Source organism: Sorghum bicolor, chromosome 3, assembly GCF_000003195.3.
Source record: "Sorghum bicolor cultivar BTx623 chromosome 3, Sorghum_bicolor_NCBIv3, whole genome shotgun sequence".
Lineage (NCBI taxonomy): Eukaryota > Viridiplantae > Streptophyta > Magnoliopsida > Poales > Poaceae > Sorghum > Sorghum bicolor.
The window spans coordinates 15,995,443-16,067,531 of NC_012872.2; the positions used below are offsets into that span (position 1 = coordinate 15,995,443).

The following is a 72,089-nucleotide window of genomic DNA, read 5'->3' on the forward strand; positions in this document are numbered from 1 at the left end:
TGAATCTTTTAAGCCTATTTAGTTTATAATTGGACAATATTTGTTAAATATAAATGAAAGTGTTACCGTGTCTATTTTGTTAAATTTTTTAAAACTAAACAAGGCCTAAATGTGTATGATATCCGATCAAATTTTCATCTAGACTCGTCTGACACGGGAAGCTCGGGCGGCGCAGCGTGTAGGGTCGCTAGGCTGCGTCGGATGCGGGATTGGACCGTGCGTGCGCCAGGACAACGCCACGGCCGGCTCTAGTGGCAAATCGTTATCTGTTTCCTCGTCTTCTCCATTTCATCCCAGCCACCACTTCCCGCCATGCCGCCACCGCCGCCGCAGGGTCCAGCTCCCTCCCACGCTGGCCGCGCCAACCTCTTCTCCGCCCCGCCGCCTGCCCTCTCCAACCGCCGCTACCCCAGTCAGCGGTCCCTGCCCCTCCCGCCCGTCCCCCCTCGCCGCCGCGACCCCAAGAACCACCGCCCGCAGCCTTCCCAAGAGGAAGAACGACCGACAGACAGCGGTCCAAGGAGAACGGCTGCCACCAACCCGGCCTTCCGCGCGTCCCACCTCCGTACCGCGTACCGCAAGCCCGTGCCCCCAGCCGCAGCCGCCGGCGAAGGCGAGGCCCTCCTCGCCGCCGACCCAACCGACGCCGCCTCGGGGCGCGCCGTCGTCGTGGGTCCCTCGGGCCTCTCCTTCCGCCTCCCCGGCGCGCCGTTCGACTTCCAGTTCAGCTACTCCGAGGGGCCCCGAGCCCCGCCGCTCGCCATCCGGGAGCCGGCCTTCGTGCCCTTCGCGCCGCCGACCATGCCGCGGCCCTGGACGGGCAAGGCGCCGCTGCTGACTAAGGAGGAGAAGGCGCGCCGCCGGGGCGTGCGGCTGCACACGCCGCTCGGGCAGGAGCCGCCGCAAACGGTGAGCGCGCACGGGATCATGATGGAGGTCAGGGACAGGAGGCAAATGGACCTGGCCAGGGTCAGCCCCGGTGATGGCAGAAGCAGGGAGGAGGTGCTCGGTGAGCCGCTCACCCCATCTGAGGTGCGCGCGCTCGTCAAGCCGCACATTTCACACAACCGGCAGCTCAACATTGGTAACAACTGCACTGCCATTTTCAAGAGAGAATCTGATTATTTTTCCTGCCTTTATATTCGTTCAGACTTAGATTAAACTCAAATGGGCCAATGTGGAGAGCATAATGAGATAATTTAGTGGCATGAGAACAAACACATCTGGAGTTAAGTTTGATGAAAGGTTTTTTTCGGTTGCACTGTAAGGTTAAAAATATGGATTGTAGCACAACCATGGTATCTGCCTACAAATTCAGTCAATTGTTACTTTGTTAGGAAACTCTGAAACGATATAGCAATGTTTTTCATACATGAAACGGGAACATGTCAATTGTGTCCCTTCAACTCTTCTCAGGGTTTTATTGTGGGCCAATTGCATACCTCTTTGTACCATTTTTATGAACTTGCCATTTGAGAAGTCATAATTGCATAGTTGCCACCAAAAGCGCTGGTCATCAAACCCACCACTTGATTATCAAACTAAAGAAATGTCATCATCAGACAATTCCCCCATTTTTCTCTCTCCTCCCTTCCCCATCAGCACACTGATGGCATCACGTCATGGTGTTCCATTTCTTCAGTCCAAGAATCCTCCTTATCACTCCATCTCCATGGTTACCATTGCAACTTCTGGACATAGGGTTGGACGGGCAGGTAGCCAGGAGCTGAGGGCACCAGCTAGGGGGACTTGTGCCAGATTAGGTTAGCTCTTGCTCGTCAGCAGTGGAGGGCCGAGGAGTTTGGGCATTGGGTGGCCTCCCCATCCTCCTAGCTCGCCTCCCCATCCTCTCCATCCTCCTTGCTGATCTTCTATTCGTTCTCAAGTCACTGTCCACCATGCAAGCTCATCAGCACCTCCTCACCGAGTCACCATCTCCTGCTCCTCCTTCTTCCAATCCTCCACGGTGTCATGATGGCTGCAGTGCTGTAGATGCAAGCAGCAGCATTGGAGGTGCTCGCACCAGAGGTGGGCCGTGGGGACACTGGGATGGGGAGGAGGGGTCAGCACCACGTAAGAGAAAGGGGGCTGCAATCGCGAAAGAAAGGAAGCATCAGAAAGTATATGCCCAGGGTTAATTTGGTAATTCCAGATATGATTTTCTGTACGTATTTTCTGAAATGTTTTTGCACCTATTGGATAACATTATCTAACAGAAGTTAAACTAGTGACTCTGGAGGGGATTCCAGTGGTAGTTTTCCAGTAGATGTTTTTTTAATGGCAAATATCAAATAGGAGTCAAATCAGTAGCAAATATGCATTTTGTCCTTTTAATTATTGTCACTCCTCTGCAGCTGGCACACCTGCTATCAGCAGTGTTTTGATTTGCTGGTCCCGAGAAAGAACACCACTGTGTTCAAGCAGGAGGTTGCCAGCAATAAAGGCAGTGAGAGTTGTTTTAGCTCGTCTGGATCCAACTTGCGGGCCAAACTTGGTAGGGAGGGATGGGTCCTCACTCCTGACTGGTGTTCAGAGTTGGAGTTGTATGGCCCTGTATTGCAGAGAGTCGAGGGACAAAGTTAAATCTTCTTTTCTTTTTGTCGCAAAGCTAAATCTTATTACTGATGGAGTTTAGAGTTAAATATCAATTTCCTGAACAATTTCCTGTAGGAAGAGATGGCTTGACTCACAACATGTTGGAAATGATACATTGTCATTGGAGGCGCCAGGAAATCTGCAAAGTTAGATGCCGAGGCGTTCCAACTGTTGATATGAAGAATCTCTGTTATCATCTTGAGGTATCTATATTTAGTTTGCTACTGTATATAAATTTGCATTGTACACATTCACATGTGTTAATATATCCCCCAGGCATATGGACATGCATTCTGTAGTACAAAGCAAAAGATTTCCATTGAATCTATTTTTCTAAAATTTGTATCTTTCTACTGTACTACAAAATGTGGCATCCAGTATACAAAAGTGCCTTTTTTCAAAAAGAAAATATTTCAAAATAGTGAGATCATGTTCCTTTTTGTTTCTGTTTTGAATTGCACGATAACTCAAATGACACTCAATTATAAGATGTTTTAGTTTTCTAAATACATTGCTTTTACTATGTATCTAGACATAGTGTATATCTAAGTACATAGCAAAACCTATGTAACTAGAGAAGTCAAAACGTCTTGTGATTTGGAATGGAGGGAGTACTTTCATAAGAGTTGTTTGAAACTTTTAGGATCATAGAAAGGAGCAAAAGTTGGGCTTGCTAATATTTTGCCTCTTGTTTATAGAACACCATATATTATTCTTTTCCTTTAGTGTGAGGATTTAAGAAAATAGGGCAATAGTATGAATACCAAATCTTGAAAACAACAGTGTACTAATGAACTAATAATATTTTAATCAGACCAGTGTATGAGTTAAGGACTATGAAGAGCTTCTCTATTGTTAGGGATGTGTACTTGTTGGCCTCTCATGGAACAAGACCTCAATCGTCATGTATGTATGCTTATGTGTTTTTGACTTTATTATAATGCATTGTCAAATATAATAACATCTATTATGTTCCAGGAAAAGTCAGGTGGAAAAGTCATTCACCGAGTAGGTGGCGTTGTTTTTGTGTATAGAGGAAGACATTATGATCCGAAGACCCGTCCTCACTATCCACTAATGCTCTGGAAACCTGCGACTCCTGTGTATCCAAAACTCATCAAAGAAGTTCCAGAAGGGCTTACAAAAGAAGAAGCAGATGAAATGAGAAGGAAAGGGCGTGATCTTCTGCCAATCTGTAAATTAGGTATTAAGTTACTGATCAACTTTATTCCTATTCTTATTGATTCCTCGCAAAAAAAAAAAAAAAAAAAAAAAAAAAAAACTTTTTTCTTATTGATGATTGCTCTAGTATGTTTGAAATCTGGATGGCCTTCTTATTCGATTTGTTTGTTTACAGGTTTCGTATTTCTGGAATTCGAAGCAGTATATGAAATGACCTATTTAGAGCAGGAACCTTAATCCTGTTATACACCATGTACTAGAATACTAGATTACCTTTCAAGCCTAACCTAGTACTGTAAATACAAACCTAATTGTGAAGGATAGGACTTTAACAGGGCCCCAGATTTTATATTTTGTTGTATATATGTTTACAAGATTTTGTACCATGTATGTCATGCACATGTGGGATGTGGCTGCTGGCTACTGGTTACCGCTAAGATTTTTTTTTCTACCTGTCTCTAGTTCTACCGACCAAAAATGCTAGTCCCTACTTTAGAAATAGATGACCCAGTTTGAACTGTTAAACTTCAGTAACTTTGAACGGTGATTGGTTCGATTGTTTAGATTTTTCGTGTGAAAACAATACCGTTAGAGAGGCAATAAGTACTTAAAAATATATAGCATTTTTACTATTTTGACTAATGCATGTTTGTTTCTACTAAAGGGCTGCTGCTGCAGCAGCTGTACACCTGTGCACCAGTGTGTGCAGCTGCAGCTTCAGTCATTGCTGCTGATCTGAACAGGCCCATAGTGCTAAACTGATTGTCAAAACTGCTCACTGGAAGGATTGCATGCTTTTTACTCTGTATTTAAGGTACAGAGAACAACACATGCTACTGATGATGTATCTTATCTTGTATTTTTCTAATTTTTTAGCCAAAAATGGAATATACATCACTCTTGTCAAGGATGTGCGAGATGCTTTTGAAGGAAATGACCTTGTGAAGATTGACTGTGAGGGTTTGAATCCAAGTGACTACAAAAAGATTGGAGCGAAACTAAGGGTTCTATTCACCCTCATGAATTTCTCAGTTTTCATTTCATTACTTGTAGTGAAAGTGAATCCTTTACATACCTTCTTTCCAGCCCACTTAGCTAAAATTGCTTACTTCTATATATGCAGGATCTTGTTCCCTGTGTTCTTTTATCATTTGATGATGAACAGATATTAATGTACAGAGGCAAAGAATGGAAATCCAGATACTCGAAGCCTCTTACTCTCATTCCGAAAGTTCCAAAGAATAATCTGGCAATGTCATCTGACATGAATAGTTCAGGTATGCTTTGTTAACTCTTATAATGATTACCTTGGTCTTGCTTCTTTCATATCCATGCTCATTTTTATTTATAATAGCAGTTTTGGTGATTAGGTTTTTATGAGCTCCTCATTTTGTAATCTCTTCCTGCACTCATTTATCATATTCATGTGTTTTGCTCAAACATACACTCAGATGTGTTGCATGGAAAATATAGCTGCTCTTTAGACCAGTGCCTCCAGTTAATTTTATATTATTGGTTGCACTTCCTGGATCAAAATAACAAGGCAACTTTTTTCCAGATACAGATGAAGTTAGTGATGCCAACACTCAAGTTGCGATAAGAGAAGTATTGAGACCCAAAATGTTTAAATTATGGAAGAGTGCAGTGGACTCATCTCTAGCATTGCTGCTGGATGACGCTGAAGCAAATGATCTCACACCCGATTCACTGCTGACTTTGGTTGAGGAGTTCAGCGTGACATCTCAGGCAGTCGAGCACTCATTCCCTGCTCTGCTTGTGACCAATGGTGAGGTGAACACCGAATCTCTAAGTGCAGAATACATAAATGATGATGAGTCTGAAACAAGCATTGCTGGAAACGAAGAGGGCCAGCTCGAGCAGTCACCTGATCTCTCTGGCGATGAACATTTTGAGCTTGACATGCTTGAGCGTCTGGAGTCATCTGTGCCATTGGGATCGCTGCCGATTGACGGCATGATAGAGCAGCTGAACAGTGAGTGAACTACGATGAGCAGTTCATTCTGTCCATTGGGGTAACTACTGATGATCAGATTGCAACCTCTGATTGCAACCTCAGTCTGATGATGATCTCAATAGCTGAGAATTTTCAGCGATTTGGTAGCAAACATGATGTAAAGAAAATAATTGTAGCGGATGGGCATGTGGCCCAGTGGTGAAGGCTCCAAGAGAGGAGCCGGCCCGTGGGGGTTTGATCCTCCGTCCCGCATCTGCCCTCCTGTGAAGGGCGCACCAGGTGGTGCTTTCTAAAAATAATAATAATATAATTGTAGTATAAAAATGCACTAACTGATCACACGTATCATTGTCACCATCAATGAGTGTGCTTGCATGTATATGAATATTTTAAATTTTTTATACGTTGTTTACCAAAAAAATATAGTGGGTGATTCTTCTGCAAATTTTGAATATTTTTCAAAATAAGGAATCGATTTATGGTTCAGAAAATTTTAGGGAAAACCCACCAAAGAGGAATCAAGAAAGCTACCTTTTGAAATAAATGAAAGCATCCTCTCTGATCTCTAGTAGCCAGTTACACACCATGGGACTATGGGAATCCTTGGAGTTGTAAAAAATAAAAAAAAATGAATTCTGCAGATGCTCTAACTTTGTTTTCCCCAAAAAGGGTGTAGAAGGCCTCAATATATCTGAGGATATGGTGAAACAAAAAACGTAAACGAAATAAAATGTACTCCCTCCATCTCAAATTGTAAGTCATTCCAAGAATCTTGGAGAGTCAAAGTATTTTCATGTTTAATCAAAATTATAGAGAAAAATACTAAGATTTGTAACATAAAGTGAGTATACTATGAAAATATAAGGACTATATGCTAAACTTTTACCTACCTCTTGCCCTCATTTGTCTACCATTATTTCTTCCTTTCGGTTGAGAGATCCTTTTTGGAGATTAATGCCAAAGGGGGAGAAATATTGGGAGAGAGTGTAAGGGAGGAGAGATTGATATGTGGATTGAAAGGGGTAAAGGAGAGGCATATAAGATTTTTCAAATTTTTGTGTGGTGTGTGCAAGGATAGTTTATGCTCTTGATAAGGACTTTTTATGTTAGTGTGAAATGTTCTTGACTTGAATGGTGGTTGCCTTTATTTCTGTGCTGCTCTGGCAAGTGCGGCAGTGCCGTCCTCCTAGTACGGCAGTGCCGCCCTCTGCTGGCCAGCAAACTTTGAGTGCATGACCTGCCATGAGCATCACGTTTATCATGTTGACACCTTGCACCCCACGGATGCTAAGATATAGAAGAGTTCCCACACTTCATCTTGAATATGTGCATTTGGCATTTGAGGCCAAAACTTGAAATTCTATTCTATGCACATATTTAAGGGGAGCTCACTATATCACAGGATTCAAAATCTTAATGTTTATCAATCTCTTGTAAGCTTTAATTGTGTTGTCATCAATCACCAAAAAGGGGGAGATTGAAAGTGCATCTAGCCCTTTGTGGGTTTTGGTGAATTGAATGACAACATGATTAAAGGTCTAATAAGTTTGTTAAGTGTTGAACAGGATATTGAGTCTATTGCACATACTTGTGGATTGTGTATTAACAAGTATGTTCAAGGCTCAACAAGCAGGCAAACTTGATGATATGCCACATAGTGTTGAAATGAAGGCCAAATTGTGTATTGTTGTATTAAAGGATTATGGAAACAATCTAGGTCAAGCAAAAGACAACAATGCAAATAAAATCTATGGAATGGCTTACATGCTGTGGGATATCATAACATCATGAGAAAGCAAGCATATTTGACAAATGGCAAAAGAGACATGAGTTGATGTTCTTGGATTGGTGTCTACAATGGCTTGCTTTTCATGAACAAGAAAAGCTTGATAGTGAACTAGGTTTGATCAAGCTAGAAGTATGAAGATCAAGATTGAAGTGAGTATTGAGTGTCAAGCCAAAATAGAGAGGATATAAGGAACTATGAATTGGCTTGATCATATTGATGCTGATCCATATATGTCTCTATGTGAGTCAAACTGAAGCTTGATTGATCTCAATATTTATATCTAGAAGATATTCAAGCAAGGATCACAATATTGAAGAAATGATTATTCAATGGATACTTAATGTGATATGACTTGAGTATGGCTTGATAAGGTGAAGATAGTAAGGAAAGGGCTTCGAGGGACTAAGCAGAGGTGAAGGGATAAGCGACGGCTTAAGGACCGAGGTACCATGGCTAAGGTGAAGAAGAGAGTACTTGCATTGAGTCGAGGAACTAATCAAGCTATGAGGAGTCATATTGTGTTGAGAATCAAATCTTTAGTAGAAGTGACTTGAATCCATGGAGGTGAACTCATATGTGTTGAAATGGGTCAAGTCACATGCTCAAGGTGTGTTTGCTCAAGAAAAGGAGACAAAGTTGATTGCAACCCTTTATGTAGTAATATTGAGAAGAAATGGCATATGAAGACATTGAAGACTCAAGTGATCAAATTAGTTATATTCTCTTGTTCTTGAGTATAGGTATGCCGTACTATCAAGGGGGATGCAATACGAATGATAGACAAGTCTCAAGTGCTCAAACTAACCGAACCCAAGTGCTAACATGAGAGAAAACACTTAGCACTACACCTGCACAAGTTGATCTTGGAGCTTGTTCTCTGCAGGGTTGGATAGCCCTTGAAACAAGCTTTTCGAAAAGTCCAAGATCACTACAAACGGAGTTCGGAGTAAAAAGTTATGGCTTTTTCCGTAAGGTGACCTGTGCTGTTTTTACAAGGGCGGCAGTGCCGCCCCTGTACAGTCACAACGGCTAGTTTTCAAATCCTAACGGCTAGTTTGAGTGGGATGAGTATATATACCCATCCCACTGCTTCTGGTCGTGCTGCTGATGCTCCAGACCTTCCCAACCTTTGCAAAGCCTCTCCCCAACCCTCTCTTTATGAGAGTATTGTGTTTAGTGCACAATTTAGTGTTGGGGCTGTGTGATTAAGTGTTAGAGAGCAGATTAGAGCAATCCTAACCTTGAGCACTTGCTGGGCTTCGTCGATCTTCGTTGTGCATTTGTTGCTCTTGGAGGTGAAGCCTCCTAGACGGCTAGGCGTCGTCCGGCGAGCTCCCGTGCTTGTGGTGAGCAGCGGGACAGTTTGTAAGACTCTCTTGCAGCTAGTGAAATCACCCCTCACCTCAAGAGTTCATTCTCTTGATTTGAGAACGAGGGCAAGGCAAGCCTTGGTGGCGAGCCAATCCTTTTGTGGATACCTCAACAACGTGGACTTAGGCAAGCCTTGGTGGCGAGCTGAACCACGGGATAAACACCGTGTCATATTGTGCTTGTTTTACATTCTTGCAAGTTCATATTGTTGTTGAGGTGCTTGTAAGGTTTGTGGCCAATCTACTTGGTGGTACTTGTTCTGCTGCGTATAACTACTATTCAGTGACTAACATACTTGCAGGAAGCTGGGAAATTTACCTGATCTAAATTTCCTTGGTTGGATTTTGAATTGTACTAAGTTCCTCCTGCGCAGGCCGGCAGTGCCGCCCTCCAAGGCCGGCAGTGCCGCCCTCCAAGGCCGGCAGTGCCGCCCTCTAATCTGATAGAGTTTTGAGTTGAAACTTTGCAGATTTGTCACTGGATATCTTAAGTACATCTTCACCAAGTTTGGGCTCCATTGGACTCACGGTTGTACGAAGGCAGTGCCGCCCTCAAAGGGAGGCAGTGCCGCCCTGAGTTTTAGTTTTTGTTTGAGCAGAATTTTCGCAGGCCTATTCACCCCCCCCTCTAGGCCTCCTCGGTGACATCAAGGTCCTTTCAATTGGTATCGGAGCTAGGCTCTCAATTTCAGGCTTAACCACCTTGAGAGACGATGTCGACAAGTGAGGAGGTATCTCTAGAACTTTTACTTTTAGATGGCTCAAATTATACATCTTGGTCTGCTTGTATGCTTGATATTTTTAGGGCCATGGGTCCTCAAATAGAGCAGATTGTAGATGTAAGTATTTCACCTCCTAGTGATAATTTGGACTATCTATCTAGAGAGGAAGTGAAATACTTACAATACAATGCTCAAGCTACTAATGTCTTATTTAGTGCTTTGAGTGAAGATGTTCTTGATGCCATCATATTTGGAGATGGTGAACCACTTGATGATGCTCATATCATTTGGACCACGCTCAAAGAAAGATATGGCAGCTCCAAATGTGATGAGAAGTTGCTCTCATTGGAGGAACCACTTGAGGAGTGCTCAACTTCACCAATAAATAATGAGCCTCAAGTGATTCTCCCAAAAGGCCTAATGGATCATACCACATCCACTTCCTCACCAACACATGACTTAATTGATGGTAATGAAATAGTTGGTGAGAACAAAGCTTTTACATGTGGTACTTCTACTTCCTCTAGTTCTTGTTGTTCTAACATTTTGAAGGAAGGAGAAGCTTGTGATCGGTGGAGGCCAAATGATGAATCCCCCTCACCTACAAGCTCAACTCTCCATGCTACTTCTCCTATGTGTCTCATGGCAAAAGGTGAGAAGGTAAATCAAAAGCCAAACCTTCTTCACCTCCTAGTGACATCTCTAGCAGTGATCTTAGTGATAGCTCTAGTGATGATGAATCTAGTGATGAAGAGATTGATGACATAATTAAAAATTTGGATCCTAAGACCAAACTCTTCATCTCTAAACTAATGGAGGATTTAGAGGGCATTCAAGCTGAACTAGCAACTAGAGATGATGATCTTATTGCACAAGAAAATATTTATATTGCTAGTAAGGAAGCTCTTGCATTAGAGAGAAGTGAGGTGGCCTCCTTGCACAAGGCTTTGGCTAAAGAGCAAGATGACCATGCTCTCACAAGGAAGGCAAATATTACACTCAATCAAAAGTATTGTGACTTAGATGAAAAGCACAAAGAGCTTGAGCTGCAATATAATCTTCTTTGGGAGAGCACCTCACATCCCTCTAAGGCAAAGGATGCCTCTACTCCCTCCACTAGCCAAGGTTGTGGAAAATGCTTTAATCTTGATTTGAATATTTATGCCACTAACCTTGCTAATATGGAGGTCATGAGAAAGGAGATTGCTAGGCTCAATGAAATCATAGCAGCAGGGTGCATGAATGACAAAACTCAATATGCTGGCAAGAAAATTGTGAATGGCTTTGAATGTGTGCAGTTTGAGAGGAGAGAGCAGTTTGGTACAGTTCAGCCTGCACAGACCGCGGTAGTGCCGCACCCCAAGGGCGGCAGTGCCGCGCCCCGCAAAAATGGGAAGGCTACCAATCTGTCTCCTAATCAAACTAAGCTCATAATGAAAAAGTCTAGGCAGAACAACAAAGCTCCCAAAGCCATCAAGGTGCAGCATCAACCAAAGAAGACTCTCATCACTTGCTTCAAGTGCAAGAAAGAGGGTCACCATGTGAAAGACTGCACCTTAAATAAAGAAGAGAAGAGCATGAGCAAGATTCAAGAGAAGAAGAAGAAGATGGCTCATGTCAAGTCCTCTGGTATGGGACATAATGCTTTTATGTGTTCCAACAAAGTTGATGACCAAGCCACACTTCCAAAGAACAAGACAAAAAGAAGCAAGAGGAAGTGTTATGAATGCAAAGAGAAGGGACATGAAATTGACTCATGTCCCAACAAGAAAAGTGAAGGTTTATCATCAACAACAAAGAGGCTCTTTAGCAAGGTAGCAAGCAAAATGCAAGAAAAGAAGGCTAACAAGAACAAGAGCCGCCTATGCTACACTTGTAGAGAAAAGGGACACCTAAGCATAAATTGTCCCATGGGTAACACTCACAAGCCCAACTCATCAATTGATTCAAATATGCTTAGGAGGCCCAAAAATGACACTTGTGCTAGAAAGGTGATAGGTTCACCAAGTGGTAGCACAAAGGCCATTTGGGTACCTAAGTCTCTTGTGACTAACCATGATGGACCCAACATAGTTTGGGTACCAAATTGTGCATGATGAGTGTTGTAGGTACTTGAAGGTGATATGATGCTTCGGGGTGCTTGAGCAAGTTGATTGAAAATTTTCACTCAAGCTATCAACCAATTCATATTGTTTCTTCTTATATGGTTGACTCGAAGATAAATTAATGAAATTATTTCAAACTTCATATTCACCTTGGTAACTAGTACCTAACCCTTGCTAGCTAGCCATTTGACTTGTGTAGTCTCTGGTAGTTCACAAGTATGTGTGTATTTGTGAATTATCAAGAGTGGCTAGAGTATTTCAAGTTAAATGAATCATTTGCCATATGATGCTTTTAATGGCTCTCTAGTAGAGCAAAATCTTGTTTATGCTGTAGGTAATGAGGAATCATCTTATGAGGTAATCAAGAAAATTGCCACTGGTGATTTGAGACCAAAGAAGTCCAAGTAACACTGATAAGGATATCCTCAAGCTGCTGCTGCACCTAATTCCGCTGACACCTCTGATGCGGTAGTGCCGCCCCTCAGAGCGGCAGTGCCGCCCCTATATAGATAGCAGTAGCTGACATTAGTCCAAGACATGGATGAAGCCTACAACATGATGATGAGCAAAGTGAAAATGATGAGACCACCTCATCCATCATATCTCAAGAAGGGTGGTAACAACAATATCTCAAGTGCAATTATTTTAAAACTAAACTCCTTTGTGTCTTGTGTAGTCACTTAGGATAAATGAAGCACTTGGAGATATTCATTGGTTGCTGGTCATGAAAGAAAAGTATGATTGGAATTGAATAGATCATCCACACCAAGCAACATAGATGACTTTAAGGAGTTTCCTCTGTGGACCTCAAACCAAGAATTTCAAGAAAGCTCAAGTAGAGGCACTTGTTATTCACAATTCATGAACTCTCTACTTGATGGAATCTAGTCATATGGTAGATCGCCAAAATTCTCATTTTCATCTTATGGGCATCTACATGTTGCAATGGTTGTGAGTATCTCTTGGCATATTTCAATTACACTATTTGTTGCCATGACCTAGACATAGAGTGAAAATCCCAAGTTCTTGAATGAATAAAAGTGTTATATGAGAAATTCAAATGCTTAGAGCACTTATCAAAAGGGAATTTACTCTATGACTAGAGTTGTGAGACTAACCATTTCTCTAAGTGATTTATGTAGTCTCACTAAATGAGAATGTGTTTCTCAAATGGAGTGTGCTGTTATATGAAGATCATTATTCCAAAACCATGTGATGTATTCTCTCTAGCTATTTTGGAATTGATTCATCTATGATCAGCCACTCACCATAATATGGCTTAAATCTGCCCTTTGGACTTAATTGACCAACCATGCACATTCACACTTTCATTTCCACTCAAAGAGTGTGCATGAGACATCAAGGGAGATTTAGTCCATATTATGAGGTTTCTCTATTTAGTGACCCACTTGCCTTCCACATATAAAGGGTTACTAAGTGAGAAACTAGTGCTTGTGTTTCTAATGACCTTTTTGTGTTGAGCTTGCATAGGAAATCAATAAAAGTTTATTGTTGGCTAAATTGAAGAATTCACAAGCTATAAGGTTACTCTCCACCTAAAGTAAGATATTGCTGCTAGGGGTCATATTGATCAAAATCTGAATTTGAATGAAATCAAGTTTGAGGGTTAAATTGGATGAGCTATATTAGAAGAATTCACAACATGACAAGTACTAATAAGAGGACTGAATGGAAATTGCATCTTGTGAGTATTCTCAACCAAATCCACCTCAAGACTGGACAAGAAGCAAAGAAGAATTGTGAAATATGAAATCTGTCCAGAAATTTGAAAATCTGAATTGGCTGCCTTCAAGCATGGATTTGGAAGTCCAAACTCTGATGAATTGACCTGAAACATTATGAGCATGACACACATATCTGATACTTGTTTCTGTACAGTTTGCATGAAGATTGGTTAAGAAGAAAATCAGTTTTGAGTTGAATTCTGTCAGCTTCAGCATTGCAGATTCAGACCATAGCAGTTTTGGTAGAAAATTATTTTGACTGATCTAATGGAGTCCAAATGAGATGAAATTTATACAGAAGTTAGAGGACTAACAGATGAAGACCTCTTCCAAATTTCATGCATATTGGGCTAGTGGTCTGAGAGATATGAATTCTTCTCTGAGGATGACAGAATCTGAAAACTGACTGTTTGGAATTGGATTGCAGTATAACAACAAGATTCAGTTGGCTCTCAAGTTGATCATGAAAGATTTATTAAAAATGAGCAACATCAGTTTGGATAAAGGAGTTTCATTGGAAGAAGAGAACTCATACAAGGATCCAAACAAGTTGCAATCAGATTACAAGCAGTAGCAAATAATTGCAATTAGTTGTTAGAAGAATTCAAATGCAGTCTTTCAAAAACAGCAGCTAAGATCAGTTGAAACTTGATTAAACTAGTTGGCTTCAGCTTTGACAAGTAGCAAAAATGAGTTACAATCAGATGGTACTAGCTGAAATCAATTGGAAGCAACTGAAACTAGCTGAAACTAATTAGATTACAACAGCCTGAAGGAGTTTGAAACCAGTTGGAATGCAGTGTAAACTTCTCCCTTGACCTCATGGTATTGATATGCATGAGTGTACTCTGTGTACTTATGCACATATTAAGGGGGAGTTTAGACTATATCTTGTGAGACTATTGGTTTCTTTCAAGTGTATGTTGTGCAGTCCCACACAATGGAAAAGGAAGATGGATGATTCCAATGGATTCTCTTAGTGCTTCACAATTATTCTAGGATCTTGGTTTTTATAAACCAGGTGCTCCCAATTTAATGTCGAATGCCCCAATCCTTAGTGGAACTGAATTTAAATGAGTTGGAGAAAATAATTGAAGAATGAGCTTTCATGACTATTTCTCCTCTCTAGAGCTCTCAAGTGTTTACGACTCATCTCATTGATTACCTAGGATCTTGTCAACAAAGACTGGTAACTCCTAGTTCATAATTTGCAAATTTCATGAATTTTACCTTTTGCTCTCTATGTGGGTTGCCTTAGGTAAAGAAAGAACTAGGAACATAATTTGTATCTTGGATGATCACAAGAGCTCTAATTCACCACATGTCATCAATTGAGAAATGCATGGTCATCGAAATCTTTTGAGCCTCACTTATGATGGTCATATCAATGAAAATCTATGTGGTGATCTATATACCTTGGTGGTGGTATGTTTCCTTGGCACAATTTCAATTGTTGCAAACTTATGATACCTTGACCAAGGTATAGGATGAACTCCTCTTGACTCTTAAACCGATTCAAATGCACTTTGCAAGTAATTTGAGTACTTGCTGCATATATTAAGGGGGAGTCCATTATATGTCTTGTGTCTTTGAGACTAACCTTTTCTTCTAGTGAATTTGTGTAGTCTCTTGGTGAGAATGAGTTTCTCATGGGTATGCTACATTAACTCAATCCAAATGGTAAAGTTATCTCTCATATTTACTTGGATTGCAATTTTACTACTTAAGTAGCTACTCTCCATAATATAGCTTAAATTCCCCTATTTGGACTTAATTGACCAAAAGTGCATATTTCTTGCCTTCCACATATATATGTATGCACTATCAAAAAGAGGGAATTTAGTCTATGTTATGAGGTTTTGCAATTAGTGACTTACATGACTTCCACATCCAAAAGGTCACTAGTTGTGAAACTCTAGCTTGTGCAATTTGATGTTATCTCTTGTCTTGTAAGCATTACCTAGGTGACAATATGAGATACAAGCATCCCATCCAATTGGCATCAGCTTTTGAAGATTCCTTCAATTGGTGTCAAAATTGAGAAGATCATATTTCAATTGGTATTGGTGGATAATCTTTCAACCTGTCATATCAAGAAATATGTCTTCAACTGGTATCTCAAAATAACAACAAGACTGGCAATGGACTGTCAACTCAAATCAAGCACAAGTTTATGATATCTCCTATGATCAAGAGAGATCATAAATGAAGTCTTTTTGCATTTTGCCAAGCCCATCAAAGCACTAAATTCATAATATCATGATCACAGTGGAGATTATGAGGTTTAGAACAAAGGTATATTAATCCATAAACTCTTGTATTACCTTTGTGCATCTAGGCCCTTACATGCTAGTGTGTGCATGTGTATGCAATATTTAAGCCACACCATGAGTTTTTTCTTATGGTGACGATTAGAGAATGATTTAGATATTTGGTTGATACCTCTATGGTGGTAAAGTGAGTTTGTCTCATGTTAAAACTATCATCTAAGTGAGGTATGAGCTAAATATGCTAACTTCTCAAGAATCTTGACTTAAGGTGTTGCATACTTGGTTTGGTAGAAAACTTAGGAGAGAAATCCTATATGCTAAACTTTTACCTACCTCTTGCCCTCATTTGTCTACCATTATTTCTTCCTTTCGGTTGAGAGATCCTTTTTGGAGATTAATGCCAAAGGGGGAGAAATATTGGGAGAGAGTGTAAGGGAGGAGAGATTGATATGTGGATTGAAAGGGGTAAAGGAGAGGCATATAAGATTTTTCAAATTTTTGTGTGGTGTGTGCAAGGATAGTTTATGCTCTTGATAAGGACTTTTTATGTTAGTGTGAAATGTTCTTGACTTGAATGGTGGTTGCCTTTATTTCTGTGCTGCTCTGGCAAGTGCGGCAGTGCCGTCCTCCTAGTACGGCAGTGCCGCCCTCTGCTGGCCAGCAAACTTTGAGTGCATGACCTGCCATGAGCATCACGTTTATCATGTTGACACCTTGCACCCCACGGATGCTAAGATATAGAAGAGTTCCCACACTTCATCTTGAATATGTGCATTTGGCATTTGAGGCCAAAACTTGAAATTCTATTCTATGCACATATTTAAGGGGAGCTCACTATATCACAGGATTCAAAATCTTAATGTTTATCAATCTCTTGTAAGCTTTAATTGTGTTGTCATCAATCACCAAAAAGGGGGAGATTGAAAGTGCATCTAGCCCTTTGTGGGTTTTGGTGAATTGAATGACAACATGATTAAAGGTCTAATAAGTTTGTTAAGTGTTGAACAGGATATTGAGTCTATTGCACATACTTGTGGATTGTGTATTAACAAGTATGTTCAAGGCTCAACAAGCAGGCAAACTTGATGATATGCCACATAGTGTTGAAATGAAGGCCAAATTGTGTATTGTTGTATTAAAGGATTATGGAAACAATCTAGGTCAAGCAAAAGACAACAATGCAAATAAAATCTATGGAATGGCTTACATGTTGTGGGATATCATAACATCATGAGAAAGCAAGCATATTTGACAAATGGCAAAAGAGACATGAGTTGATGTTCTTGGATTGGTGTCTACAATGGCTTGCTTTTCATGAACAAGAAAAGCTTGATAGTGAACTAGGTTTGATCAAGCTAGAAGTATGAAGATCAAGATTGAAGTGAGTATTGAGTGTCAAGCCAAAATAGAGAGGATATAAGGAACTATGAATTGGCTTGATCATATTGATGCTGATCCATATATGTCTCTATGTGAGTCAAACTGAAGCTTGATTGATCTCAATATTTATATCTAGAAGATATTCAAGCAAGGATCACAATATTGAAGAAATGATTATTCAATGGATACTTAATGTGATATGACTTGAGTATGGCTTGATAAGGTGAAGATAGTAAGGAAAGGGCTTCGAGGGACTAAGCAGAGGTGAAGGGATAAGCGACGGCTTAAGGACCGAGGTACCATGGCTAAGGTGAAGAAGAGAGTACTTGCATTGAGTCGAGGAACTAATCAAGCTATGAGGAGTCATATTGTGTTGAGAATCAAATCTTTAGTAGAAGTGACTTGAATCCATGGAGGTGAACTCATATGTGTTGAAATGGGTCAAGTCACATGCTCAAGGTGTGTTTGCTCAAGAAAAGGAGACAAAGTTGATTGCAACCCTTTATGTAGTAATATTGAGAAGAAATGGCATATGAAGACATTGAAGACTCAAGTGATCAAATTAGTTATATTCTCTTGTTCTTGAGTATAGGTATGCCGTACTATCAAGGGGGATGCAATACGAATGATAGACAAGTCTCAAGTGCTCAAACTAACCGAACCCAAGTGCTAACATGAGAGAAAACACTTAGCACTACACCTGCACAAGTTGATCTTGGAGCTTGTTCTCTGCAGGGTTGGATAGCCCTTGAAACAAGCTTTTCGAAAAGTCCAAGATCACTACAAACGGAGTTCGGAGTAAAAAGTTATGGCTTTTTCCGTAAGGTGACCTGTGCTGTTTTTACAAGGGCGGCAGTGCCGCCCCTGTACAGTCACAACGGCTAGTTTTCAAATCCTAACGGCTAGTTTGAGTGGGATGAGTATATATACCCATCCCACTGCTTCTGGTCGTGCTGCTGATGCTCCAGACCTTCCCAACCTTTGCAAAGCCTCTCCCCAACCCTCTCTTTGTGAGAGTATTGTGCTTAGTGCACAATTTAGTGTTGGGGCTGTGTGATTAAGTGTTAGAGAGCAGATTAGAGCAATCCTAACCTTGAGCACTTGCTGGGCTTCGTCGATCTTCGTTGTGCATTTGTTGCTCTTGGAGGTGAAGCCTCCTAGACGGCTAGGCGTCGTCCGGCGAGCTCCCGTGCTTGTGGTGAGCAGCGGGACAGTTTGTAAGACTCTCTTGCAACTAGTGAAATCACCCCTCACCTCAAGAGTTCATTCTCTTGATTTGAGAACGAGGGCAAGGCAAGCCTTGGTGGCGAGCCAATCCTTTTGTGGATACCTCAACAACGTGGACTTAGGCAAGCCTTGGTGGCGAGCTGAACCACGGGATAAACACCGTGTCATATTGTGCTTGTTTTACATTCTTGCAAGTTCATATTGTTGTTGAGGTGCTTGTAAGGTTTGTGGCCAATCTACTTGGTGGTACTTGTTCTGCTGCGTATAACTACTATTCAGTGACTAACATACTTGCAGGAAGCTGGGAAATTTACCTGATCTAAATTTCCTTGGTTGGATTTTGAATTGTACTAAGTTCCTCCTGCGCAGGCCGGCAGTGCCGCCCTCCAAGGCCGGCAGTGCCGCCCTCTAATCTGATAGAGTTTTGAGTTGAAACTTTGCAGATTTGTCACTGGATATCTCAAGTACATCTTCACCAAGTTTGGGCTCCATTGGACTCACGGTTGTACGAAGGCAGTGCCGCCCTCAAAGGGAGGCAGTGCCGCCCTGAGTTTTAGTTTTTGTTTGAGCAGAATTTTCGCAGGCCTATTCACCCCCCCCCCCCCCCCTCTAGGCCTCCTCGGTGACATCAAGGTCCTTTCAATGTGTCTAAAATTTGTATGAGTAGAAATCAACATGAAAGTACACGCAGTTAGAGTGGATTGGAGGAAATCTTTGCAGTTACCATGAACAGTATGTTTATAGTTTCATATCTCTTTTGACAGTGCCTAAAAAAACTCTCTTTCCATAGTTAATCCTAATGACCACTGGCGGAGGGCAATGGAGGCGAAGCTGGGCGCTTGCCTCCCCTTTCTCCATGCACTGGCCACTACAGGTCCTATCTCTGACATGGAGAAGCAAGGTAAGGGAGTCATATCATAGTTCAAGCATTATGTGAGAGTTGTAGCTGGCTCTCTTTTTAATTAGCTTCACACTCCGCCGCTGCTAATGACTATTATATTAACACAAACTCTTGCCAGCTGCCACGTTTGGCACGTCGCATCGCAATCGCCTGCATCCACCGTGTCCCACGTACGTTTTTCCTTGGGTTGTTTGCCTCGCCGAGAAGGGAACAGGACGGTCAAGTCAAAGATCGGTGGCCGGATCATTCCACTTCCAGTTCCAGCCGCCCGCCGCGACGTGTACCTGTGCTGTGCATGTGGCCGCCTTCGTGGGTTTTTTTTTTTTTTTTTTTTTTGTTCAGCAACGAACGTACCGATAGGAATGTGATGTGGGAGAAGCAGAGAGGCCGGCCGCGGAGGGTGGAAAAAGGCTGGCTTGACTGGGGAGAGTATCGGGTCCCACATCGCGACTGGTTCCACTGAGCGGTGGTCCCATGCCAGTACAATCGCTGGCTTGCTTTGCAGTTGTAGGTCCACGTCCAACCGCTCCAGCTCGTAATTCTCCATGGAGGCATGAAGCCAGCTCATGTCGTTTTTATTGTGAAAAGTCAAGAGCATTATTTAATACTAGCGTGCATCGTGCCGGTACCGGCCAACGAAGAAGGTGTTTAGAGCGTTGGTCGGTTAAGGGCTTCCCCGTCGAATGATGGTTTCGCAAGGAGTAGAACGGCAGCTTTACTACTCCCTCCCTCCCTCCATCATCATTAAAAAAAAGTCGCTACGAAAATCATGCTGATCAAATTTAACTAGATTTATAAATAATATAATACATACTTCCTCTGTATCAGATTTAAAAGTCGTTTAAAACAGCAACACAGTTTTCAAATTATAACTTTGACCTCTTATTTTTATAAAAATAATTTTAACAAAATGATATATGTGTACATTTATGAAAGTATTTTTTAAGACAAATCTATTCATATAATTTTCATATTTTTTAAGACAAAAGTTATTGATGAGTTATATTGCTAATGTTTGACCCAAATCTTGTCAAAAAAACTTCTAAATCCGATATGGAGGGAGTACAATATTTATATCTTTAAATAAATTTGTTATAAAAGTATATTCAACAATCTAGCTAATCATATAAATTATATACTATAAATATTAATATTTCGTTAAATATATTTGGTCAAAGTTAAAAGTTAGATAGCTCTTATTTAGGGAAGGAGGAAGTATGTCTCATGAGTCATGACATAAAAGTCTAGGCAACCGCCAGAGTCTCGTGTTGTGAGAAGCTGGAATGGGAAAAACCTGTGTATAATGGATTAATGGGACCATAAATAATGTTGCTGCGTACTCCCTCCGTCCATTAGGCCAGTCTCAATGAGGGTTTTATTAGAGTTTCATTACATTAAATATGCTGATGTGGCACTATATTAATGAAGAGAGAGATGGTAAGAGTTTTATGGGAGTAGAGAGAGTTTCATCCCCATAAAACTCCTATGTACTGTTTCCAAAATATTGATGTGTTGGAAACTGTGTCATGAAACTCCCATTGAGGATGGCCTTAGTCTCCTTCGTTTAAGCCTTGTGCACAGAGACCAAGGAGCATGAAAGACTCACGTCACGTCTTTTCAATAAATTATTATGGTCCAATTAATCTAATTAATGTGCATGCCTGCATGCAACCAATGAACAGCCAATATGACCCAAGTCCTACATGGAGACGTGTGCATACATCCAAAGAATGGCCATAATTACAGCCGATCACCTCAACATGATGGAGATAATTGGAAGAAAAACTTTTGCTTAAATGATTGAGATAAATGGACGGAGGGAGTATTGACTATGCTCTCGTTAATACATACTCGTCTCATCTACGTGGAGGCTGGAGCGAGACCAGCCACCTCCGATGCATCCTCATCTACGTGGAGCAATAACTTTCGTTGAGGCTAACAACGCTATTTAGGGGTGTTTGGTTTGCTCTGTTAAACTTTACCGCTTGTTATATTGAATGTTTAGATACAAACTATTTACGAAATTAAAAATACAGCTGGAGAGTAATTTGAGAGACGAATCTTTTAAACCCAATTAATCTATAATTAGATACTAATTATCAAATAAGACAAAAATGCTACATTAACCATCGAAACGGGACACCCCCTTAGCTTACGGTGGTCGTGTCCTCATAGACACATGAGTCTTTAAAGTGAGTAAAAGTATTCTTCGACAGATGAGTCATTCCCTAAAAAATATCAGCTGGTTTTAAGGGATGTTTGGTTGCTAGCCATAGTTTACCATAACTAACTTTAGGTAAGTATGGCAAGCCACAAAAAGTGTGGTTAGCAAATTGGTTGCCACACTTTGCTATGCCTAAAGGAATCTTGCCACACTTTTTAACTCTATGACATGTGGAGCCCAAAAGAATCATGTCTAAACTTAGTTGTCAACCAAACACTTGCCAACTTGGTCAAACATGCCTAAGGTAAAGTGTGGCAAACTGTGGCTGGCAACCAAACAGCCCCTTATTCTCTAGTCCATGTCAGCTGAGCATGGTAACTTGGTAAGGTACATACACCTTCATTACCTTAAGTTTGTCGTTGGCTAGCTCAAAATTATGCTAAAAATTGCAGGCGTATTTTTCCTTTGCCCCTAAATATTTGACGGAACCTAGTACTTGATACTTTTCCTTCCAAATAGAATATTGTCGGTGCACACGATGCTAAATCGTGTTTTCATTTTCAAAATATAAAAAGGGGAATGACTCCGTACTCAATGAGACTTGGATATGAGGTTGTGCAGCTGTTGGACGGGGACCTATAAAAGGCCGACTATCTCCAACAATCATCACCCAAAATACAAGACCTATTTATCCTTTGGGTAGCGCTACAGGTAAAAGGTTTCATACCTATATTTAGTCTTCTCCAGCAACGAGACCTAAAAGAAAACACTCTCTGCAAATGGGTCTCGAGGAGAGAGAATACCCAAATTTGGGTTATGCCTCTCCTGATACCTAAAAAGGGTTTTCTGTATGGATACTCTGTTGGAGGCTATAGGTATTGTGTTGGAGACCCATTTTGGGTTTGGGTTCCCAAATGGGTCTCCTATCGGAGACAGCCTTAAAAAGCCACATGATTTCTGGTTCTGTTTCTCCAGTATCCAGATCATTTTTTTGTTCCTTATTTTAATGTAGTACGGTATCAGTATTTGTTTCAATAATGAATGTACTACATGTTTATTGATGGTCTCACCCACCAAAGCCTAGAAATAAATGATACAGTAAGCTATGAGCTAGCTAGATATTTTTCGTAGCACCACAAAATGATTGAATGAAATTCTTAGTACGTGTTTAAATAAAAAAAAGGTGGGTCAAGATGAATGACCCATTCCCCATCCACAAAGAGCATTATGACTTATTATCAGCGGGGGTTGAAGAAATGGACATAGACCTACAAGTGCAAGTGAAGGGATTGGTAGAACAACTCCAAGAGACCTGTTATGTAATATCTAATGGTTAGGAATAAAATTTTAGTAAAAAGTCTTTAACAGTATTTTTTATTAAAATTTTAAATATAGCCATCTTCTATTTCGAATTTCTTGTTAGCTGAAGATAGAAAATAAGAATGACTATCTGAAAACATGTAGAAAAATTGTTGAAGATAGAACGGATATAGAAAACGATCTATATGCACATAATTCTTTGAAATAATGACTTAAAGGGTGATTTTTGGAAAGGCACTCAGCCATAGCTGATTTGTTGTGAAAAAAAATATTGTTTAATGACTGATAAATTTAGCTAATAAACTCTATGACAGCTCATACCAACAAGCCGGATACAGGGCCACCGATCGCTGCTGCTCTGATTTTTCTCTTGGGTCCTTAACCGCCCCGACAAATCTTTCCCCAGCCAAACAGTGTAAAATCAGACCGGTGTGTAGTACTGATGAATTAAGCGTCAAACCGAAGAAGGTTCGTTAATCACACCATCGTGAGTGCGATCTTTTTCTTCCTTCCTTTTTTGTTTGGCATTGCTTCACCTAGCCTACTATGAAAAAAGTTAATCAACAGCCAAACACGTGCAGGGTTGTAACCTTCCGGCGACCGGCGGAGCTCCGTTGTCGGATCACCGACGAGATCGGAGCGCGGAACGGCCAATCGCTGCTGTCGCTCGCTCGCGGATGCGGACAGCGTGCAGCTGTACGCGGTACGCCTGCTCCATGGCTGGTTGTTCACCTGCCGCTGTCGTCACGTGGCGTGCTCGGCTGCTCGCTTAACTCTGCTCCAGATCCGCCGCCAGGCCACAGCACCCCGCTCGCCGCCGGTGGACGGCCGCCCACCGCCATGGCCGTGGTCGTCAGACGCGTGTTTGGTTCTAGGTTACTGTAACAGGATGGTTCTATTCTCTGTCTCTCTCTGCTTGACTGGAGAACGAGGACATCCTGTTCTGTGTTTCGTTACCTATGATATGATGATGATGCATTAGACATATGTTTTTTTTTACAACCATTAGAAATATGTTATCCTCTCTCATCTTCCACATTGCTACATCTCTCGGCCCCAACCGTCCCATTTGCCCTGTCATGGTTGAGCTTGTCTGTTGAAGCACAATTGCCCTGTTTCACTTAGCCGCAGAATATTTTTTTTTTCTCAAAACAAATTAGTATTAGCATAAGCCGCCGAAATAATCATCCCCGCTAGCTGTTTAAACAGTTCTTTCTTTGGGTGACAAAAAAATACCTCTACTCGCTCAGAAATACAGTAGAACTCCACGTGCCCACCCGATCTACAAAAAGGATGCATAATTTCAGCTTTCCTGCTCAAGAATCATGACTGAGGCTTTTAGCCATGTTTTCAGTTTTTCTCTCTTATCAAATGGCCAACTGTTCTTTTAGTCATAATTTTTCAGTTTTTCTCTCTTAACAAACAGCGAACGGTTCTTTCAGCTATAATATTTCAGCTAAGCGCGCATCACGTACCGGTGGCCAATTTTGCTGCTGTTCAAGTTTGGCCAGTTGTGTAACCAACAGCAACAAAGATCCAGCCTGTCCCTTCAGTTGCCAATTTGTGCAGTATGAACTGTGCGCACCTTTCACAGCTGCTCAAAGGTCACACGAAACAATTTTTTCACCACCTTTCATGGTACTCAAAGGTCACCAAGCACAAGTGGACGGAGAAATGTGAACTTGTAATTGCGCTTGGTTACACAGGGGGCACCTAAAGGGTAACAGTAACATACGAATATTGATAGATTAAAAACTGCAAATCTCTCAGCAGTTTCAGTACAGACTCGAAAAGGGGAAGAAAAAAAAATACTGGACGACCAAACTAAAAGATAAAGATCAGCGCATAATCCTGGTTGCTGCCACACCAAATTATACCAATCCCTAAGCCGGCGGCGCCGACATGGCTTGCTTGCCAAAGCCTTCTTTTCTTCTCTTCTATGGAGCAGCCAGTCACTGATCAAACACACATCCAGGAGCAGGAGCAGCAGCAGCAGCAGCAATGCTTGCAGCAGGTATCAGCAGAGCCAGAGGAAGATACAGCACGGAGACACACAGTCTTCTTCATGTCCAATTTGGCTTCCCAATCTTAAGCGGATGCCTTGTCGAACTTGAGGGGCTTCACCACCTCCCAGGTGAAGTCGGCGTCGTCACGGCCAAAGTGGCCGTAGGCGGCGGTCTTGATGAACCTGTTGCCGCCTTTCTTCAGGTCGAGGTTGATGGTGATCATGCCGGGCCTGAAGTCGAAGTTCTCCTTGACGATCTTGAGGATCTCCTTGTCCGGGATGCTCCCGGTGCCGTACGAGTCGACGAACACGGACAGGGGCTCCGGCACGCCGATGGCGTAGGAGACCTGCACGAGGCAGCGGCGGGCGAGGCCGCTGGCCACGATGCTCTTGGCGGCCTGCCTGGCGATGTAGGCGCCGCTGCGGTCCACCTTGGTGGGGTCCTTGCCGGAGAAGGCGCCACCGCCGTGGGCACCCCAGCCGCCGTAGGTGTCGATGATGATCTTGCGGCCGGTGAGGCCGGCGTCGCCGTGGGGCCCACCGATGACGAAGCGGCCCGACGGGTTGAGGTGGAAGATGGTCTTCTCGTCGAGGTACTTCTCCGGGATGACGGGCTTGATGACGTGCTCCTTGAGGTCGGCGGCGATCTCGTCGTTGGTGACGGTCTCGTCGTGCTGGGTGGAGATGAGGACGGTGTGGACGCGGACGGGCACCATGGCGCCGCCCTCGTTGACGTACTCCACCGTGACCTGGGTCTTGCCGTCGGGCCTGAGCCAGGCGCAGGTGCCGTTCTTGCGGACCTCGGTGAGGCGCGCGCCGAGCTTGGTGGCCAGCACGTGGCTGAGCGGCATCAGCTCGGGGGTCTCGTCGGTGGCGTACCCGAACATGTGGCCCTGGTCGCCGGCGCCGATCTCCTCGGGCCGCTTGGTGAAGTGCCCGTGCACGCCCTGCGCGATGTCGGGGGACTGCTGCTCGATGTTGACCAGCACCTTGCAGCGGTCCGCGTCGAGGCCCACGTCGTCGGAGACGAAGCCGATCTCGCGGCAGGTGTCCCGGACGATCTTCTCGTAGTCCACGGTGGCCTTGGTGGTGATCTCGCCGAACACCATCACCATGTTGGTCTTGGTGCAGGTCTCGCACGCCACCTTGCTGTCGGGGTCCTGCGCGAGGCAGGCGTCGAGCACGGCGTCCGACACCTGGTCGCACAGCTTGTCGGGGTGCCCCTCGTTCACGGACTCCGAGGTGAAGAGGAAGCTCTCAGCCGCCATTGCTTTCTTCTTCTCGGGCGATAAATTAACCTCTGCAAATTTTATTTGAAAAAAAAAAGGAATTCAGACAATCAGAAACCATCCGCAGATCCACCGCACATTCGAATTGGATGACCAACAAATATACTTATTAAACCGATGCCGTGAGATCTGAAAATCAGAGCACCACAGACAACTCCAAATGCAGAGGCTACGAGATCTAATAAAATGGTGAACCCTCCCTCCGAGACACCAAATTTTTTTAAAAAAAAAATCCCAAAATTTGTCCACTGAATCTCAAATTTAAACGGCACCCCAGATCTACAGAATCCCTAAATAAGCATAATAATCACCAAAACCCACACCGGGATCGGCCATCCCGTGGCGACCATCAGATCCAACCGAGGAAGACCCAACCAAGGTTTGCAGCATCTCCCCCCAAGCATGCGCGCACAAATGACAAAACCACGCACGCACGGACGGACGAACCTCGGGAGAAGCACGACGAACGGGGAAATGACGAACCAACGAGAGAGAGAAGCAGCAGGCTGGAACTCACCTTGCGCTGCTGCTCTTTATTCGGGACCGGCAAGAGGGAGAAGATGCGAACGGGGATGTGTGGCACGGGGTCTCGGCACTGCTGGGGGCTCCGCCATTTATAGCCGCGCTGGCGCCGGGCGCGGATCCGGGGGAAGGAGGTCAGAGGTGGGTCCGCACGGGGTGCGGGTGCGGGTGCGGGTGTACCTGAGCTTCGGTGCGGAAAGTATTTTGGCGAGTCGGGCAGGCATGCACGTGAGGACATGGCGGGCGGACACTGACCGGATGGCCCCACGTCGGCGAAGAAGCCACCCGCTGGCCGGTAGGCAGTAGCAGCGCTGTAGCCTTGTTGTCCTCTCACCAACCCCACGGCCACCAACCCCCCAGTGATGCTGGGCCCACTTCACCTAACATTTCTCTCTCCATCATTTTCTTCCGTATAACCGTGTAGTATATTCTGTTATCAGTACTACGTTTTATCAGTACAGTAGTAGTATTTCTGTTATTCATTTTTCTCCTAGAAATTTGCCAGCCTCAACCTAGAAATGGAAAATAAAATACTTGCCTCACCTATTATCACCGGTTTACGACTTACGAGGTGTCTTTTACTCTCTCCATTATGAATTATAGAATAATTTCAGACTTTTCTAAATTCATAATTTTTACTATATATATAATGTTTAGATACATAGTAAAATCTATAAATCTATAAATGCTAAAATTTTTTATAATTTAGGATGGAGAGAATAGTTTCTTTAGGAGGAAGTTCATTCCTTTTGGGGGCTATGGTTGGTGGTTGTCAATTGAAAGGGAGGAAAAAACGCTTTAGCGTGGCCGGAGACCGCATCACTGTACGATCAACTTTAGGTCTTGTAATTGGCAAAATTTTAAGATTTTAGGTACTATAGTACTTTTATTTTTATTTAATAAATATTATCCTATCGTAGATTAACTAGGCTCAAAAGATTCGTCTCACAAATTATAGGTAATCTATGTAATAAGTTTTTATTTTCGTTTATATTTAATACTTCATACATATGCCGCAATATTTGATGTGACGTAAAATCTTAAATTTTTGGTAAAACTTTTTGAGAACTAAACAAGGCCTTAGCATTATTATTGTTAATGCCTACAAATATATGAATTATCCAAAAAAAGTAAATAATTTTCAAACATTTTAAGTGGAGGTCAACATGTTATATGGATCATGTGCTGTCCTGGACAGTGAGCAAAATACCTTGTCACAGAAGCGTTACATGCCTTTTTGGAAATGCATGAAATGCATTTTTTTTTCCTGCAAGATTCCTGTGTTCAGAATGGTGATTACTGATTACAAAAAAAAAAGGAAAGGTCAAGTTCAATGAGAAAAACAATCTCACGATTACTTTTGGTGTCTGATTAATTTCTTGTCCTTGGGAAGTCGTTCTCATGAGAAAATTGTAGCACCATCTTCCTAGCACGTGTATGACTGTATGTGCATATGTCGTGTTCTCGCATGGTAGCAAATAGGAGTTTATCCTTTTTCCAATTGTTTTTCTATAGGTATTTGAGCGGCAAGAAAATGCATAATTATTACTCTCTCTATCCCAAACTAAAAGATATTTGATTTTTTTGTTTTTATTTAAAAAAATTATATAAATATAGTTAAATTTAAGTCATTTTTATAGAACTTTTACTTATAATCAAATCATGACAAAAGAAGTGATATTTTGCACAAAAATTTGAATAAGACAAATAATCAAAATTATGTTAAAAAGTTGAACGTCATATAATTTAGGGCCTGTAGGGGCCTAAAAAACCCTCCTATTTATTCAAGAAATAATAATTAGCATGGATTGAGTATTAATTTCGCAATTGTTTAATGAAGCATGTTTCAAAAAGTCAAAGATGCATGCCTCTGACTCGAAGGACGATTGGAGCACAGAAAGTCGCGCGATTGCGCCTGCATGATCCGACCACTATGGCCGCACCTCCTGGATCTATCTCCGGTTCTCCATGGTTGCACTTGCACGTTGCAGAGAAGGATTTTTTTTTTTAAACACGATTCGCCTTGCCTTTGGTGTTTTTTTTTTCTCTCTTCTTTATTTAAATCCGAGTAGGGTGGTTGGCGCCTAATCAGTACTCATGAAAAAAATAATTTTTGCTGCAGATTAGTTTTCTCGCCAATAATGCAAAAATGATGCAAGAAAATAAACAAAAATCGTACCGTCTCATTTTTTGCAAAGAAAATCGTACTGTATCTCTTTTTTGTGTGAAGAAAATCATACTGTATCTGCTAGTGCCAAGCATGAGTTACACATGTTACGTACCTCTATAGAAAAATACTTACGGTTGGTCAGCTGGTCTCTAACTTGTGAACAGTAATAAATAGGGAAAGGCAAAACAAAAAAAAACAAAAAAGAGTGTCCCAAAAGAACTAAGACCGAGACTGAAGTTCCTAAAATTTTGGTTCTTGGTTTCTGGTGATCCAATTTTTATCTCCTTGTTTCGACCTTAGGCCAGTCTCAGTGGAGATTTCACCAGAATGTCATGCACATTTATTAGAACGCCATGTCAGTAAAACTGCACTTTATGCATGAAACGAAGAGGAGAGAGAAGGAAGTAGTTTCACCATGGTGAAACTCCGCGGGCATTGTTTCCCACGCGGTGAAATGAGATGAAATCCCCACTGAGGGCTAAATCGTTTCACCATCTTGCATGTGATCCAATCATTTTTGCAGTAATTAAATGCTTTGCCTAGCCTAGGAAACGTCAAGGTGAAACTCATGCATTGTGGAGGTTGTTTCATTATTCGTTTCATTGATGCCCTGTCAGCGGATTTGTTTTGGAAATAGTGCATTGAAACGGGCCACTAAGACTGGCCTTACATATCTGGTAATCCAAAACTTAAATCACACCTCAACTATGGTTCGTCTCCTATCCGACATCCTTATCTGTTATCCTAAATAGGTGAAGACCCCAATCTAGCCTCTCAAATCTTTGCATTCTCTCTTCCCGATCCACAGCTTCAATCCGAGTATGAGAGGGCGGCAAGCAAGGACAAGGATCCATGAGGGCCATGGCAAGCGGCTTGGGGCTCTGTGAAGGCTGTGCATATGTTCTGTGTGCCTGACACTCAGTGGCGAAGGTGGCTATGGCAACATTTCAAATTGCTTTTGCAATGATGGACCAAGTATTAGGCGAGGCGGGTGAGAGGTCCTTGCCATGCGTAGCGCAAGATTAGATGTGGTTTGATCTTGTGCTGTCATGGCAACTGATAAACGCCTTTCAGCATGTGTCGAAATTCCTCGAACGAGGCAAGTTATGGTCTTACGATGGTGGTGGTGACCCTCATGATGCCCAGTATGGATTGTCCAACTCCTTCGTCTCTTCCCTCCCCTTCCATGTGCGGCCACACCTGCAAATTGAGATCCTAGCCACATCGATCGCCTTCGGTCGAAAATGTGTGTAAACACCCTAGGTGTTACGTAAGTCCATTAGCACTAAACATGTAATCATTAACTGGATAGTATTAAGATTATGATAAGATTAGCTAAAGGGGTCTTGTTAAACATGCAATGTTTGTTGCCTTAGGTACCACCAATTGGCATGGTCCCTGCAGGAAGCAGAGGCTGTAGAGTTGGTGGAGAGAGGGGTCATGAGGACATGGAAGTGGAGCGGAGGTGCCAGGTCAAGAAAGTGGGAAAGGCAACACGATCACGTGGTGGCTACTATTGATGAGACAAGTGGAACCATAACAAAGAGAGAAGGGAGAAAGTGAAGTCATATATGATGGACAGAAAAGGCAGGTAAAATTAAAATATATTCAACTGTTCAAAGAAAATTTAAACTTAACATATCCATAGTGCATACAAATGTGTATTCACATCCAAAAATAAAATTCAAACTCGTATTTAAAAAGATTCATACAAAAATGATATTTTTTTTAGGTTCAAGTGCAATAAAACACAAAATTCCTGGTTTCGTCTTTAAGTACAAATGAACCTCATATTTATCATTTTCGTTTGAACTTTTTTCTGGTTTAACTTCGTAACTCAACTTTTTTTTTTGGTGTCAGTACATATTTGTATCCACCACCACATTTTTTTGCTGAGGAACTATATGGGGGATAATGCTGCAGGTGGACGAAAGGGATTCGGAGTCTGGGTTGTTGGCCAAACAGCACGCACGCACGATTCATGAGTCCGGACAAGGGATATGCCATGGCGGATTGGGGCGGCCATGCGTCCGTGCACGCCGCTTTGGAGCGCATGCCGGCTGACGTGTAGCAGAATACGATGCTGAACACACGCGCGGTTCATGCCTGCACACCACCGCCACTACATAATAGGGATCTGTCACACGGAAAAACAACAATTTAAATAAAATAGCTTAAATTCCATTTTTGAAGGTAATAACAAGAAAGACTAGCTGGGTAACCTGTTCAAGCCTATGTAGATAAAACAGAGTTTATTGGAGGGTTTAGGGCTTGTTTAGATGCAAAATTTTTTTGGATTTTGACACTGTAGCAATTTCGTTTTTATTTGACAAACATTATCCAATCATGGAGCAAATAGGCTTAAAAGATTCGTCTCGTGATTTACAGGTAAACTGTGCAATTAGTTATCTTTTTTATCTATATTTAATGTTTCATGTATGTGCCGCAAGATTCGATGTGATGGGGAATCTTGTAAAGTTTTGGGTTTTTGGGTGTATCTAAACAAGGCCTTAGCATGCCTTGTTTAGTTCGCAAAATTTTTCGTTTTTGGCCACTGTAGCACTTTCGTTTTTATTTTATAAACATTCTCCAATTACGGAGTAACTAGGCTCAAAAGATTCATCTCACAAATTACAGATAAACTGTGCAATTAATTTTTATTTTTATATATATTTAATGCTTCCTGCATGCGACTAAAAATTCGATGTGATAGGGAATTTTGAAAATTTTTTGCGAAGGCATAATCGTCGGATGACTAGCTGAGCCCATGTCGGTAGAAAGCAACGTCACTCCCCCGTGCTCTCTTCTGCCATGACAATCCGACACGCACGGTCGCACTGACCGACTGACGGTGCTTTTTTTTTTTACATTCTCTCTTCATCCGAGATGAAAGCACCGGTAGTAGGAGTAGGAAGAGTATCTCGGATCTCTTTCCGATGGATTCTTGGGCCTTGTTTACTTTATATTTTTTTTACAAAACAGTATTTTTATTTATATTTGATAAGTATTGTCTTATCATAAATCAATTAAATTTAAAAAATTTATCTCATAAATTATATATAAATTGTATAATTAATTAATTTTTAATCTATATCTAATGCTACATAATTTTAAATCATTTAGAAACAAGGCCATGATTTTTTGTCTTGCCACGGCAGGGTGGGGGAGGGAAGGTGCGGACCCCGCCAGATCACGCATCTGGACGGCATGGGCGTCCATGTTCGTCCTGGACCAGGACGTTATTACAGTACTAGACTACTAGTCAAATGCAGGTTGCCAGATACTACGGAGTATTGGTCCCGCGTAAATTCTGGCGTAGCAGTGGTAAACCGTTGATAAAAAGCAGATGCCAGTACACATGCGATTTCCTGGTACCTTCTCTCAATCAAATCAAAGAAACAAACAAAAAGGATTTTGGTGGTATCCGTATCATATCTCTCCTATTAAGGCTTGTTTAGTTGTACCTAAAATGAAAATTCTTTTCAAAATTTTTCATCACAATTGAATATTGGAGCACATTAAATATAGATAAAAAACTAATTACATAATTTATTTATAATTTACGAGACGACTCTTTTAAACTTAATTAGTCTATAATTAGATAATAATTATTAAATACAAACGAAAGTATTATAGTATAAAAACTTTTCAACGCCTTATCTCTCGTCTAGTCTGTAGAGAATCAGATCAGAGAGATAAAAGATTCCCGGTCATCACTCCGGAGGTATTGACCATTTCAGAACCATGTGTAGCAGGAAACACGATCATCCTATCCTTTTCACAGAGATAACTGTGGTTGAAAACTGTATTATGAATTTGTGATACACTATGGCCTTGTTTAGTTCCGAAAAAATTTCGGATTTTGCTACCGTAGCACTTTCGTTTTTATTTGACAAATCTTATCCAATCATAAACTAACTAGGACTAAAAGATTCGTCTCGCGATTTATAAACAAACTGTTTTCGTCTATATTTAATGCTTCATGCATGTGCCGCAAGATTCGATGTGACGGGAAATTTTGAAAACTTTTTAGATTTTAGGGTGAACTAAACAAGGCCTATGGTTGAGACGGAAAAAAAAAATAATGCCACGAGAATGGCACGGGTTGTCGACAGTTGGAGGACGTGGAGATGGCAGGGCAGGTCAAGGAGGCCGGTGCAGTGTCGTGGCTCTTGCGGTGTGTGGGCAGGTCGAGCCTGCATGTAGGGTTTCATTCTATTTCCATGCTCGGGAGTTTTTTTTATATATTGCATAGGTAGGAGTTTTTTTATCGAGGAAGGGTATGGTTCTACCGGGTGCGGGAATTTTTTTTACTGGGTGTTTTTATGGAAGATTTTTCTTGTTTCGGAAGAGAATGAGTCGCTAGATCAACGATTGCTTTTGACGCTTTTTATTCGTAGAAGAGATAGCTAGAGATGGAGATACGTTAGCTCATGGAAGATGATCGAGCCATTATTCCTGAGTGCAAGAAATTTGGAAAAGCTGGAGAAAATGAGAAATAAAGGCAAAACTATCGTTGTATCAAGTTTCTCGTAACAATACGATGTACATTGAAACATTTAGTAATCATGTTGTTATTTTCTGTTCTGGTTGCAATGCACGAGAGCATAATCCTAATCGCAGAATATAAAGACAAAACAATCTGGTTATTGCAGACCAAAGCAAGCGCACATGATATGGCATGGCACATCGATCAGGGCCGTACCTAAGATTTGGAGGCCCCTGAACAAAATATATATTGGGGCCCTTAAATTTGAGAAAATCAAATCGTACTTTCACTTAATTATAAAGCTATAAATTTATTTGGGTCTTACAGAACTAAGAACAAATTGAATATCTAAAAGAGTATAAAATAGTACTCAAGTAATAAACAAGTATCCTAACAGCTAGCATAGCAGTCCGTGGCATGAAAAAGCGAAATGGTTTGAGCTTGTTTCAGTTTACTTCAGCCTATTCTCTTTCACAGAATGCTATTAAAATAACTGAAATTAGCCGGCTCTTGTCAAAAAAAAAACTGGAATTATTAGCTGGCTTATCAATTAGCTGGACAAACCATTACCAAGCAAACAAATGGATATGGACATTGGGGCTGCCTTATGTTGTATAGTTGATCCAATTAACAAACAAAGAAATTGCAACATGTAAACTCTTTTTATATGCTACATTTTATTTCTCTATTTAAAATATTATCTATTATTAGTTAGTTTTTATTGTAAATTTGGAGGCCCTGAGCAGTTGCACATCTTGCACTTGCTAATCTACGGCCCTGCATCGATTTCTTCCCATTAGTATTACGTGAAAGGCTGACATGTTGGTATATTTTCGATTCAACAGATCAGTCTCTGGTCGATCTGATTATTCGTGGAGCACGATCTGATCACTTTCACTAATAAATTAAAACTTAAAACTCAGTTCCTTGTCCTTGCATTTATGATTGAGTGATCAATCTCATATATTGTCTTGAAAACCCTACAGGATCTGAACAAGGAGAATGAACAATTTGCAGGCAATTCGGGGATATTGTTTGATAAATCAAATCAAATCATGCACGTATGTATAGCAGCTGGAGTAAACGCAAAAAGTTCATATATATCATAGATATAATCGCAATGCGTGAGGCACGAGCCATTAATCTAATCTCCTTGCAGTCCCGTACTCCGATCCCTGCCTGAGTATAAATACGGTTATATGGAATCCCACTCTCTCGCCAATCAGCTAGTAAGCAATAGTATATAGCTCCTTCCACAAATACTTCACTTTATAGATCATGCCAAGTAATGTCTAATAATTTAAATTTGAACATGTGTTATACTCTTACTTAAAAACTAGTATCCCCTCCGTACTCACAAGGATTGTTAAGGCTTTGTCTAGTTTAGGAGTGAGATGTTTCATAGAATGTCGGAAGAATTATTTGAATATTAATAAAAAAAATAATTACATAACTCGCCTGAAAACTGCGATGATGAATTTATTAAACCTAAATAATCTGTCATTAGCACGTGTGGGTTACTGTAGTACTTAAGGCTAATCATGGACTAATTAAGCTTAAAAGATTTGTCTCACAATTTCCAACCAAATTATGTATTTAATTTATTTTTTATATATTTAATGCTCTATGCACGTGTCCAATATTTAGTGGGATGAGCGAAAACTTTTTGGGTGGAGAACTAAATAAGGTCTAAATAAAAATAAAAGATGCAACATACAATGGTTTTCTCATCATCGTTCTGCAGCACATGCATGCCTTTCGAGATCGAAACTGCTAGCGCCCGGACGTCCGGCGCCAACAACGCGTCCGGACGCCGAGCTCCCCACCTGCGCCACAGAAAAGGAAAAAAAAAGAAAATCCCATCCACCCCTAACCAACTCACCTCTGCCCCACTCGTCCCGTCCGGAAGACCGTTCCTTGTCCGCTCCCTCCTAACCAACTTACCCCTGCTCCGCTCGCCCCGCACAGAGGACCGCCCCTTCGTCCGTTTCCCACGCAAGGAGCCCGTCCTCTGCCCCCACGAGCATGGGATCCGCCCAGCCCCTCGCTTTGTCGGCCCCTAGCAAATCTACCTACCACTAACTCGTCCCTACAACCTGTCCCTGTACTTGGCGCTGTAACTCAATATGCATAATAGTGCAACAACACCTGACATACTGCTACAACAAACAGGTTGAAGTAGCTGAAACATCATAAATATAGTATTACAACAAACAACGAACAACTGCTGCAACAGCATGCAAACAACTGCTACAACATACAGATTGAAGTATTGGATAGAAACAGCTGAAACACCATATGAACATAGTATTACAACAACAAAAAATGACTGTTGCAACAACATGTAACAACTAATACAACAGCATAGGTTGAAGCATTGGATGGAGCAACCGAAACACCTTAGACATAGTATTACAACAACATCGACCAACTGTTGCAACAACATGCAACAACGAATACAACAGTGCAGATTGAAGCATTGGATGGAGCAACTAAAACACCATGGACATAGTACAACAACAACACCGAACAACTATTGTAACGACATAAAACAAACTACTACAACATGCAGATTGAAGCAACTGAAACAACATCTCAAAACACAAAACTGCAACAATGACTAAAACCTACTGCAACGTCTAGAGAGAACCATTGCAACAATGACGAGATCTGAACCCGAGAGCTCGTCGGAACCCTATCCTACTGCAACATCACCTGAAAAACATACTGCAAAAATCAAAGAACACCATTACAACACGCGGGAGCACTGAATCCCAAGAGCTCGCCGAAACCCTAGCCAACACAATATCTCATAGATCTAGATCCAGAGGAAGAGGAGGAGGAGCAAGAGGTAGAAGAGGAGCAGAGGAGGGCTCAGATCCAGATCCACAAGAGGAGAGAGGGAAAAGGGAGAGAAAGGCTTTAGATCCAAATCCCTCCCCACCTACCTCGTCGGAGCCGCGTCGTTGTCTCCATCTCCAGATGCATGGAGGTCACGAGAGCGAGGGAGAAAGATCAGGGAGGAAGGGAGTTGCGTCGCACACTGGAAGCTGCCACCATCGCGCTCTACTCCGGCGACATGGAGGGCGTGTGGGTCGCAGCGGGGAGGGAGGGATAAAAGGAGGGAGGAGCGGCTCGCCGATGGCATGGCAGAAGTGCAGACGCATGGTGCGAGTGGTGGGAGTGGCACCAAGATATGAGAGAAGAGTGAGGATGAAATAATGACTGGATAAGAAGGCATGGGGGAGCAGCAAAATGAGTGGACAACAACGTCCGGACGGACGGACAACGTATATGTATCATTACCGTTTCGCGATCCAAGGATTTCCAGTGGCTGCAAACGCGCCGCTGCCTACAACAGTAAGAGGCACACATCATTTTAGAGTTTTGTCACTCTAGAGCTAACAGATCAAACAATAATTTATGAAAGCCAATTAACCTCTGAATTAGGAAACAAAAAGTAGCAAGGTAAAAATATGGCTCAAGGGAGAGGGAAGTTTTCGAGTGCTTGCTCTTGCGTAGCAAAGGGCACACTCACGCGTGTTGTGTGGGTCACCAAATCGCAGCGGTGTCCTCGAAATTACAATTGGGACTGGAGTTGAGGGCGGAGTAGTTGCTATGAACTCTGATATAGGTGTTGCTTTCCCAAGCCCGTTTGGTCGGGCTCCGGCTCCAGCTAAAACAGTTTTAATTGTAGCTTCTACAAAGGAGTAGATTCTTTAAAGAAGTTAGAGCTATTTTAAGGAAACCTTTGGTAAAACAGCTTCGCCTTGTACCAAGAAATGCCCATAACGCCCTTCTCTTTTTTTCTTTCCTTTTTTATTTCTCTTTTCTTTCTATACTCTCTCTCAACCATATCGTATTCTCTCTCTCCTCATCTTCTCCCCAACAGCTCGCCTCCGCCTGGTTCCTGCAGGCCGCAGAACGCAAGGAAGAGCTGACGCTGTGCGCGATGCTCGTGAGCCCGCAGTCCGGTGACCTCGCGCCTAGCGGCATCGTAGTTTGGTGACCTCGCGCCTAGCAGCTCTGTAGTCTGGTGACCTCGCACCCGACGGTCACGTACTTCGGCGAGCCAAGCCCGGGCACAGCGTCGGTGACTGCACACTCGCCCGTCCTCCCCTTATGCGCCTCCTTGACATCGGGGGCAGACTCGACCTCTACACACTGGATCCGCTTGTGTCTAATCGAAGCTGGGTGAAGCTCCATTTTCCAGCTTCACTTGCCACACTGTGCCTGTGTGAGCGCAAAACGCAGAGCTCCACTAGTGAATCAGTTGATTAAACAGGCGTTTGGGTGCAGGAGCTGAAAAACGACTCCCGGAGCCACGATAGAACCAAACGACCCCTTGTTGGCCCTTGTGTGCGGCATCTCCTCGGTGAGTCCTCGGTGCCGATCACTGCTGACTTTGTCATATTGACATGCTCCGTGCGTAGAGTTTAGCATGCAGCCCACGAGCCGAAGACATGGCCCAAAGCATGATGATTTGACCTGGCCCGAGCATAACATGGCCCGGATCCCAACCGTGCCCGTGCCGGCCCGAAGCACGTAGCGGGTCGTGCTTGGGCCGACCCCTCGGCTTGCCGGGCGGCACGGCCCGACCCGCTTTTAACAGCAGGCATGATGTTGACCCGGTATCAGGAAACTTGTGAAACTGGAAGTATCAAATTCTATGACTTCCGAAACTTGTGATTTTTGACATGTGAAATATGATCTGTGAAGTATATTGTGTTATGTGAATTGTGAAGTATCAAGGTCTGTGACTTGAATGCGATTTACTTATGCTTTGTTGAATTCTATATTAAATCTGGTGTTTTTCATATACCGGGCCATGGTCTGACCCGATGGACTATTGGGTCTCGTGCTCTTCGGGTCAGCCCGGCTCAAAAATCGACCCACGTGTCGTGCCTGGGCTGTCAGGCAGGTACGGTGGCCTGTGAAGGCATAATCCGGTGGCATGCGGGCCATACAGACCGTGCCATGCCGGGCCAGGTCGACCCATTGCTCAACTTTATCCGTGCGCAACCCCCTGGCCCTCGTAGACACTTTTACAAGGCAGACAATTTTAACCATTTTTGTTAATAAAAACAACTGTCTCTATGAATCATTAGACATTTTACGAGACGGTTAAATTGTGTAGTTAATAAAAGGCATTCGCCTCGCAAAATTATTCCTATAATAATATATGCTGAGTTATCTCTTGTGCCGTTGAAGTTGTTACTAAATGTTTATGTGCTACCTTGTAAGCTGGTAACCCATCAACAGATTGGGGTGTTCATTACATTTTTTTAATGAAGGCAGGTGAATGTCTTTGATTAAAAAAAAGGTAAATTCACGCATGACATACACGTGCATCCAAAGTAAGCACAAGCGGTAAAGTTTATAATATCTACTCGTTCTTATGTGCTGCCGTGCCTGTTTAATTAGACGAGATAATATACCTACAGTGCTAGGCCCATTGTGCTGCTTGCTGCATTACCCGGGCCCATTGTGTGCTGGACCATAATATATCAGTCAACAAAGCCCAACAGATAAAGTTCACGCGCACAGTGGATCCTCGCGAATCTTCCGGTCCGAACGTTCGGACCGGAGCCTCCGTCCGATGGTTCCCGCCCCTGTTTCCCGCCCCCGTTTCCCGCCCCCGTCCGACTTCTGTGGCGCGCTGGTCCTTTCTTCTGTGGGCCTGGACTGTTTCTTTTGTTCTCGCGGGCCTGGACTGTTTTTTGTCTTCTCGTGGGCCTGGACTATTTTCCGCGTTTATTATTTTTGGGCCTACACTTCGTTTGACTGGTGGCTCTATCTTCTCGTTTCCTCTCGACTGTTTCTTCTCGCGTCGGCGCTGGTCCATTATCTGTTGACTGTTTCCTCTCCCGTCGGCGGTGGCGATTTCGCGTTTGCCTCTGACCGGCGTCGGCGGCGTTGGAGGCGGTCAGTTCCCTTTGTTCTCTCTCGGCGCCGGTGACTTCCCTTTGTTCTATCTCGGCGGTGTTGGTTCAGCATGCCCGTTGCTGTATTTCTCTGGTGCTTGTTGTTCTCTTAGCTGTAAGTCGTTCTGGATCTATGTTTTTTCTTCCTGTTCTTCCTGCGATTGAATCCATTTTTTTCAATCATGTATCTGTTTAGATTTAGTTTTTTCTAGTTGTTTGTTAAAATGTTGTTTTTTTCATATTTGATTTGAAACCCTAACTTATTCTGTTGTACAAGAAAGTTAAGTTCGGCCATGACTAACTTGTTTATTATAATGTGTTAATAACATCTTCAACTCCTACCTGCTTAGTTGTTGGGGCATTTCAATTTTTACAAGAGATTAGGAAGTGGCAAATTTATCATATTCACAAATTTGGGACATTTTATTCAACTATAGTTATCCATGAACTAGAAAAGATAACTATTTTTATTCAATACAAATGTTCTGATATCCTAACTTTGAAATTTATAGTTTTAGTATTATTTTGAATGTAAAGTGTAAACTGTTTTAAGTTTATGTTTGTTGCATACACTTAAGTATAGCAGGTGATGTTCTGTTTATTAGTAGGTGATGTTCTGTTTATTAGTAGGTGATGTTCCGTTCGTTAGTAGGTGATGTTCTGTTGATTAGCAGTTGATGTTCTGTTTATCAGGTGATGTTATGTTTGTTAGTAGGTGATGATCTGTTGTACAGTGTGATGTTCTCTTAGTAAGCATTTAGTGTACTGTTTTGGTTATTATGATGTTCTGCTATCATATTTCTTTTTGTTATTTTAATTAATAATTAAGTGATATTCTGTTATGATGTTTATGATTTTCTTTTAGTAACTAAAAAATGTTTTTGCTTTGTTATTAATGTGTAGTACAATAATGGCTAAGCAAAATCTTGTGAAGATTCGTTGTTCAACAAGTCGGTTGAAGAAACTTTGTGATGATCTTTCAGAAAAACAAAAGTATTTTGTTCGAGCTAATGGATTTGGTCACTTCTTGAACTTATCTGTTTTCACAGTCCCTATTCCTTTACTTGAATGGGTTATGAGGAATTTTCAAGTTGGTGTTAAAGAGTTTCAGTATGGTGATAAACGTATCAGATTTACAAGAGCAATGATTCAGCAAGTATTTGGTTTTATTTGTGGTGATACTCCAGTGAATTTGGAAAATGTTTCTGCAGAGTTGATTGAGGAAGCACGATTAGTTTCTGTTGATTATGTCATTAATGGCCGTAAACCATCAATTGCTGAAGCTGTGAGATTGTGTTTAGCTGAAAACAATGAAGATGCTTTTATGCGTTCTTTTATGGTAGTGGCTCTAGGAACTTTGATCTGTCCGAATACTCAGAACTCTTTTGATTTGAATATTCTTAGCTATCTTATGAGACCTGCAGAAATAAGGAATTATGATTGGGCTACTTTTGCATTTGACTATATTATACAAGAACTTCTACGCTTTCAAGAAAACATTGCTTCTCATGATGTTCATATACGAAATAACACTCATTGTTATGGCTCATGCTTGCCATTACTTGTGGTAATTTCTTTTTTTATATTCTTGCTCGTTATTTTTATGTTTTTTTTACCTGATTCTTATGAATTAATTATTTGTTTTTAGGTTGTCTATATGGATTTTTTGGATATGAATACAGAATTTGGCAATGCTCATGTGATATCTTATGCCTTACCCCGTTTCTGCCATGTGAAAACTGAGGATTTTTCTCTAGTTGTTGATGCTGATCATGTTAGATTTCCACTATCTGAGAATAGTGTAGAATTTGGTGTTGTTCCGGTAAGTAATAATTTATTAATCATGAGCTGTTTTTGTCTTTATTATTATCTAAGGTTTTCTCTATCTTTGATTTTGTTTCACTTTTGTAGTTTCGAGATATTTCACACACACCATATCATTTACCTCTTGATAAAATTGCTTCTATAGCCAACTTGATAAAGGCTCATAATCCTATTGACAATGATAATGAGACTGATATTTCAATAAGTTCTGAACGGGAAGAAGCTTCTTCTGGTAATATGAATTCCTATGGAGCTATTCGTTGTGATGCTGCTTTTGATGTAAGCATTTTATTTTACTGTAAAATTCATATAGAGAATAAGCACATTTGTATTATTTGTCTAATTGTTATTTTTTTTGTAAAGGTTCCTAATTGCATTGAACCATTAGTTCGGAAGCATTATGAGCAACTACTCTCTGAGGTCAATTCTTTGGTTGTTGATGGTCAATCTACATCAATTACTGCTGAAGAATGTTTGGGTTCGGTATTTTCAAAATGCTTGGCATCTCTTTCTTCTGATGTATTTTATTTTCGATCATCTTCCAATGCTATTACTTCTACAGAAGAGCAACATACTTGTTCCAAGAGAACGGTACTTTTCATTTTTATGTATATTTTCTTTATAGTTGTCATGTTCTTGTTTGGTTTCATTGATGTTCTGTTAATCTTTCATCGTAGTTCCATGTATCTTTCATAATCTTTAGAATTTGTATTATCTTTCATAAATGAATTATTACTTTGTTAATGATGTTGCCAACTTTTTCTTATTCAAAGTTGAAGTTTTGACATTTCTAGAACATAAGTTCAGTACTTAACATGTTCCTACAAGTTTTAAATATCACAACATCAAGTTTTAAATAATTCATGTTCTATTCTATTATTATTGTATTAAGATTATTGAAATCTGACTTCAGAAATGTTGTTCTTTAATTGTTGTCAGACACATTTGGCAAATAAGGCGCAAGACAAATCTATTGTTCATGAAATGCACACGCATGATTCTAAAGGTTCTGAGAATGGAAAATCTGAATTTCATGAATCTACTTCAAATAGTAAAGGTTTTTCAACTTCTACCATTCTAGCAAATATAATTGAAGTTTTATGTGCTATAGAAAATGCAGTGTGTTATGCTTAGGGTACTCATATGTAGTTGTTGTATAATCTTTTACTCCTTAATTTATTTGTTTTTATATTGTAGATATTCTAAAGCGGAAATGTTCTAATGTCATTTATAAGAGGAAGAAAAAGAAAGCAACTGCAGAAATTCCTGATGATTCTATTGTCATTACAGCAGCTAGTTACATCTCAAGTATATATAATAAATATATTCGAGATGACTTCATGCATGATAAGGATTTTCTTCAATCGTAAGATTCTTCTTATAAGTAATTACTTTCTAATTCTTCTTTCTATCTTTGGTCAATGATTTACTGATTTAAATTTTTTTATAGATCTCCTTTTGTTATTATTTCTGGCTTTCACTCAACATATGAAAACTTTCGTCAGTCGTTAAAGCCTAGAGGACACATCATTGATGACGTGATGGCTCTTTTTGGTGAATCAATTAATATCACTAGGAGCCAATTAGCTGAACCCAGAATTGATAGGGCCAAGATATGTTTCTCCCCTTTCTTAGTTGTAAGTTCTGTTTGCTTATTTATATTTTGTTAATTATGTACCATATATTTTCTAAATATGTGTTTTATATATTAAACTTTACAGCAAAAGCTTGTTCAAAGACCTCAAAAGTTTGAAGTTGAGTGTATTCATAAAGAAATGTTACAGATCAATAACGATTATGACATTGTTGAAGCTGATCTTGTATGTTATATTTCATTCATAGTCATCAAAAGTTTCAAGTTGAGTTGTAAGATTCTTATTATTCTATGAATTAATATTCTTTTCTTTATATTTTTTATGCAGCTTTTTTTCCCAATTTGCACTCAAGACCATTGGTTCCTTCTCTGCGTTAATTCACTACAAAAAGAGATCAATTTTTTCTCATCTTCCAGTATTCCTTGTGCTAAAGATACAAATTGTTTCATATCTAATTTGGTGAATTCCTTTTTCATCAATTATTTAGTAGAACTCTTATTAATCTTCTATGTTCTAACAGTTTCACATAAAAACTTTTGTACTAATAAATTTTCAGGTTACAAATTTCCAAACAAGTTGCAAAGAATGTAAAATATTTGATAGGGCATTACTTCAGTATGACAAGAAGATCATTGATTGCCCTCAACAGTCTAATAAGTAATGGATTACCTATATTAATTCTGTATATGAGAATGTTTTAAATTAGTATAATATAATTTGATTTTCTGTTCATTTTTTTGTAGTTTCGACTGTGGCCTCTATGTGATGATGTTCATTGAACATTTTGATGGCATCTCTCTCAAGAAATTCAAGCCAGTAAGTTATCAGCTCTACATTTGAATTTAAATTTCTTCTCTTTCAACCATTTTTCATATATTCTGTTGTAAATAAAGAAAATTTAAAAACAAGTTTAAAATTAAATTTTATTATTGTTTTATTTTCTAATGTTTTCTTTTACAATTTAACAGAGTGATGTTGCTGAGTTTCGGAAGGTCGTTTCTTATAAACTGATGAACCATGTAAACAATGAAGGTGTAATTCCAAATATGAAGGCTGAGAAGATGTTTTTAATAGACTGATGTTCCAGAGTTCCCTGGAACCTGCTCTTAGTGTTTTTTGTACCAGAATTGTTCTAATTATTACCACTTCACTGTGATGTTCAAATGTAACATACATGATGTTCAGACGTACTGTGTTTGACATTTTCTGTAACGAGCACTGATCTTCTGACAATTGTGATATTCTCTTTTGAAAATTTGCTCAAGAGAAATGTTGTTTCATATATCTGTGATGTTTCTGCACACGCTTTTGATATATTTTGTAGTTCGACAGACTATAAGACAAATATAATGTTCACGATATTCAAAATACATGTTCTATTGTATATAATTCCAAGTTATAACTTTATATAGTATGTAGAATTTCTTTATAAAATAATATTTTTAATTCTTCCTAATTTTTTATTTGAAGTTGGTACTGTTTTAAAAAATAAAATATATTTTCATTGTTATGCACATTCAAAAAGTAAAATATATTTTCATTGTTATGCTAACACTTTCTTGTGGCCTCAAAAAGTTTTTTCAAAATATCAAAATTATTGTTTTTCAATATATATTTTGCTTTTTTTGTTGACCTAATTTCTTGTATTGATTTTTATCAAAACGGAACTTAGAAATGTCCTATTTTCCTCTGCGGGCCCATTTTTCTACCGGCCCATTTGCTAGCCCATTTGTGCTCTTTCTTCCCCACTCCACCAGGACCGTAACGGAGTGGCGGTTCTTTCTTTTTTCTGAGTACTTATCTGTTTCATCTATTACTCTTCATTTCTCAAAAACCACTATGTTGTGTTCCTGAGGGACGGCGGTTCTGGAGTGCGGCGGTGAGCGGTGGTTCTGGACCGCTGCCCCTCCGGCGGTTCTCGAGTGGGGCGGTGAGCCGTGGTTCGACGCCTGTTCTGAATCGCCGTCGAAGCATTGGTTTGTGCGCCGCCTTTTCGCCTTTTTTTATCAGTCGTTTTCTCCCCACCATTGATTCGGCGACTGAGCGGTAGTGCACCGGCTCCATTGATTCTCTACCCGTTCTTCTCCAGATCCAGGTCCGAATCGCTGAAGAACGAGGAGGACAACTCTGTAGAGTTGAAGGTGAGCAATGGCGACTTGTATTAATTATTTTCTTTTTTTCTCAATTCCAGTCACGATCTTTATATTGACTAAAATTCAGAATTCTTTATATTGATTTGTATTATTTTGTCCATTCCCTGATTCTTTTAGAATATTGCTCTTATTCATTTTGTTATAGAAAACTATACTCCAGAGTTGTATGTTCCAATGTTGTTTTAGAGTGAAATTTATTATGTAATTTTCAGACTTGGTAACATATTGCAATTGTAAATTTAGAACTTGAGTTCCTTCTAACATATTAGAATAACGTCACTGAAATATATTAATATTTCTTTGTTCTCACAAATCTAATCTAGTGTTCAACTATATTGTACATTATGTCCTCTGTCATATTCTTCAGTATTCTCTTTTTAGTTTAAAGAATGATTTCATGAGTTTTAGTCATACAATATAGATCTGATATGCAGCTACGTTCTGATGGATGTTCTCTGTATTGTTGTCTTTTTTTTTTCTTTTTATTTCCTATGTGCTTTCTTTTCTTTGTTCTATCAATATCAATGTCATGTTCCAGTACTTTATACTTAATGTTCTTTTACACAATCTGTGGTTAAACTTGTAGTCAAAATGGCAAGACAAGATCGTGTCAAGATTCGTTTTTCAACAAAACGATTACAGAATCTTTGTGAAAAACTCAATGAAGATCAAAAGAATTTTGTCAGAGCTCATGGTTTTGAGAATTTCCTGAATTTATCAATTTTCACGGTTCCTATACCTTTGCTAGAATGGATTATGATTCACTTTCAGTGTGGAGTTAAGGAATTCCAGTATAGGGGTAAGACAATCAGGTTCACAAAACAAATGGTTGAACAAGTTATTGGTTTTACTTCTGGTGATATTACAGTTGATCTGAGCAATGTTCCTCCTGACCAAATAGAGGAAGCTAAGGCTTATAAAGTTGACTATGTGATTGGGAACAGTAAACCATCTATTGCTGAGGCTATTAAGTTGTGTCTTGCTGAGCAGAATGAAGAGGCATTCATGCGTTCCTTTATGATTGTTGCTCTTGCAACTATAGTTTGTCCAAATACTCAAAATTCCTTTGATTTGAATCTTTTGAGTTATCTTATGAGACCTGAACAGATCAGGCACTATGATTGGGCTTCGTTTTGTTTTGACTACATCATAGAAGAAGTTGATCGTTTCCAACGAAACATATCATCCTCTGAAACTCATATACGCAATGGGACACATTGTTATGGATCTTGCTTGCCTCTGCTTGCGGTAATTATTTTTCATACTTTGTTATAAACTTTTGCCAATATGAATGAAAATAGTACATGATTAGAGCTCTTTTATTTGTTACTAATGCATTTGACTGTTTTTTATCAAATTATTAGGTTGTGTATATGGACTTTCTCGATTTGAATACAGGATTTGCCAATCATCATGTTATATCTTATGATCTACCCAGATTCTGCCATGTCAAAACTGAAGATTTCTTATATATTGTTGATGCTGATCATGTTCGTTATCCAGCATCTGATCATATGAAGTTTGGAATTGTACCAGTATGTTTGCATTCTTTGTATGATTTTTTTTCTTAGTTTGTATTTTTTTCAATTTTCTATATATTAAGGACTTATTCAAGTTATTCGGTTTTTTGTAGTTTCGGCATTTCAATGACACACCATATCATGTAGTTGTGGATGATATTGGTGGTGGAGGCAATTTCAATGATCAAGCAGATGATCCTAGAGATAACTTCAATGAGCAAATACACCATGATATTCAGCTTTCTTCAAATGATGAACTACCAACAAGTTCTTCTCATGGCTCTCCTATTCCTCCTGTTGCTACCCTTGATGTAAGATTTCAATTTATAATAATTCTTTTAAAGTAACAAGATCATAATTGTTTAGTATTTAATTTATCGCTTTTTTACTTTTTTATTCTAGGTTCCTCCATGTATTGAACCTATAGTTCGCAACCATTATGAGCAATTACTCTCTGAAGTAACTTCTGCACTTCTTATTGCTGAATCTTCATCAGTTTCCCTACCAGAAGTTTTGGTTCCAGTCTTTTCTAAATGTTTGACATCACTCTCTTGTGATGTATTCAAATTTGCATCATGTTCTACTGTTACTACAAATATCCCAGAAGAACCCATTTCTACTTGTGCACATGATCAGGTATATTTATTTTTATTCATGTCATTTACAATACATATTGATATGTATGTACACTTGTAATATTTCAAATCTTTTTTTTTATTTTTCTATATTATGGTAGGTTATCCTGTTTAAAAATATAGTTTTCTAACTATCAACATTTTTATATTGAATTATTGCTGTTTTCAAACTTTGTACAGTATGTTCAAATAGTTAAGATATGATCTTCTCTGTTATATTATTTGATATTCTCTTTTATACTATTAAATGTTCTTTTAACACAAACAAAATATTACTTTTGCTAATGTTTGCAGACCACTTTTGAAACAACTGTGGCTGAGAAATCTATTGATTCTACTCAATCTGATCCAAGGCCTCTTCAACCTATAAAGGTTCTCTATTTTCTCTATGCTACATTTTTTTTTATAACTCATGCTTACATGTTTTCAATTATAATATGTATTTCTATTCATATCATTGCCAGAACAATGAGAAAAATAAAGGAGGTTCTAATGTTCAAGAAAACATGGATGATGACTCGCGAAACAAACTGCAAGACTCTGAAAGGAAAGATACTTATTCAAATACTATTCATGATCCATTGCCTAATGTATCTATCAATGTTCCTAGTTCATTGGAAGCTTTAAAGGTATATATTTTAATTTGTTGTTCAACAAATAGTTTTCCTAAACGAATATACTCTTTAATTACTATTCAGAATGTTTAATCATGTTCATGTTTCATTTCTTTGTGGTTCTTAGATAATGTTCTAGTATAATATAACCTGATGTTCTTATACATTGAAGCTCATGTTCTACTGTGTTATTTTTGTTGTTCTTCGATTCCAATATCAACTGCACTCTTGTGTTTTACAGTTGCTACTATAGATTTGAACTTAGTTTTAGTAAATTTATTTTTGTATAACGTTTTCAACAATTATTATTTTGATAAACCTAATTTCACTCTTATTTAATATCCTAGACTGATTTGGAAACCAAAGAAGCTGAGATATCTCAAGATTGCTCTGAATCTCAACAACCTTGTCTTGGTGCTACAATGGTATCTCATCTTCTCATACTCTCACATATGATGTTTTATTTTTTATTTCATTTTTCTTGATATATTTTTCAATGGTCTTGTTTTTTCATTGAAGGGTATTGTGAAAAATTAAATGTTCACCTTTTTAATATCTAATGTTTTTATATTAATATATAATTTTGTACTATAGCCAATTGTTAATTTTAAATGAATCTATTTCTAACTATGTTTTGTTCTATTTCATTCTTAGAACATTGATAATGTGGCATTTAATCTTGGTTCATTTTCTATTGGTGATGCTGGTTCTCAAGTATCACACAATCTTCCTCAAACTTGTCCAAATACTGCTACCATTGTGCTATATTTTATAATTTTTTTATTATGCAAGCATATTTTCTTTTCTAAGTTTTTTACTTTGTTAAATCATATTGTTTGTTTTGCTTAAATGATAATGTTTGCTTCAAAGGTAGACCCTTTTTCATAGAAAAAATATTTTTCAATATTTCTTTTTCTTGATGTCATTTACAGTACATATTGATATGTATGTACACTTCTAATATTTCAAATCTGCAACACATTTTTTTATTTCTCTATATTATGTTACGTTGTGCTATTAAAAATATAGTTTTTTTTAACTATCAACATTTTTATATTGAATTATTGCTGTTTTCAAACTTTGTACAGTATGTTCAAATAGTTAAGATATGATGTTCTCTGTTATATTAATTGATATTCTCTTTTATAATGTTGTATGTTCTCTTAACACAAACAAAATATTACTTTTGCTAATGTTTGCAGACCATTTTTGAAACAACTGTGGCTGACAAATCTATTGATTCTACTCAATCTGATCCAAGGCCTCTTCAACCTATAAAGGTGCTCTATTTTCTCTATGCTACAGTTTTTTTTATAACTCATACTTACATGTTTTCAATTATAATAAGTATGTCTATTCATATCATTGCCAGAACAATGAGAAAAATAAAGGAGATTCTAATGTTCAAGAAAACATGGATGATGACTCACAAAACAAACTGCAAGACTCTAAAAGCAAAGATTCTTATTCAAATACTATTCATGATCCATTGGCTAATGTATCTATGAATGTTCCTAGTTCTTTGGAAGCTTTAAAGGTATATATTATAATTTGTTGTTCAACAAATAGTTTTCCTAAACGAATATACTCTTTCATATCTTTCTGATTCTTAGATAATGTTCTAGTATACTAGAACCTAATGTTCTTATACATTGAATCTCATGTTCTACTGTGTTATTATTGTTGTTCTTTGACTTATTCTTGATATGAAAGAGTATATTTAATCAGTTTCTCTTAGTAGTGGAAAGGTATATACTTTTTTTGTATCCAATTTTTGAGTCATAGGAATCTCTTTCATGACAGCAATTTTGTCATTTTGTTTTGCTCTTATTACTAGAACAATGAAAATGATATAGATGATGTGAATCTTGAAGATTCGACAAAGGAAACTAGTCAATCTGATGACTCTACTTCTACAAAAGACAAAGGTTGTTCTACTGGTACTGTACTAGGAAATATTGATGCAGCTTTAGCTGGTATTACAATAGCGATGTCTTTTGCTGAGAATACTCCTGTTAAGTCTGTAGATTCTTTGCATTCTCAAAAGTCTGAGTCTCCAGTATCTGGTAAATATTCCTTGTTTCTACAATTTTTTCAGTGTTGTTTTAAATTTTGATTCCAATGCTACTTTTTCATAATTTTTTGTTTCAGTTTGCAAGTATCCAGTTTGCAAGTTTATACTTGAATTGTCATTTCTACAACGACAATTGAATGTTAATTTTATTCATGTTGTTTTTTCATAATTTATGATCTCTTATCACTAATACCAAGAATTTTATTTTTTCTTATTCTAGTGTCTAAGAAGCGTACTCGATCTAGCATTATTGACAAGAAAAAAAGGAAGAAACGAGCTGCTATAATGTTAGACAATTCAATTACAATAAAAGCAGCTCGCTATGTCTCAACTACTTATAGTAAATACATTCGAAGCAATTTTATGCAAGGCAAGGATATTGCAGAATCGTAAGTAACTTGTTTTCTAAAAATCATTTATTCATATATCTTTCCATTTGTTCTTTCATGTTTTTATTTTATTCTTTGATATGTTTAATTTTTTTGTGCAGAGCTGCTTTTGTTATAATATCTGGTTTCCACTGCACATACGAAGCTCTAAGAAATTCGTTGAAGCCTAGAGGTCATATAATTGATGATGTGATGTCTGTCTTCGGACAGTCATTTAATATGAGCAGTAAATCATCTAGTGATAGCAGAATCTCTAGGACTAAGATATGTTTTTCTCCATTCTTAGGGGTAAGTTTTCCTTCTTTTTTTAAACATATAACTAATAAAGTTTTGTTTTTTTTTTGTGCTGGCTTATTCATTTTATCTACTAACTTTTCAGAAAAAGTTTCTTGAAACTCCTGAAAACTTTGATCCTCAACGTTTCAAAAGAGAACTTCTGCGAATGAATAAGGATTACGATATTGTGAAAGCTAATCTTGTATGTTAAACTATGATTGGTACTTGTATTTTTTTTCTATTTTTACTTCTTTTGAAATTTCCTTCAATTCTTTTTTTTGCAGCTGTTTTTCCCAATATGTGATGATGATCATTGGTTTCTTATTTGTGTTAACTTACTACACAAGGAAATCAACTTTTTTTCATCTACTAATTCTCCAACTACTGATGCTAGAGATACTTTCATTACAAATGTGGTATAATTCTTTTGTTGTCCTTAACTATTATAAATATATTTATATTGTTCTTTCTTTTCCTGTGTCATTGTTCTTAACTATTATTATTATTTTGTGTAAGGTTTCAAATCTGCAAAGAAGTTGTCAGGTAGCTGATATATTTGACAGGCCATTAGTTGACTATTTGAAGAAATTTCCTCAATGTTCTCAACAGTGTAACAAGTAATTTTTTATTAATATCACTTTACTTTGGATTATATAAAGTTTACTATATTATAATTGTTTTTTAATTTTTTCTTTCAGTTATGACTGTGGCCTTTATGTAATGATGTTTATTGAACATTTTGATGGTAGAGTTCTGAAGAAATTTAAGAATGTATGTTTCCCTACCTCTTCTTTTATTCTCTTAGTATTATTTTAAGAAATTAAGAATTTAAGAATCTTGTTATTATCACTGTTGTTATACTTACTCTAATATAGTCTAATAATTCTTTTGTTGATTTTTTTGATAGGCTGATGTTGCTGAGTTCCGCAAGATCATTTCACATAGACTGATCTATCATGAGAGCAATGAAGTTCAAATTAGTCAATTTGATACATAGATTAATCTTCCAATACTATTATCTAGAGGACACAATTGCTGTAATTATTCATACTTTCATCTGTTTTGTGTCTGTTACACAAGACATAGTGAATGTTCCTAATTTAAACGTTCCATGTTATCACGGTCTAGTTACACTTCTTTAGTCCTAAGCATTGATGTTCTGTGCAACCAGTTCTAATGTTCTGAATATACATATCTGATGTTCTGCCAGTTGAGATGTTTTGTCATGAGAAATGCGTTGAGTTTTTTATATATTAAACTACTTCTTAAATCAGCGAAATCATATTTTGTTCTCATATTATGATCAAATTTGTATTCAATATAGATAATATCAACTTTGTTGAATAAGATACGATCAGAAGTCAATATTTAATACGTTTGCAAAATATATGTACCACTTTCGTCCCTTCTTCTAAACATTTTTTTTAATATTCTGTTTTCAAGTTTGTAATGTTCTAGTTTGCTAAACGTAATCTTCTAAAGACATAATCTTCCAGACCCAAAAGTTTTACAAAATTAATATCATTTGTATATAAATAAATGTATCTTCAAATTAAATTTTGTGTATAGTTTTTACTAGTATATTATATTTACCTCTTCTTCAATATTTTGAAGCACGAATTTTTCATAATTTCATAATTACTAATTCATTGATTGCACCTATGTAACAAGTAATACTCTAATACTAATTAATTTCTGAGAGCATGAAGTTTTCTTTGTTAGAACATTATAATCTAACATCATAATACCATTGAATAAAATTGTATTTTGACAAAATTACCCCTATGTTCTGTCTTTCTTAGCCATTCATTTTGGCAAAGGTTCTCGGCTCTTTCATATACTCGTATACGGCGAGGGGTGAGAGAAGAACTGTTCGAAGCAACGCGAATGCGGAAGCTCTGTTCGTACTATACGTTCGCTAGAGAACTCTAGACGCGCCCTCTACTGTTTGTCCTGCCGCCACTGCAGGTGATTCTTTCAGTGTTTCTGTTTCTATTCTCCAAGATTTAGGGTTTCTCCGGCGCCTTTTGTCTTTGTTGTTTCTTAGGGGTTCTTCATTTAAATCAGAAAGATTTCTATTCCATGGATCCGCCAGCTCTATTTGTATTTATGGATTTCTATTCATGGATTTCTATTACTGGATCCTTAGATCCATTCTGTTTCAATTCTTATGAACTTCGTCTTCTACAAATTTTGATTTTTCTATAATTTTGTTCCGTTGCTGGTTTTATGAGTCTTATCCTTTGCACGACAGCTGGTGATAATCAAATCTTTTATCTTTCTCATGCAATTTTGATGTCACAATATGTGGACATGGGTAATACTCAATATACCCTGGGTTAGTTATAGCTTTTTTTAGATGTTTATTTTGCCAAATTGTAAATTTTGTACTCCTTTACAGTATTTGATCCCACAAAAGTCATGATCTGAATGTTTTACCAATTCACAAAATAAAAATTGTGATTTCAGAAATACTTATTTAGCTTAGTTTTTTTTGTTTAATTATACAACACTATTAATGGTTTTTTGCCTTTTCTTTGCTATGCACAAAGTATCCTAAATTCTTTCAGCATAATTATTTTTAGTTGCACATGAGGAGCTTAACTTATTGAGGTCTAATTATATTTTTTTTGCTCAATTTATTAGATATGAATATTGCTGATAATCATGGTGGAATTATAATTCAGAATTATTTCAACTCACATGTACTCAATGATGTTGTTAATTCTCTAAGTAATATTCAGAGACATTATATTGTGAAACATGGATTTGAAAGCTTCTTGAGCATCAATTCTTTTGATGTCCCTCTGGGCCTTGTTCAATGGATTATTCAGCATATACATATTCCCTCTTTTCAATTCCAGCATATGAAGAAAAAAATTCAGATTACTGCTTCTATGGTCAATCATATTTTTGGTTTCCCATCTGAAAAAATGTCTGTTTCCACTACCATTAGTAAAGATTCATCAAGTTCTATCAAGATCCTTAAACAGCAATATATTGCTAATGGAATGACAACAAGGCAAGGACTTATAGATACTCTACTTCATAATGAAGATGAAGTTTCGTTCATTCAACAATTTGTTATGCTCTCAATTGATACAGTCCTATGTCCTGGACTGCAAAATCATCTTAATCTGGACTATCTTTGTTGTGTTGCTGATATATCCAAAATCAAATCCTTCAATTGGAATTCTCATGTGTTACATTACTTGGGATTAGAAATTCTAAAATTTCAGGCATATATTGATTCATATTCTGCTGGATATCCTTCAACTAAAATCAATGTTTGTGGTTGTGTTCCTCTTTTAGCAGTAAGTAACTTTCTTTTTGTTTGAACTATTTTTTCTTTTTTCATATTATGTTTCATCATCTAATTATTTCCCCCCTTTTTAGATTGTATATATGGATTTCTTAGAGATCAATTTAAGTGATTCAGGTTATGCTCTTTCATATGGACTTCCTAGAGCTTCATATGTTTCAACAGAAGATTTCAGTTTAATTTTGTCTATTGATCGAAATGAAGCATACCAATCACATGAAGTTTATGGATTATCAAAGGTTTTATGCATTTTTTTTTGTATTTTCTCTTTTGTTGTTCTGCTACTATACATTACATGTTCTGTGGTATTGTTTTTGTTGTTCACTTCTCTATTTGTTGAATATCTCATTGGAAAGTTTTGATTCTTTATTTTCAGTTGCTCCCAGTATCATTGACTCCTTACTGCTCAATTACAAATATATCAAGCAAAACAAAGAATGATCTTGTAAGCTCTCATGTACTATTACAACCTATTGAAATATAGTTTGTACCTAATTATATTCTTATTAATTCTATATCTTCTCAGGTTACAAAAACTATTGGATATTATTCTGTTGCTTTTAAGGCTAGAAAGAACAAGTTTATATCAGATCATTGCATATCTACAATGCTCAGCATAAGTGATGATGTTGAGCACTTATACAGAACATATGTGTCGAACAACCTTGAGAAAAATCATTTGGATAAATCGTATGCAATCTCTTATTTCTTCTTTAGCAATTGTTTTTTCTATATTCAAATCTTTTATCTTCTTACTGTTTCATTATCTTCAATTTTCTGCAGCTATGTATTTCTTTCAATATTTGGATTCGATTGCGTATACCAGAGGTTTAGGGATTCACTTAGGCCTTCTGGAGAAGTGTATGATGACTTCATGGCAATATTTGTGCAACTGTTTAATTCTTCGTACTTGGATGTTATTGCCTGTCATATGCCTTTGAAAAAAATCATATTACAACCTTTTTTAGTTGTAAGTTGTTTTCTCATTTTTCTTTTAAATGCAAATAATATTGTTGAAATGAAATTCTCAAATGTAATTATTTTGTAGTACAAGTTTCTTGGCATTCTTGAATCAAGATTCACTCCTGATACTGTTGAAGCAGAACTCTATAGAATTCATTCAGATCTTGATTTCTCCAAATGTGACATGGTATGTTCATTCTAATAAAAAAGTTGTTTTTTTACATCTTTTTTGTGTTATAATTTTTGTTTTTCTTAAAACAATTGCAGTTCTTCTTCCCAGCATATATAAATTATGGTTGGTGTGTTCTATGTGTTGATGTATTATCGAAGAGTATTATTCTTTATGATCCATCTGGAGAAAATAAAGTAGATCAAAAGAATTCAATCATCAATGAAATGGTACTCTATGAACTCCTAATGATGTTTATTGTACTATAGTTTCCTTTTTCATATTTTATTCTATATTCATTTCTAGGTTGCCAAATTTGAACATCATTGTAAAGCTGCTGATATTCTTGATGCACAATTTACAACTTTCAAGATTTTGCATCCAGAACTGCCAATAGCATCTTCAAGAACGTAAGAAAGCTAACAAATATTTTGTAGTTTAAAAAAATTTACATTATTATTGTTTTCTAACAATTTTATGTCAGTCATGAAACAGGAATTTTTGTAATGCTATTTATGGAGCTTTATGATGGAAAGCAATTGAGGAAGATAGATCATGTACAGTTTCAAACATATTATATTATATTTTTCATGTATTCATATACATTTTCTCATATAACAGATAGAACATATAACTATTTTATTATGTTATGTTTCTTCTTAATCTGCAGACAATTGCATTACAATATAGAAAGTTGCTGGCTTACAGTGCTGTAACATGTCCATTCAATGTTGTTGATTGTTCAAGTTTCCTTATCAAAACAGATAGTGATGGAATTTAGAAGCTTAATTTATATGATCTCGTAAGTAATTTTATTTTGTTTCCTGGACCTCAACTTCGTAAGCTTAATTTGTATATTTGATGTTCTTTTTTTTTGTAAGTAATTTTAACAAATATTTGGCTATTCAATATAATTTCTTTTGACCTTTTGAATGTTTTGTATATTGCCATGTTTCTGCTTTACTAAATATGCTGTATTATTAACTACATAAAGTTCTGTACCTTATTTCTATTTGTTCTATATTTGAAATTTCTATTGTTCTGCTTTACAAAAATTGATGTTCTGATGCTATTAAGCTGTTGTCCATTACCTTTTGAATATTGGATCTTTTACTGAATTTTGCTTTAAATTTTCTGTATTGATTCTCTGATTGTTTATTTGCTATTTCAGAATTTGTCTTCATAAAGATTCAGCAGGAACTATATTCATGATGTCCAGATTTGGCAAGCTTCGTAATGAGAAGACACGTTCATCTACTACAGCCTAAATTATTCAACTATAGATTTCTAAAAAAATTTCAACAATTGTATGTCTCTTAATAAGAATGATACGTGTAATGATATTTTTCGCTATGTTCCCTATATTTCATCATTTCTAGATTTATAAAATGAGATTTCACTATGTTCCAATCTTAATACTGCGATGTTCTACTCTTAATAACGTGATGTTCTGGCACTACATACATGATGTTCTTCATTTCCAAATATTTTTTACATACGAATAAAATTATTATATTTTCTACGTACAAATAAAATTATTTGTTTTATTTTATTAAATTAATATTTTATTTGTTACAATAAATATTTGAATAAACCATAATAAATGAAATGAGTTGAATTGGGCCCATTTTCTCTAAGGCCCAAAAAAAATATTTTAGGAAAAACATGCATGCCCAAATTGTTTTTTTCTAAAAAAACTGAGTAACTTTTATTTATTTTCGCGTCAAACTTTCAACCGGCACTCTTGTACTGGCAACTGCTACTTCGATGAGAAACGTGGGTTCCTTTTCGTGTCGTAGTTGGTTATATATATCAGGCAAGCGCCACTTCGCGTATCCCATTTGCCAAGGCTACGGTTGTTGAAGTGACCTTCATATCGATCAGTGGATTTGTCCATTCTTCTCTTTCTTTCTACTTCTTCTGAAAGTTGTAAGTATTCTCCACGTGATTTGCATCTTTGTTTGTCTCATGTTTTTTCTTATATTAGTCATCTTTGATTTGAAAAGTTTTAATTTGGATGAACATCTACATGCTAAAAGTACTACCACGTCCAAGATTAGGTTGCAAATTTGCAATTCACATCAATCTTGCTTTTCTTTTATGTAATTTTTAACCCCAGTTCATGTATGGTTACGTTTATATTCATCAAAGTTTATTTTCTTTTCTTTTCAGTTTGTTTTTTCTGAGTTGCTACCATAATTTCGACGTTCCAGACCATGACAATGTGAACTTTTCTTGATTAAAACAAATCACTTCCAACAAAATTTGTCTTTTTCTTGGTCCTTGTTCGTTCCAATAGTTACAGATTAAAATTTACATGGAGAATTCCTCATTCGGTTATAGTTTTTGCTAAAACATAATATCTTGCTCTTTAATTATCTTTTATACTTAAAAATATCTTATTCTTCAGATTCACATCCAGAACTGTTTCCATTATCTTGGAACCAATTGATTTTGTAAATCACTATTCTACTAGTAAAAAAGTTTTCTTTACTGTAACTTCATGCGATCATTATTATTGATGTATTTTCTTTCTTTACAGAGATCATGGATAACTATGGAAATGCTTGGGACATGACTGTCTTTCGCTATGTTTTCCGTGAACTCCGTGTTCGTCGTGGTCTACAAACAAGAGTTGTTGTCCTTTCAGTGCATTCTAGCTTTTATAGTAGCTGGTATGTTGCTTCTGCAGTTGTTCATCAAGTTCTTGGGCATCGAAATTACCGCCTGGCAGAAGATCATCTAGGGCCCTATGTATTTGTTTCTGTTCGTTCAATCGGAGACGTTCAGACTCTGCTTTCGTACCACTACCGCTTCCCTAATGCAGAAATATGGCCCCATCGTATCCGTTTTCTTACCCTACGTGCCAATGATCCAGAGATTGGTGGAGTTGTTGCAATTCCATTCAACTGAAAAGAAGAATCATCATCAGACAAACCTATTAATAAGGTGATGTGATTTTAAAGTACTAGTTGCTTAATTAATGTTCTTTTATCAGTTTTCAATGTTACAACTATACTGTTCTAAATTATAATATTGTTCTTATAAGCACGTTTGATGTTCGCCACTATTATTTGTTATGTTCCCCCTCTATTTATCCATGTTCCCAATGTTTTTTTTAATAATTCATACTTTAATTTCTTGAAACTAGAACATTAAACAAAACAATTGAATACTTCATAATAAAAAATTATCTTTCTAAACATATGTTTCGTCCATAACAAATTTCCAGTAAATACCAGTTTTATATGCAACAAAAAAATTTAAAATTATATCTTGAACCACAGTTTTATTCTTCTATGCCATTCACTATTAATCTCATGATAATGAGTTTTTTTAAAAAAATTTCTTCAACTGCTCATCTCAATCTTTATTCTTTTACTCAAAATTGAGCAAATGTATTTGCCATTTCGTTACTATACTTAGTTTTATATTCTCAAATTGATATTTCTTCCTTTTATGACAGAATGATCTTACCATGAGAAGAATGAAGTTGTCATTGCGGAATCGTGGCTCCGATCATTCATTTATCCTGTATTAGATGTTTATGTCCTTGAAGAAGAATGAAGTTCTAAATAGAAATAGTTAGTTATTTAAATATCTTTCTGTTGTCCAGTGTAATTGTGAGCTACTTAACTGGTCCCATCATATGGTTCTATTGTAGAATATCTATGTTCTGACTCAGTATTACTCATGTTCTATATTCGAAGATTTGAATTCTACGAATTGTAATGTTTTGTTTGTCAAAAATGAGTTCTATTTCTATTTATTTTATATTTCTTGTAGTCTTATAATAAATGAAACATTATTTTTTACATACATTCAGCAACAATAATTACTAACATATACTTTTGCGACAACTCCCTGTATCACAATCTCATGTTATGAAATTACAATAGTTTATTCTAATTTCACTCTCGTTGTATATTACAAATAGATACTCAGAACATCATTCTACTCTCTTTAGAACAATGTATTTGACAATATTGCCCTTACGTTATGTTGTTCCGAACCATTCATTTGTCCACACCTCCACTATATTAGTATACTCGTATACGGCGGCGGCTAGGGACGCGGCTGCGCTGCGAGCAGCCACCGGATTCCGGCAACGGGATTCCTTCTACTCCGGCTGCGGCTTTACCTAGAGAAAGGTTAGATTGGCATTTCACGCGGATTCTATGCACTATTTCGTGTTTCTATACCGAAAGATTATATCCATGAATTTAGGGTTTCTTTGTCCGCTATTCCCCTGATTCGTTTTACGGACAACAAATTTATGGTTTGTCACATAAATCTGAAAATTTATACCCATGAATCGCTATTCTTGATCTCTATTTTTTAATTGGCCTTTTTCTCTATTTTTGATTTATCTGTAATGCATAAGAAGCGCCCAGTTCAATCCTATATCCTTTAGATCTCGTTCACTTCTTCTGCAATGATCGTAATAAAGAATTATCACGCGAATCATTACTCAATCTACATAAGTTTTTCTAGACTCAATTATGTATCATAAATTCCATGACCTCAATTATTTATACTTGGACATGAGCAGCTTATCATGTTGATGTCTAATTCAATTTTTTTTTGTACAATTTCTTAGATATGGATATGGATATTCATACCAATCATGGTGGAGTCATAATTCAGAATCATTTCTCCTCATATGTACTCAATGATGTTGTTAATTCTCTAAGCAACATTCAGAAACATTATATTGAGAAACATGGATTTGCAAGTTTCTTGAGAATCAACTCTTTTGATGTCCCTCTTGGCCTTGTTCAATGGATAATTCAGCATACACATGTTCCCTCTTTTCAGTTCCAACATATGAAGAAAAAAATTCAGATTACCACATCTATGGTCAATTATATTTGTTCAACTCAATGGTTTTTGGTTGTTGTCAACTTTGTTCGCAAATGTTTTGATGTTCTTGAGCCAAATAAAAACATAAAAGCCTCAGCCAATAAAGTTCAGAATGTTATCAGAAACTTCAGGATATTTTTTGAATCCAATTTCCCTGAGAATATCATTTACAAGATTTATGAGTTTGATGTCAACTATTTGAACATCCCCAAGTGCAACTTTAGGTAATCATTATGTACTCCTTTTTATATGTGTAATGAATTACATTTTCTTAATTTGACTTTTTTTTTAAACTTCAAATATTTTGAGTATTTTGAATTATCTTTGATGCAACAAACTGTAACACAAAGTATAACATTAATCTCTTGTTTAATATAGGTATGACTCAGGAATCTTTGTTCTCCAGTTTATGCAGACTTACAATGGTACAACAATTCAAAAATTCTCTAATGTAAGCATAAAGATTATAATTTCATGTGTTTGTTTGTTTCTTTTTCCTGAGATGATATTTTCTAATATATTTTCCATTATAGGTTGATGTCGTACCTCTACGTGCAAAATTTCTATTCCAGCTGGTTACAACTCCGCACAACAAGGCAAATTCAGAATTCATGAAAAAGTTCTATGAGGAAAATGTTAGTCAATTTCCAATTCAACTTTAATTCAATTGTCATGTTTTAGGACTATCTGCAATATAACCATTACAATTTCTTCTTATACAGGAACAATTTTTCAGTGATTTAATCACTTAAAAGTTTCAAGATACCCCACAATTTTTCAGCGACTGAACAATGTACTATGGAGTATATACATGAGCGGCTATGTTAATGTGCGCAGATGTTTAAGCTTACAGAGTTCTCTTCTGGTCTGTTTTTGTTACCTTTCGGAAAGAAATTGTGGTCTGGACTTGTTTCTAAGTCTGTAGATATTTTACACTAAGCGAGTACCACAATTCAACTTTTTGATAACATGTTTAGAGCTACTTGTCAGTATTATGCATCCTTTGGCGTCATTCTTGTTTAAATGTTGATGCCTCAGTAATCTTTAAAATTACACCTGATTTGTGAGTTGTTTTTACCGAATCGTCATGTTCCCAAATGTTTCAATGATGTACAACAAAAAATATAATAATCATTTGTCTAAGAAACTTATGAAGACATATTTTTACGAAGACATTTGAAGTAGCATATAATATTCATTTTCATTTAATATCATTTTCGAAATAGAAAACAGTCCAGAAAACAGTCAAAAAAAAACAGTCAAAAAAACAGTTCAAAAAAACAGTTAAAAAAACAGTCCAACAAATAGTCTATAAGGTCCATTAAACATACGGCCCGCAGCGGAATTCGAGTGTTGTACGCGAGAGCATCGTGCGCCATCAGCCGCAAAATTCTGGCGCCAGCGCCATAGGCGCGCAGACTAATGACGCGGGAAAATTTTGGGCGGGAATCTGCCGGACGGGTGATTGCGTCCGAACGGCCGGACCGCAAGAGCCCCCGTGGATCCTTGGGGCTTGGGGGTTCGTGATCCATACTCAACGACCATATATTCTAGTGGATTGTGCGCGCCCTGGCGCGCAAGAGTAAGGGATATATTTTTTTATCAATGTTGAAGCAAATAGTTATGTACGCTGGAAATATTAGATACTGTATTGATATTATCTAACAGTCAGGAGGTTGGTTATAGTCTGATTTACAAATTTACAGTATTGATAGTCTGGTAGATATGAAGAACATGGAAGGGTAATATATGGAAGGGTAATCTATCCCTCCCTAATATTTAAAGATGAAAATTTGAGTCTGCCGGACGTTCTATCCGTTCCATCCGACATGTCCATATAGATATATATAATATCTCTGTCCGTAAACTACCCCGCACAGGAGTTTCAATCCCAACAGAAACAGAGAACGAATTTGAGTCCAGCACGAGAGTTTCAATCCCAACAGAAAACAAAGAACGAATAATAAAAATGAGAAAAGAAGAAAGTGTAGTGCAGATGTACAAAGCGGAGGGCCGCCATGACGAGCGACGGGAACCAGAGGTCCGGGCTTAGGAGGTCGCTGAGGTGGAGCTGGTGGTGGCGCGCCTAGCGCGAGAGCATCCATGCGGCGTAGAGGAGGGCGGAGACGGCGGTGAAGGCATGGAGGAAGGCGAGCAGCTTGAGGAGGAAGCCGAGGCAGCACGCAGGCCAGCCCATGCTCAGGCTCCGGCTCCGGCCACTTTCTCTGCTCCGGCGACGCACCATCGGATCTGATGCGGCGACATCGGTGTCGCTACAAACTCCCCTCGCCGCTGTTACCCTAGCAGAGCAGCAGTAGATCTGGATTTCTCGTGTCTTGTCTTCGTTTGGAAGTGCACCTGGACGGGATTGGAGGAGTGGCTGGGCAACGCAACGCGGATGAGATGATGGAATCGGGCGGCTGCTCTGCCTCTACCTACGCTTTGTTGTTGCTCGTCCTGGTCGGAACTGGGTGCGTTGACTTGGCGTTCTGCTCGTTCGATTCCGGCCCGGCCCATAAATAATCGAGCCCAGCGAGGATCGGTGCAATCATCCATCCGTAAGTCTCGCTCCGTACCTGAAGCATTATAAAAAAAAATAAAAAAAATATCCCTGAAATCTATAATCTATATCTATGCCTAATACTAAAGAGGTAAAATTTTAGCTAATTTTTTGGTCTGGTATTTTTTTAGTCTGGCCTCTCTTGCTAATCATACCATGTTTAGCTTATGTACTCATCTCGGACTCCACTTGACAAAAAAAAACAAAAGATTTTGTTACTAAATTTTTGATGCAGTATTGATTACAAAAAAATTATTTTCATTAAAACCAAATCAATCAATAGTATATGAACTAAATCTTGATCAGTTTATTGTAGTTTGTTGTCTAATCCAGTCTAAATAAATGTATTTCTGGAATCATCGATGATGACTGCCATGTAAAAAAACAAGAGAGGTCTCTTGTCATAATCATCATCGCACAAACTAATTCTTGAAACGTCGGCAAATAACTCCTTGCATACTATAATTAAACATTTTATGGGTCCTAAAAAAGTCACAGAGCTCAATTGATTTAGACACGTCGGCAAATAGTCTAATTTTTTGTGTCTTGGAACATGACACCAAAAGAATCACTCAAGGTTATATTTTAATTTGATACAAATTTAATAAAATATTTTTATATTAATGACAACATAAGTTATATTGTGGATATCATAGTCATTGTAAAAATAAATTATAAATAAGTTCTATACAAAGGATAAATTATAAATAGAAATTATATCATTATCATGGTCCCTTCTCATTAAGGTTTGAAAGTTTAATTTTTCTCCCGTTGCAACGTACGGACATGTTTTGCTAGTATGATACAAAAGTGTGATAGTCTGGTAGATATGAAGAGCATGGAAATATAATATGGTACAAAAGTATTTCACGGTAGTGAGTTAAAATATCACATAGTACAAGGTGAAGTCCCTATCAGCTGGTTGAAAGCGTGGTGTCCATCCTGGTTTGCCCTTTAGACATCGTATGTATGTATGTATGAGCTTTATTTTCTTTCCTTGCTTAGCCCGAGATGGGAACTTGTTGTTCTCGTAACTCTGTTTCTGAGGCAAAATTGTTTGATTTTGCAAGCAAAAAATTCATAAAATTGCACACATAAATGTTAGCATATGGGTTGCATCAACTAACGGACACAAACGGTACGTAAATCAAGTTTCGCATAAGAGGCATCACACAATAACTTAACATAAATAATAAAGAAAGCAAAGTGTCATCATAGTGGTGAGCGCGCAAATCACCGTAGACTAAGCAGCAGTGGCACGAAGGTAGCGACACGCAGAAAGGAACGAAAAATTACTCCATCAGCATCTGAGCAAAGCAAAGCAGAGGAAATAGCTTTAATCTCTACAAATCGTGAAGGTAAAATCTACAATATTTGTAATAAAGCCACGAAACTACCATATCTACTTGGAAAACAAATATACCTATAACGAAGCACAAAATATGTCAAGAATATACGAAAGTTGCTAAACATAGCGTAGTCAATGTTTAAGGAAACTGTAGCCCGTTGCCTAAAACAATTCATTAAAGATATAATAACATAAATAATGTAGTCTCCTCAAACAACAAGGAACGCAACCAGATCTGCGGCCGACTAAGAAGCCAATATACAGTTTGCGCAGCCAAACACCAGTAAATACGAGAAGGATCAGCAAACCCTAGACAGATCATAAACAACCAATGCAATAGGAATGGAAATAGGAAGAGAACATACAAACCAAGAAGCACAGTCGATGAGAGGAGGCGACAGAGACGAGGAACATAGCAGCACAGTACTGGCGGTGGAAACAGAGTGGCAAATGACACAGAAGCACATAGACAGGGCCCAGGGCCGTCTTAGAGGGGAGGACAACAGGTGCGACGGCCGGGGGCCCATGAATATATATCTATATATATAATACTTATAATATATATTTGGAATACTGAAATGGAACTTTACATGTTCATACACTTAGCACAAGTCTTGAAAATAAGAAATTAGCTTGTCATGACTTCCTATTCAGATATTTAGCTATTCATGATCGCCGATCAATCCTGATCAATTGACCATTTTCACCTTCCAATTGCCAAATACGGTGATATCGCTTTGTGCGGCGAGACATTGTGAAGCCACGACACGCGACACCACTCATTCACACACGATGAGAGACAGGCCTAGCATCTCCAAGAGTTTGGTAAAATTAACTTTCTAAATCTTCAGTTTTAGCAAGTTGCTAATTGATTTGGCAAGTGAAAAAAAGTGTTCTCTCCAACAGTTTTGTATTCTAACTTGGTAAAATTTATAAAAATAGCACCTGGTCGGCAGCAGCACCTGGTCAGCACCAGCTTGACGCATTGATTTGCCGTCCACCACCAACACCACCAACAGCAGCAGCACTTGGACACAACAGAATCCCAACAGGATCATGCACGTTGCCATAAACAGGAACATGCACATAGTGCAAAAAAAAACCCAACACGCTGGATAATTCTCATTCATAAACTCAAGCAGCCAAACCCTAGGTTGGGCAAGATGCTCGGTGGCCTGTACGGCGACCTCCCGCCGGCGACGAAGACAAGGCCTCCACGGCCTCCGTTTGGTCCAGCGCCACCAAGATGGCGCCTCCCACCCTCCGCAAGCCGTCCACCACCTTCGCCCCACCCCCATCTATTCTCCGGAACCAGCACCTGCGCCCGCCCAAAGCCACCTCCACCTCCGCCCCCGCTCCTCCCGTCGTTGCCGCCGAACCCGCCCCGGCCACCTCCTTCCAGCCTGCGTTCGTCGCCGTCCAGTCCACCGTGCTGGAGGAGTACGACCCTGCCCGGCCCAACAACTACGAGGGCTACCGTAAGGACAAGCTCCGGCGAGAACGTACCTGAAAAGACGACGGCGAGGGAGAGATCAGAGGAGACGACGCCGATGGGAAGAGGAGACGAGACGTCGAAGGAAGAGAATACGAGGCGAGAATACGACGTGGATCGCGATTCGCAGTCGAAGCCGCGCGCGGATATATCCGCGTGCGAGACCTAGCAAGTTGGGAAATATAGCAAGTGTATTTGAGGAACTGTCGGAGAAGAATTTTTATGGATTTGTCAAATTTATAAAGATAGCAAGTTATTTGAGGAGTTGTTGGAGATGCCCTCAAACCTATGTTGCAAGTTAATTTTTATTATTAGTGCTTATGTTTTAATCGCCGTATTAAAAAATTACATTTTACTATCTTACTTGCTCAAGGGTCTTTAAAATTATTGAGACGGCTCTGACAGGGCCGGCAAGATTAATAGGAACGAGGCACGGACTGCAGGCCACAGCACGGCGGAGAAAAGAGCGGATGAAGCAAGGGCGGCGTACGGCACAACAGAAGACGCCGCTAGGGAAGGAGCACCGGCACACGCTGAGCAGGCCGCGCTCGTAGGCAGCGAACCACAACAGGAACAACACGGGACTTGAGAGAACGAAGGCAGCGACGCAATGAGGGAAGATGGTGGAGCAGGCGCCGCAGCGGAAAGGAAGCGGATGACTCCGAGAGAGATGAGAAAGGAAGGAGAAAGTAAGCGGTGGCAGTTTTTTTTGTTTTGGTACTTTCTTTGACCACCGAGATGCTGGAAGGATATAGAAGAGGCCCTTTCTTTTTTTCCCTTATTATTATCCGGAGCAGAGTACACAGCGGGCAACACAAAATATAAGAAAAGTAATACGCACAGGATGCAAGTGGACACGTGTGCCAATCAAACATTTCTGGTGACGTGTCCCATCTACTTTGCGCCCTTCAACCTGGCCAATCTTCTAGTTCAGCGTGATTCCACACTGAGATTGAGAGCAAAGCATTCCAGTCGGTCATCTCATGGGCGCGGTGGGCCTTTACAAAATGCTGCTGGGCGATAAATTATAAAATCAAAAATCAAATTTTTGTTGAACTTTAAATATAGTTTGTATGGTCTAGTTATGATGAAAATTTTATGATAGGCTAATTATTGTATGATTAAACTGTAATAATTTTTTTTACTTATTGTATCATGTATAGGTATAGCTTAGTTATTGATTTATTCTTATTTAATAAGCATAAACCTAAATAAAATATATAACTAAGTTATATATGATAGTATAAAATTTTTATTATAGTTTAAGCATGTACTACCTCCAGGCAGGTTTCATACCAGGACGAGATAAAGGGAGTCACGGGAGGTGGGGTACCGCCATTAAGAGGGAGATAAAGGGAGGCATGGGCGAGATGCAAGATGTCGCTGTCGAGAGGAAGACATGCCGAAGAGATACGTCGGGACTTGGGAGGGAGTGAAATTAGAAATAGAAGTTTGGTTATCATATTTATATATGGGTTGTGACTGAAGCCAATGGCTGTGGTTTATTTGATGACATCAAGTGGCTAAAATGTATCAGGCCACATCGTATTGGCCCATTAACCGTGTCGTACCTACGGGCCGACATAGAGACCCAAGCACCACACTACGTTTGGGCCGTGTTCCTAGAAAAAAAAAATCACCTTGGTCATTGTCCGAAAGCAATTAGCAGTGCTGATTGCAGCAGCTGCGGCAGCACTACCAAGCAGGCCTATTAATGTTTTTTCTTCTGATAACATTAATAAAAAAATATAATTAGTACAACCTAGTCAGCTAGGCCACCAATCGTTATGATTTGTTATTATAATGAAGAAATATAGAGCTAGAGATACAGCCAGCAACAAGGGGTCTAAGAAGACCAGTAAGCCTCTAGACTGAGGCTGACTCTATGCCCCATTTGTTTCCCCTTAAAATCGAATTCTAAAATAAATAGAAAATCTCACAAAACATTATTCTACTGACTGTTGTTTAAGAAATTTAAACTAGCAAGATTGAGAATCATAAAACCCCCCGCGATATACAACGATTAAAATATGATATGAGCGGAGGATAGAGAGAGAATCAAAGGCAGATGTGGTCGTGGAAGAGCAGTAGAGGATTTGACCATTGCCGCCGCCTTCTGTTCAGACAGCCAAAACTGGCCATGGCCCATAGCCCATAGGTCAATACCATGGCACACATCTACACCGTTGGGCTTTTCTCAAAAAAAAGCAATCTACAGAGTTGGGCTACCTGATATATGGGCTGTGGGCTGTGCCAACTTCACGGTGGCTTTTGAGTTTTGACATGGAGATGGACTACATCTTCTTCTTAAAAATAAAGATGGACTTAGAAGGAGCAGGAGCAACGCATAGGAGCGGCATCTAATCCCCTGCACGCTTTTGTTCCTCCTCTGCGTGTCCTCTCTTCGTCCTCTGGAATCTCATGCATGTATCCCTGATTCCTATATACCTTGTACGACCTACGAGTCCTTCTCCTCTATCTCTGGTCTCTGCTACAGCTGAGCACTCTGCCCTTCCTCTCAGTTGTATTCTGAACATCGCATCTCAGTTGTATGCTGAGCACCTTTGGATCGTTGCGTTGCTAAAGAGAATAAAGGCGCAGTGCATCGATCACGTCTCCGACACGCAGACATGTAGTACGCTTTAGTGCTCACTCACTCCAGACTTCTTTCGAAAGCAGGATGTTCCTATCTGCTTTAATCTTTAATTAATCATCAAGCGCACCAAGATCTATGATCTATCATCATCCTCCGCCGTCTACACTTCTATATAAACCAACGAAAACGATGTCGAATTGTGCCTGCCAGTGCCAGTGACCTCACTTACGCTCAGCATATAGCTAGACAGCGACGACGGGGTCCAGGGCCATGGCTGCTAAGGAAAGCAAGCTGACGACGACGGCCGGAGTGGCCCAGCGGCTGGCCGTCGTCGCCGCGTGCGTACTATGCCTGCTGCCGGCGATGGCCCACGCGCAGCTCCGGGTGGGATTCTACGACACCAGCTGCCCTAACGCCGAGGCGCTCGTCCGCCAGGCCGTCGCGGCTGCCTTCGCCAAGGACGCCGGCATCGCCGCCGGCCTCATCCGCCTCCATTTCCACGACTGCTTTGTCAGGGTACGTAACAAAGCTTAATTTACTGCCTCGCTTTTCTTTTGATTTACTTAATTTATTACCACCTGCAGCTTTATTTAGGTAGTGGACGTAGTACATGAAAAGACGAGCTGAAACGCAAAGGTGCCCATGCTGTAATGGCAATGCTGAAAAGACGCAAGAAATATATAGCGCGAAATAAAATGAATCAAGAAAAACTTACTCAAACCACAGTTCTTGTGACTTGTCAACACATGTATGCCTTTTAATTCTGCCTTCATCCAATGACTAGCTAGATCTCACTTCTATATGGCACACAAATATTATATATGTTTCTGTTCCACGATTGATGCGTTGAGTAATATCAATTGATCTGTCCCCACTCGCTAATCACAACATGCATCAGAATATGAGATATATATTGCTGAAGCATATCTAACAAAAATCTCACGACATTATCAATTTGCCTTTTGTGCTTATCCTAGTTACTTTCCATTGTAAACCCTCCTAGCTACCAGTACAAACTTACAAAGATTCACCAACTTTTAATTTGCGTGGCCTGGAATCCAAAATTTCTAAATATAAAATATTTGTTATGAACATACATTTATTTGTATAATACGATACCTGGCTGCACTTTTACAGAAATTTGTTGGTACCATACTACCATAGTATATTGGAAAGCAAAAAAAAAAAAAAAAGCGAAAGTTGTTTTCTCAAGACAAAGAGACAAAGTGTCCAAAGCAAAAGCCCAAAAACCAAGTGAACGCATAGATACATTTGCTCTGCTGCTTTCTTTCTTGGAAGGCAACGCATATTCGCTGCTTGCAACTGTTGCCAAGAATAAGCTTTTTATCTTTGAGCACCAAGAATAACCTTTTATGAGACGAACCGACAATCTCACTCTTTATTTTTTTTATTATCTTCCGAGCATAAACATTCTTGGATGATAGTATCAAAATTAAGACATCCAAACTAAAGGACAGAAGCATAAACATCCATGTTTCCTAGCTAGCTGGTACCAGTATATTGTTTATTGAAGTAGCAAATGCATGGATAGTAGGAGTATTGCGCTGCAAACCTCAAGACACTTGTAGTAGGAAAAAATATGAAACATTTTATAACTCTATCGCTTTATACACTATGTGAAATTGAATGTTAAATTTGTACTTCATCTGTTCTAAATTATGTCTTTTCTAGATATGTTTTTGTTATATGTCTAGACGTAGTGTATACATTGGAATGCTTGGAAGCAGGTAACTGATGCTTCAAGATCAAGTATCGAAGCAGAATCCAGGATTTCTTTATCCTTAACATTGAGAGCGGTAACACTTGCATGATTATAGAGAAGATCGCCCCCCCATAATACTTGTTTCAAATATAGAGAACTTTCTATCTGACTAGGTACATTGCTGCTATATACTTAAAAAAACAAAAATGACTTATAGTTTAAAATAGATGAAGTACTTTGGAAGATATCAAGCAGAAACTATTGAAAAACAACATTTCAAAGACATTAATATTTTCCTTATATACCGTGTTTATTTGTGACCTAAGGGGATTGTGGGTTAAAAAGGAAGGAAAATGACCATATCACAAAAATAGCTTTAGTTTTGTTATAAGTTAATAGAAAAATGTATAAACATCTATAAATTATAAACAAGATTCATTCAATACACCATGAAATCTATTTGATAGCATGTTTATACATATTTAATATATATTGTAGATCTTAATATATTTTCTATAAACTTGATTAAAGTTACAAGGTTGACTTAAAACAAAACTAAAATGATTCATGATTTGAAATGAATTGAGTAAAATTCAATATCATTCTTAGGCAAACTATCATAAATTTGACAAAATATAAAAAAGTATTAACATCTATAAGTATGCTATATGAAAATATATGCCAAGGAATCTATGTAATGATGCTTAAGTGATATCTTAGATAGTATTACTTTTTCCCTAAAATTTTATATTAGCTAATCTTGTGATTATATAATAGTTTAATTTAGAATAGATAAACTAAAAGTCTTTAAGTGGATTTGTTTGGTGCCAATCAACGAGGTATTCTTGACTGACCTTCGTCTTCCGACACGACTGTGCAGGGCTGTGATGCCTCCGTCCTCCTCACCGTGAACCCTGGCGGCGGCCAGACCGAGCGTGACGCCGTGCCAAACAACCCGAGCCTCCGCGGCTTCGACGTGATCGACGCCGCCAAGGCCGCCGTTGAGCAGAGCTGCCCGGGCACCGTGTCGTGCGCCGACATCGTGGCCTTCGCCGCCCGCGACAGCATCAGCCTCACCGGGAGCGTCTCGTACCAGGTCCCCGCCGGCCGGCGCGACGGCCGCGTGTCCAACTCGTCGGACACCGTCGACCTGCCCGCGCCCAGCTCCACAGCGCAGACCCTCATCGACAAGTTCGCGGCCAAGGACCTCACCTTGGAGGACATGGTGGTCCTCTCCGGCGCCCACACCGTCGGCCGCTCCTTCTGCGTCTCCTTCTTCCAGCGCGTCTGGAACACAAGCACGAACCCCGCTACGGCAATCGTACGTGTACTACGCCGACATGGCTGACGACGACGATGCATCGCCACCGGCCAATTCACCACTCACGCTCACGCATGACGACGACGCATATATGTGACACGTGCCGTGTATGTGTGCGTGTGTGCGCAGGTGGACGCGGGGCTGAGCTCGTCGTACGCGGCGCTGCTACGCGCGCTGTGCCCGTCGAACACGACGCAGACGACGCCGATCACGACGGCCATGGATCCCGGGACGCCCAACGTGCTGGACAACAACTACTACAAGCTCCTGCCACGCGGCATGGGGCTCTTCTTCTCCGACAACCAGCTGCGCGTGAACACGCAGATGGCCGCGCTGGTGAGCAGCTTCGCGGCGAACGAGACGCTGTGGAAGGAGAAATTCGCGGCGGCGATGGTGAAGATGGGCCGCATCCAGGTGCAGACGGGGGCGTGCGGGGAGGTCCGTCTCAACTGCGGCGTCGTCAACCCGAGTTCATACTCGTCGCCGTCGACGGTGGTGGAGCTGGGTTCGAGCGCGCCAGCCGCCGTCGATGAAGAGGGCTACGCCGCCGCGAGCTAATAGCTTCCTAAATCTGCCGCCGTCGTTGTCGATGATTGATTTTCTCGCTTTCAACCCTGCTTTTCATTTTGTCGCGTGGACTGTAGTTTTGTTGTGTCGATGATCTTTGTTGTGTGCCAGTGCCACTAAACGTATGCATCCTGGCCGGACTCTTAACTTCGGTGGTGGGTAATAAGCACATGTACGAGTAAGTTGAGAATTTCTGTCAATTCCCTTAAGTGTTGTTACTAGCGTGTGTTCCTATGTGGATCTGACAATACCAAGCCACACCATGGCTTGACATGCTGCCAGGAGCTAGCCTGCAGCAGCTATGATCAATAGCAAGGCCTTGTTTAGTTCACGATTTTTTTGGTTCGGCTACTGTAGCATTTTTGTTTGTATTTGTCAATTATTATTCAACCATGAACTAACTAGACTCAAAAAACTCGTCTCACAAATTATAGCAAACTATGAAATTAGTTTTTTAATCTATATTTAATGTTTCATACATGCATCCAAAGATTCAATGCGATGAGAAATCTTAAAAAATTTTAGCAACTAAACAAGGCCTAGTAGTATGGTTGAGAGATTAGAGTTAATGGTGGGGAGAGAAACGAGGAGGTAGAGGCTGGGCAGCTCTATTTATATATCCTATAATCAAAGGACATGTATAACCCACAGACGGGTGATTGTCTTTAAGGCCAGTTTCAATGCATGTTTTATGAGAGTATCATGCACATTAAATATGGTACCACATAAGCAAAATTGCTGATTTGTCAGGGTCATTAAATGAAGAAATTTCATCAGATGAGAGAGGAGTTTTATCCCCATAAAACTCGTGTGGCTCGGTTACCTAGTTTATAGTCTTGGTAACTGTGACATGAAACTATACATTGAGACTAGCCTAAGCGTCTCGAATCTATCATACAGACGAATATAAAAGACAGGTCATACAACCTATAGATGGTCTC

At 39.1% G+C, this 72,089-nt stretch overlaps 3 protein-coding genes and 2 long non-coding RNA genes across 6 annotated transcripts; 3 read left to right on the top strand and 2 right to left on the bottom strand.

The window, feature by feature from the left end:
- LOC8075295 (CRS2-associated factor 2, chloroplastic) lies at positions 238–6,153 on the top strand. Of its 2 annotated transcripts, none has more exons than XM_021457603.1 (6): positions 238–1,084; positions 2,671–2,798; positions 3,574–3,799; positions 4,654–4,781; positions 4,901–5,054; positions 5,336–6,153. In XM_021457603.1, the coding sequence occupies exons 1-6, from the start codon at positions 313–315 to the stop codon at positions 5,776–5,778; spliced, it is 1,851 nt and encodes a 616-aa protein (XP_021313278.1). In that variant the 5' UTR covers positions 238–312; the 3' UTR covers positions 5,779–6,153. The 2 variants fall into 2 exon arrangements, with proteins under 2 accessions (XP_021313278.1, XP_002455560.1); XM_002455515.2 differs by having other exon boundaries at positions 5,342–6,153.
- Positions 24,414–26,714, bottom strand: LOC110433826 (S-adenosylmethionine synthase 1). The gene is made up of 2 exons (XM_021456550.1): positions 26,557–26,714; positions 24,414–26,050 (listed from the first exon to the last, which is right to left on the bottom strand). Exon 2 carries the CDS (start codon positions 26,016–26,018, stop codon positions 24,834–24,836), a length of 1,185 nt encoding a protein of 394 aa, XP_021312225.1. The 5' UTR covers positions 26,019–26,050; positions 26,557–26,714; the 3' UTR covers positions 24,414–24,833.
- LOC110433426 lies at positions 42,977–43,785 on the top strand. The gene is made up of 3 exons (XR_002450853.1): positions 42,977–43,220; positions 43,307–43,379; positions 43,532–43,785. It is a non-coding gene; the product is annotated as an uncharacterized LOC110433426 (long non-coding RNA).
- LOC110433515 lies at positions 61,290–63,970 on the bottom strand. Its single transcript, XR_002450967.1, has 2 exons — positions 62,994–63,970; positions 61,290–62,117 (listed from the first exon to the last, which is right to left on the bottom strand). It is a non-coding gene; the product is annotated as an uncharacterized LOC110433515 (long non-coding RNA).
- LOC8086300 (peroxidase 1) lies at positions 67,678–71,479 on the top strand. Its single transcript, XM_002455520.2, has 3 exons — positions 67,678–68,053; positions 70,141–70,581; positions 70,711–71,479. The coding sequence occupies exons 1-3, from the start codon at positions 67,808–67,810 to the stop codon at positions 71,137–71,139; spliced, it is 1,116 nt and encodes a 371-aa protein (XP_002455565.1). The 5' UTR covers positions 67,678–67,807; the 3' UTR covers positions 71,140–71,479.

Coding starts and splice junctions, on each gene's coding strand:
- LOC8075295 (XM_021457603.1), top strand. CDS start 313: ATGCCGCCACCGCCGCCGCAGGGTCCAGCTCCCTCCCACGCTGGCCGC. Junction 2,799..3,573: donor ATCTCTGTTATCATCTTGAG/GTATCTATATTT, acceptor ATTATGTTCCAG/GAAAAGTCAGGTGGAAAAGT. Junction 5,055..5,335: donor ATCTGACATGAATAGTTCAG/GTATGCTTTGTT, acceptor ACTTTTTTCCAG/ATACAGATGAAGTTAGTGAT.
- LOC110433826 (XM_021456550.1), bottom strand. CDS start 26,018: ATGGCGGCTGAGAGCTTCCTCTTCACCTCGGAGTCCGTGAACGAGGGG.
- LOC8086300 (XM_002455520.2), top strand. CDS start 67,808: ATGGCTGCTAAGGAAAGCAAGCTGACGACGACGGCCGGAGTGGCCCAG. Junction 68,054..70,140: donor TCCACGACTGCTTTGTCAGG/GTACGTAACAAA, acceptor ACGACTGTGCAG/GGCTGTGATGCCTCCGTCCT. Junction 70,582..70,710: donor CGAACCCCGCTACGGCAATC/GTACGTGTACTA, acceptor GTGTGTGCGCAG/GTGGACGCGGGGCTGAGCTC.